Source organism: Schistocerca cancellata, chromosome 2 (genome assembly GCF_023864275.1).
Source record: "Schistocerca cancellata isolate TAMUIC-IGC-003103 chromosome 2, iqSchCanc2.1, whole genome shotgun sequence".
NCBI lineage: Eukaryota > Metazoa > Arthropoda > Insecta > Orthoptera > Acrididae > Schistocerca > Schistocerca cancellata.
Genome location: NC_064627.1, coordinates 757,728,995 through 757,801,083, shown reverse-complemented (window position 1 = coordinate 757,801,083; position 72,089 = coordinate 757,728,995). Strand labels below are relative to the sequence as shown.

Sequence of the window (72,089 nt, the reverse complement as noted above, 5' to 3'; positions counted from 1 at the left end):
TCTTCCGATCACGCCCCAACATCGTGCAGCCCGCCTCCAGTGGTGTCGCGACAGGCGTGAATGGAGGGACGAATGGAGACGTGTCGTCTTCAGCGATGAGAGTCGCTTCTGCCTTGGTGCCAATGATGGTCGTATGCGTGTTTGGCACCGTGCAGGTGAGCGCCACAATCAGGACTGCATACGACTGAGGCACACAGGGCCAACACCCGGCATCATGGTGTGGGGAGCGATCTCCTACACTGGCCGTACACCACTGGTGATCGTCGAGGGGACACTGAATAGTGCACAGTACATCCAAACCGTCATCGAACCCATCGTTCTACCATTCCTAGACCGGCAAGAGAACTTGCTGTTCCAACAGGACAATGCACGTCCGCATGCATCCCGTGCCACCCAACGTGCTCTAGAAGGTGTAAGTCAACTACCCTGGCCAGCAAGATCTCCGGATCTGTCCCCCATTGAGCATGTTTGGGACTGGATGAAGCGTCGTCTCCCGCGGTCTGCACGTCCAGCACGAACGCTGGTCCAACTGAGGCGCCAGGTGGAAATGGCATGGCAAGCCGTTCCACAGGACTACATCCAGCATCTCTACGATCGTCTCCATGGGAGAATAGCAGCCTGCATTGCTGCGAAAGGTGGATATACACTGTACTAGTGCCGACATTGTGCATGCTCTGTTGCCTGTGTCTATGTGCCTGTGGTTCTGTCAGTGTGATCATGTGATGTATCTGACCCCAGAAATGTGTCAATAAAGTTTCCCCTTCCTGGGACAATGAATTCACGGTGTTCTTATTTCAATTTCCAGGAGTGTAGTTTGGACAAGAAGAGAATAGAAGCTTTCGAAATGTGATGCTACAGAAGAATTCTGAAGATTAGATGGGTAGATCACATAACTAACGAGGAGGTATTGCATAGGATTGGGGAGAAGGGAAGTTTGTGGCACAGCTTGACTAGAAGAAGGGATCAGTTGGTAGGACATGTTCTGAGGCATCAACGGATCACCAATTTAGCTTTGGAGGGCAGCATGGAGGGTAAAAATCGTAGAGGGAGACCATGAGATGAATACACTAAGCAGATTCAGAAGGATGTAGGCGCAGTAGGTACTGTGAGATGAAGAAGCTTGCAAAGGATAGAGTAGCATGGAGAGCTGCATCAAACCAGTCTCAGGACTGAAGACCACAACAACAACAACAACTCTTTCCGCTACGATAAACGTTGCCTGGAAGCTATGCTAATCCAAGTCGCTCATACCTTGCCTGACCAGGGTAAAAAATGCTGTTTTTTTCCCTAAAGTCTTGGGTATCTGCAACAGCCACTTCTGCCACTTTCATTTCTGGCGAAGCCCTGCATAACCACAAGTCTGGACGAAATCGTTGATAACCAGTAGCCGCGGTCCCCTTGTTAACCCAACAGTATGGCGGTGGAGCTGCAGGTCTGAATGCGACCTCTTAAACGAGGGGCCCCAAACTACGGCCCGCCGGCCGGATCCGGTCCCTGATGTCAGTTTATCCCGCCCGTCCGATGGTATTTGCTTGTTAAAACGTGTGGAACATGAGACAAGGTGACATAATTTAAATATAAATGTTATGTTAAAATACTAAGAGATCTTCACACATGCGGAAACTTTCGAGTTGCTAAGTGCCTTAAATCTGTTATCTTCCATTTTAAATTATTGTATGTAGATATTGTGCACAATGATTATGCGGTACGCGCTCGTCATTTTATTGTGACTTGACCGGCTCGCTATGGAAAATGTCTGGTGCCCTCTGACTTAAACTAACGCTTCGCCAGCGGAAGCACCACCGAGAAGCACTACTCAAAGGCTCCGCGTGAAGACTTGCGATTTTCTACATCCTCTGCCACGATTCTGCCCCTATTTCACATTCTTGCAGTTTCCGCCTTCCATCCGGCATTGAAGTTGCTTCCGTGACTCCGGTAAGTTCTCTACGCTGTATCACGGCGTGGATCCTGCCTCCTTGTGCCTCTCAGATAATGAACTGCAACATGTAGCCGAACAGTCACCACAGAATTTGTAACTTCTTATATCCCTCCTCTCCTCGTCCTATTACGCTTATCATGCAGACAAACACGAGTTTACACCGCTATCTTCTCTTGAATATTCTCGTGATGTAGTAATACGTCTTCTGGTGAATAAATGTCATTAGATGAACGTTCAGCTACGCATTTGAATTACGTTACGGTTACTGAAATTGCAGGCATTTATTTATTTATTTACACGTCAAGTTCTGTGGGACCAAATAAAGTAGCAAATCTCAAAGGTCATGGAACGTGTCAGTACATGAAATTGTAACATAAAAGTAATAAGAGACGAAAATAAAATGTTTATGAACCCGAAAAAAGTTATGCATAAGTTTAAGTAAACGCAATCAACAATACATCAAGAATCAGCTTAATTTTTCAAGGAACTCCTCGACAGAATAGAAGGAGTAACCCATAAGGAAACTATTCAATTTCGATTTGAAAGCGCGTGGATTACGGCTAAGATTTTTGAATTCGAATGGTAGCTTATTGAAAATGGATGCAGCAGTATACTGCACACCTTTCTGCACAAGAGTTAACGAAGTCCGATCCAAATGCAGGTACGATTTCTGCCGAGTATTAACTGAGTGAAAGCTGCTTATTCTTGGGAATAAGCTAATATTGTTAACAATAAATGACAGCAAGGAATATGTCAAAATACCCAAACTCTTGAACAGGATTCCACAAGAGGTTCGTGAACTTACACCACTTATTGCCCGAACAACCCGCTTCTGAGCCAAAAATATCCTTTTAGAAAGGGAAGAGTTACCCCAAAAATAATACAATACGACATACGCGAATGAAAAGAAGCAAAGAAGACTAATTTTCGTGTCGAGCGATCACTCACTTCAGATATCGTTCGAATAAATAAACCGCAGTATTAAGTCTTTGAACAAGCTCCTGAACATAGGCTTTCCACGACAGCTTACTATCTATCTGAACATCTAGAAATTCGAACTGTTCAGTTTCACTAATAATATGCCCATTCTCTGAAATTAAAATGTCAGGTTTTGTTGAATTGCGTGTTAGAAACTGTAAAAACTGAGTCATTCCTGCTGCCCGTCTTTAATTATGGGGTCCGTGGAAGACGGAAGAACGAATGTATGACAGAAAGAACTCACCGTCCGAATAATCATCCAACGGGCAACTAGACTTTTGTCTACCACAACTTTTCAGAGAATTGTGCTGTGTATGGGACCCCGCAATAGTCAGTACTGTTTACATCCCTGTTAAATATGTTTCATCAATGGAAAAGGCCCGAATTTGCTTTAAAATATTGAATTTGACTATTAATTACTGAAGAACGGGATCCCTCTCCAATAGTCACGTATTTTTCCATAGGACGTGTGGACGACGGAACGCCTGGCGAAAAGCGACTGAGGATAATCACTGTGCAACCAGTACTGGGGGGGTACAAGGTTTTGTGGCCAGCGTTACGAAATGCTGAATATTTTCCAGACGTTCTCCATACAGAAGAACTTTCTGGTCCTTCTGGTTATGAATAAATCCCCAGAGATCACTTTCACCTTTCATACTGACTGTCTTCCCCGAGGAAGCAGGAATCTTTGATCAGATAGCATGCCTCATCAAAAAGCTTATAAAGACCCACAAACGTCTGCAAGAGCACTTGAAAAATTTCTGATTATTTCCCTGGCCCCCGAAATTCCCGTATTTGAATGCAGTATCTGGAATAATATCTTGACCGTCGTGCTCACTATCTGATACGCACTCTTCAACAGCTGTGAGAAGCAGTCAGGCAGTTTTATGCTCCCCAGTATCCAAGTCGCTTACAGCTTCTCTAGTAACTCTGTCCTGCAAACGGCCCTCACTATGGAGAGCTGGTTATCATAAAAATGTGAGTCGAGAGTCTTCTGAGATATCTGGACTCCTGCACATCCAAAGAACGAAGTACAACAATTCTCCATATTGACTTTTAGGCGCCTTTCCCTCAGTGGAAGTTTTACAAGTCATATGTGATATGTTTCCGGATATATTCCGGGATATATTTCGCCTTTGCAGCTGTAACAAAAGGCTATTTAAAGCACACGTGCTTCGCTTAATTTAAAGCTCCTCAGGCACACTATTCTTTCTCATACACGTAAACGACCTCCCGTCCAAAATACCAACCGAGTGAGATAGTGCAGTAGTTAGCGCACTGGACTTGCATTCGGGAGGATGACGGTTCGAGTCCCCATCCAGGCCATCCAGAATGAGGTTTTGTGTGATTTCCCTAGCTTGCTCCTGCCATTGGCCGGAATGCTTTCTTTGAAAGGCCGCGGTCGATTTCCTTCCCCATCATTGAAACATTCCGAGCTTGTACTTCTCTAATGACATCGAGGTCGACAGGAGGTTAAACACAAATCTTCCTTCCTTCTAATATGCAAGAAGCACGATTAGTCCTATTTTTACAGATGACACTAGTGGTGTAATCGAGCGAAACATACGTAGAACGACAGAATTAAACGGCAAATACTGTTGTTAAAATAGTTAGGTTTTAGGTTAGTGTTGTTTAACGTCCCGTCGACAACGAGGTCATTAGAGACGGAGCGCTAGCTCGGGTTAGGGAAGGATGGGGAAGGAAATCGGCCGTGCCCTTTGAAAGGAACCATCCCGGCATTTGCCTGAAACGATTTAGGGAAATCACGGAAAACCTAAATCAGGATGGCTGGAGACGGGATTGAACCGTCGTCCTCCTGAATGCAAGTCCAGTGTGCTAACCACTGCGCCACCTCGCTCGGTTTGTTAAAATATTATTAAGGGCTTTCTGCGAATAGTCTCATTCTCAGTTTAAAAAAGACACTACGTATTCCATGTTATGAAAACGAAAGTTGCCACTCACCATACAGCGGATATTCTGAGTCGCAGATAGGCACAACAAAAGGACTGTCACAGATAAAGCTTTCGGCCAGTAAGGCCTTCGTCAAAAATAGATGACAGACACACACACACTCACACAAACACAACTAACACACACATAACTGCATATTCAGTTGTGCACATCTAGGGGTACTACGCCAATGATGAGTGTAACACATGATGAGGGAATAATAATAGCCGGCCGGAGTGGCCGTGCGGTTCTAGGCGCTACAGTCTGGAGCCGAGCGACCGCTACGGTCGCAGGTTCGAATCCTGCCTCGGGCATGGATGTGTGTGATGTCCTTAAGTTAGTTAGGTTTAATTAGTTCTACGTTCTAGGCGACTGATGACCTCAGAAGTTAAGTCACATTGTGCTCAGAGCCATTTGAACCATTTTGAATAATAATAAGAGTGGAAAATTTGAAATGAAGAAATACATTTTGGAACTCGCGAAACGATTTGGCTCAGCCTTATCTACACTTAGAATCGTTACCGATCTTGGGGAGTATTTTCACTGAATAATGTCATATGGAATAATGTTCTGGGAAAAGAAACTCTTTGTTGGTCAAAACTGTGCTGCAGAAGTAATAAGTGGTGCTCATCCATGATCATCTTGTACATAACCGCTTGAGACGTTAAGCATTTTGACTACTGCTTCGCAGTGTATCTACTCCCTCAATGAAGTTTGTTGCAAATAATCCATTGCAATAAAAAAGGAACAAAGCCGCACATGGGCACAATAGCAGAAGAAAAAATGACATTCATTCCTCGACATTAACGCTGTCTTTCACAAAAATGGATGCAAAATACTACCACCAAAATGTTCCATCACTTTCCCAGGGACATAATGTGTCTAACAGACACAAAGTTAAATTTTAAAACAAACAAAAAGTCTCTCTCTCACAGCTCCTTCTCTTCTGTAAACGAACTTCTGTTTTTTTTTTAAATTGTGAAAGTTGGTGGATAGGAATTACTAACTCGCATATATATTTAAAAAAAACCTTGTAAGTGGTCAGCATGCAGCCACAGTAGAAAGCGACTGTCTGTGAAACCATATTTGTGTAATGATAATGAAATTTGAGAGTATCCTTTGTACACTGTGATGGAGTGGTGAATGGTGATTAAAAGCCAACTATATGTATTTGCTGAAGTTACTGGGAGCACCAGAGGAATATAAAGAGACTGGAAGGTAGTGTTACCAACAAATGGACTGGAATCTTCTCAAGCAGTGAGATAAGCATATAACACCAAAGAATGTATATTATTTTGTAATTATGTGTAACTGGTTCTTTTACTTGTTTTTCAAATTATGTGGAAATGGGCAAGGTTTAAGTCTGAATCTTTTTGTTAATATAAGCTTCGCACATGTACTCATAGTTACTGGATATTTGATCTGCTATACTCACTGTCACACTTTATGTTCACTACAGATAATATATTTCTGGAAACTGATTGAAGTTTAATTTTTGTCAGAGTATCGTATCTGATTGTCATCTATGATACGCTGAGGGAAGGGGGAGGATGTTGGGTGGGGGTTTGAAACTACCGACATATGATACTTAGGATATCGTGTGACATGAAGTGTTGACCTCAGGTGTCGGGCTTCCACATTTACAGCCTTATATAAATTTTATAACAATCTTATTTCATTTATTTGGTCATTTTAGAATTCAGCTTATTATACTTATTCAAATTCTGACATTCATTTTGTTTCGACATTAGCAATCATATATATACCTCTGTGCTGGTTGGATTTCTACTATTTCAACGTAAAACATAAATAATTCTCATTTCGTAATTCCAGAATACCTGTCAGAAGAAGTGAAACTAGCTTTTCATTAGTTTTTGTGGAATGTATACATGCAAACGTTAGGAACATTTCGCAACTAATAATCTTCGTCATATAATCAACTTTATACAAAGCTTTGTTATCGGACGTATTTTATGAATTTCAATGAAGACTAAAAGCCGTGTAGAACTTTATGCTGCAAATGTGAAAAGAGTGAGCTAATAAGAATTCCGTCATTTCAGCCTGTATACATCAGTATGATTTTGATAGTAAGCTATAAATTTCTGTTTGTAACGGCGGAAGAGGAAAACAGTAACAGTTAAAATCATGTATAAGGAGTGGCGGGTCAGCCATCAGTATCTCAGTTTTCCGACTATTTTTGTGAGCCAGTTATATTACAGTTCTGCAAACGCATTACACAATAAAGATGGAGTTCAGAAAGAGAAACATCATATCAACCTGAATTTCTTGAAATTTCTCTTGGCATTACCAAATCGTTAGCTACACGGTCAAGTACTCAGCGAGGCACAGCAATGTTTGGTGGAGAAGATACTCGCAAAATTCTTTTATAGCCACTGCCGCGTCAAGTTCGCCTAAAAATGAAGATGAGTATTTCCTGTTAACTGTTACGAATTGTTTTATTTCTCCTTCACTGACACAAAAACACCGCTTTGATGTTTTGTCACATTCACCTCGTGCACTTTGCTTTGATGACGCAGAATTCGATATACACCACTCGAAACATGTAAATACGGAGGGGAATAGCAGACACTGCCACAGCCACATAAACAAATCAAAAGATGATCGCATTCTGCGCTATCAAAACAAAGTACGCGAGTTGAATGTGACAAAAGATGGAAACGATAACATATTTTGTGTCAGTAAAATGCAATATTATAACAGTATATCAAACATATGTGTGTAGAAAATGTTAGAAAATGAACTGGGGCCATAAAAAAGTGAGCAGTGATGCTAACTTAAAACATGAGCATTGTTTCATAATTGTAATATAAACCATGAGTACTGCTTGCGATCAAACCAAGCATATTTGTAAGAAAAAACACAATTGTTAGAGAGACCACTGACGACGTTTTAAATCAAACAAAAACGCTTCAGATGATCTAAATAACATTTTTGTTACAATTGTAAAAACGGAATACATTACGCATTACAATTATGCAATTATGCTTTTGAAGAACTGATTGGTAGGAACAGACAGGTAGTATTATGAGGCTACTCGAACCTGCTACCATCTGCTGTTTCACTGTAGGCGTTCAAAAGCCGAATCATTCAGCAAGCGATGGACCAGCATCGAGATACGATGTTAGTAAAAGGGCGAATGGTATTTCAGACCATGATGCACAAATTGTAACACTGAATGCCTTTTGTACTCAAACAAATGTCACATATAATTACAAACTATGTAGGAAAGTTAATCCAACAGCAATAGAGAGTATTTTTAAATCTTGTCAGGGAACAAGAACGGCAGGATATTTTTAGTGCCGATAGCATAGATGATAAATATAACGCTTTCCTTAACACATTTCTCATGCTCTTTGAGAACTGCTTTCCATTAGAACGTTCTAAACGAGGTACTAGCAGTAATAGTCAGCCCGAGTGGCTGACTAGTGGGATAAGGATATCACGTAGAACAAAGTGGGAATTATATAAAAATGTTAGAAGTAGTCACAATCAAGCGACAGTAGCCCATTACAAACAGTATTGTAAGGTGCTGCCGGCCATGGTGGCCGAGCGGTTCTAGGCGCTCAGTCTGGAACCGCGCGACCGCTACTGTCGCAGGTTCGAATCCTGCCTCGGGCATGGATGTGTGTGATGTCCTTAGGTTAGTTAGGTTTAAGTGGTTCTGAGTTCTGGGGGACTGATGACCTCAGAAGTTAAGTCCCATAGTGCTCAGAGCCATTTTGTAAGGTGCTTAAAAATGTTATTAGGGAGGCAAAGAGTATGTGGTATGCAAATGGAATAGCTAATTCACAGGATAAAATTAAAACTGTATGGTCAGTTGTGAAGGAAGTGTCTGGTCAGGAGAACAAGGTCGACGAAATAAAGCCAGGTCGTAGTAAAAATATTTCTGTTAGTGATAAATCAGATATATTTGCAGTATTTAACAATCATTTTCCGAGCATTGCATTTAGTTTCTACAGGGAGTCATATAACTTTCTTGGCAAATGCCTTTCTGAGATTGATGTCTGAAAAACTCCTCTGTGATACAGTCAATAATTAAATCACTGAAGACTAAGGACTCCCAAGGATATGATGGAGTGCCTAGCAGAATATTATAGTACTGTGCTGCACAAGTTAGCTCTGTATTTAGCCATATTTGTAATTTTTCCTTTAGGAACAGTCAGTTTCCTTAACGATTAAAGCACTCAGTAGTAAACCGCGTTATAAAAATGGAGAAAAGGACAATGTAGATAATTTTAGACCCATTTCTGTGCCATCACTATTTGCTAAAGTTATTGAAAAGGCTGTGTATGTAAGGATAATTGATCATTTTCTATCATACCATTCGCTATTAAATGTACAGTTCGGCTTTAGAAGTCGTTTAACAACTGAAAATGCTATATTCTCTTTTCTCTGTGACGTACTGGATGGGTTAAAGAAAAAGTTTCGAACGCTAGGCATATTTTTTGATTTAACTAAGACGTTTGACTGTGTTGATCACAAATGATTGCTCCAGAAGTTGGACCATTACGGAATACGGGGAGTAGCTCACAACTGGTTCATCTATTACTTTAGCAACAGACAGCAAAAGGACATTATTCACATTGTTGAGAATGGCTGTGATGTGAGGTCTGAGGTCTGAGCTTTATGAAGTAAAGCAGCTGTTAGAAATACCCTGAACAATTTCGCCTACTGTCGTTAAAGTGCTTTAACCAATTTGCGCTTACTCAAGTTTCATATAACAGAGTTAATAAGGAAGTAACTGTCAGTTATTTTAAACAGCTGTTATTAATATTTGTCACAGGGTATTTATTAATTAAAGTTTCAATTTAAAAAAAATAGAAAGAGGGCCACTGCTCAGAATGACGTCAAATTTGAATAGCATATTATTGACATAGGAGGAAACGTCATGGAAAAAAAGAGAAAATTTGACCGATAGATGGCGCTGTTAAGGGTCAGGATATGCACACTAACAGACGCGTGAGAGACGCCTGTTCACAGTTTGCGTCCGAGACCCAATATGACTGTCTCCATGAAGGATTGCGGGCTGCTGGTAAAGCTCTTCTATAAGAAAGGTGACTTTACGCCAGTAGGCCTGCACAAGTTCCGGACACTCAAGAGTTTGACAAAAGGCGTTGGTCCCATGTTTGCTAAGGGTCTGGGGAAAACGATTAGAAAATTAAAAAACAAAAACCAGTTCTTTTGAAGTGCAGTGTGGCAGATGGAGGAAAGCAGTTTATCTGACGTCTGTCGAAGATGTGGCCACAGCATTGCAGAAGGGAAGGGCGGTGGGGTAGAAGCATGCAGCGCACGGAGAATTGTCCGAACGTCGGACAGCCTGTGAGCCCGGTGCAAAAAATCCTACGGGACATTCCGCTTTGGTATCCTTAGAAAATCACCTGTGTTCAGGAGATACTCCCAGCTGACTTGCCAGCAAGACAAATGTACGTTCTAGAATTTCTTGCGATCACCGAAGCGCACAATGAATGGCCATGGAACATTCTACGAACAAATGAAGCCCATTACCATCTCCAAGGTCATTTCAATACGCAGAATTCCAGAATATGGGTAGCGGGAAGTCCACATGCACGTAAACAGGTACCACTTCACTCTGAAAAGGTGACTGCGTGGTGCGGGTTGACGACATCGTTTATGGAAGCGCCGTGTTTTTTCGAGGAGACGAGTCCCGTGGGTCCTGTTACCTGTAGCGTCACTGGTAAACGCACTGAGACTCTTTTGCGCACCAACGTCGCTCCAACCTTTCCGCAGCGTTGATGTGTGACGAGGATCGTTTTTATACAATATGGCGGTCCTCTGCATATGCACAGCCGTCATTTCCTTACAGCCTGGCCGTACAGATCACCTGATCTTAATCCGTGTGGCTTCTGGTTGTGAGATTATCTGAAAGATATTGTCTTCTGTGCTCCAATTACGAAAATAAGTGAATTGAATGCACACTTACTGATCGTGTCTAGCGCCAGACTCACGACAATCAGAAACCGATGTAAATTTGCTTTTTATTTGGTTTCTGGCTTCAGGACAGTTAAAAATCGATTTTTACCATCCGATGTGGTGCGATTTTACTGTGGTGGATGGATTTTCCTAACTAACAGGGTACAACTGTTGACTGTCGAACTCGTGCAGTCATGCAAATTGACAGTACGGATGGAGTAATGTGCAACTCAAACCACAGCCGTCGTTTTGCGATTCATCTGTCGTTTGTAGCCAACTTCATTTACGTTAATACGCTCACAGCGCGATCTACTAATTAAATTTTCGTTAATTTTTTATACTATGACGTTTCTCCCTGCGTCAATAATGTTCAAATTTGACATTATTCTAACAGTGGTTCTCTTTCTACAGTGTTGTGAAACTGAAACTTTAATTGTGAACATCCTGTACGCGTCACCAAACTGATATATTCATTATTACAACAGAAGTTATTCATATGCTGTCGGGGACTACTAAAGGCCTCGAGAGACCCTAGAACTGTTGAACTGCGGGATCTTTGTTCAACAGTATTGTTGTTGTTGTTGATGATGATGATGTCGTTGTCGCCCTCAACTCAGAATAACTTCTGCAGCCTACATCGATTTGGACACACTTATTTTATTCATTTCATCGTCTCCCTGCACCATTTTATATGCCCCCTCCTACGCTTCTCTCTAGTACTAAACTGGTGATTCGTTGATGCCTCAGAATGTGTCTCATTAACCGATATCTTTTTTTAGCCGAGTTGTGCCACAAATTTCTTTTCTCCCCAATTCTATTCAGTAGTTCCTCATTAGTTATTCGATCTGTCCACCTAATTTTCAGAATTCTTCTGTAGCATCACACTGAAAAAGCTTTTATTTCCCTATTGGCTGAAGTGCTTATCGTCCACATTTCACTTCGTACATGGCTACACTCCAGACAAATAGCTTCAGAAAAGACTTCCTATCACTTACATTTATACTAGATGTTAAGATCTTCCTCTTTCTGAGAAATGCTTTACTTGATATTGCCAGTCTACATTTTAGATCCTCTCTACTTCCGCCAGTTTCCTGCCCAAATGGCAAAACCCATTCACTACTTTTAGTGTATCATTTCTTAATGGAACTCCCACAGCGTCACCTGATTTAATTCGACTACTTTCCATTACCCGCAGTTTATTGTTGTTGATGCTCATCATATTACCTCTTTCTAAGACACTATATATTCCGTTAAGCTGCTGTTTCATGTCCTTAGCTGCCTCTGACAGAATTGCAGTGTCATCGGCAAGTCTTAAAGGGGTTATTTCTCCTGTCTGAACTTTAATTCTCTTACCAAATTTCTTTTATTATTTTTACATATTTTAACAGTATTGCTTTACTTCCAAACAAAATTTTATACGACTAATTTAGGGTACAACATCTGCAGCCCACTTTCATTTTTTAATCAATATCTGACCAGTGTCAAGACATAAAGTAACTGTCACAGTTGAATTTTATATGTTCCGTTCAAATAGAAAAAAAAAATGCCATTGTCTGGACAACCTAATAGCTGAATGTCACCTCGTCGTTTTGTTATCATAACTGCTGAAGAGAACCGCATTTTCGTTCTATTTACTTATAATTAGTACAGAACTGTTGGTATTCCAGAAGGTTTCCACAGCTTGCCTTTACGAAAAATGAGTCTCCACGAAAAATGAGTCTCCGCAGCGTAAAATTGACGTTATCTACACTCCTGGAAATGGAAAAAAGAACACATTGACACCGGTGTGTCAGACCCACCATACTTGCTCCGGACACTGCGAGAGGGCTGTACAAGCAATGATCACACGCACGGCACAGCGGACACACCAGGAACCGCGGTGTTGGCCGTCGAATGGCGCTAGCTGCGCAGCATTTGTGCATCGCCGCCGTCAGTGTCAGCCAGTTTGCCGTGGCATACGGAGCTCCATCGCAGTCTTTAACACTGGTAGCATGCCGCGACAGCGTGGACGTGAACCGTATGTGCAGTTGACGGACTTTGAGCGAGGGCGTATAGTGGGCATGCGGGAGGCCGGGTGGACGTACCGCCGAATTGCTCAACACGTGGGGCGTGAGGTCTCCACAGTACATCGATGTTGTCGCCAGTGGTCGGCGGAAGGTGCACGTGCCCGTCGACCTGGGACCGGACCGCAGCGACGCACGGATGCACGCCAAGACCGTAGGATCCTACGCAGTGCCGTAGGGGACCGCACCGCCACTTCCCAGCAAATTAGGGACACTGTTGCTCCTGGGGTATCGGCGAGGACCATTCGCAACCGTCTCCATGAAGCTGGGCTACGGTCCCGCACACCGTTAGGCCGTCTTCCGCTCACGCCCCAACATCGTGTAGCCCGCCTCCAGTGGTGTCGCGACAGGCGTGAATGGAGGGACGAATGGAGACGTGTCGTCTTCAGCGATGAGAGTCGCTTCTGCCTTGGTGCCAATGATGGTCGTATGCGTGTTTGGCGCCGTGCAGGTGAGCGCCACAATCAGGACTGCATACGACCGAGGCACACAGGGCCAACACCTGGCATCATGGTGTGGGGAGCGATCTCCTACACTGGCCGTACACCACTGGTGATCGTCGAGGGGACACTGAATAGTGCACGGTACATCCAAACCGTCATCGAACCCATCGTTCTACCATTCCTAGACCGGCAAGGGAACTTGCTGTTCCAACAGGACAATGCACGTCCGCATGTATCCCGTGCCACCCAACGTGCTCTAGAAGGTGTAAGTCAACTACCCTGGCCAGCAAGATCTCCGGATCTGTCTCCCATTGAGCATGTTTGGGACTGGATGAAGCGTCGTCTCACGCGGTCTGCACGTCCAGCACGAACGCTGGTCCAACTGAGGCGCCAGGTGGAAATGGCATGGCAAGCCGTTCCACAGGACTACATCCAGCATCTCTTCGATCGTCTCCATGGGAGAATAGCAGCCTGTATTGCTGCGAAAGGAGGATATACACTGTACTAGTGCCGACATTGTGCATGCTCTGTTGCCTGTGTCTATGTGCCTGTGGTTCTGTCAGTGTGATCATGTGATGTATCTGACCCCAGGAATGTGTCAATAAAGTTTCCCCTTCCTGGGACAATGAATTCACGGTGTTCTTATTTCAATTTCCAGGAGTGTATTTGAGCCGTGTATACGTTGAAACCAATGATTGATCAGAGTAGCCGGCCGGGGTGTCCTAGTGGTTCTAGGCGCTACAGTCTAGAACCGCGAGACCGCTACGGTCGCAGGTTCGAATCCTGCCTCGGGCATGGATGTGTGTGATGTCCTTAGGTTAGTTAGGTTTAATTAGTTTTATGTTCTAGGGGACTGATGACCTCAGAAGTTGTCCCACAGTGCTCAGAGCCATTTTTGATCAGTGTATTTTTCTCTTGCTTTCTTTAAGTGAGGAGAGTGAGGTAACAACTGGTCTAGGCTTTTACCTTCGGCCGAATTACCGGTTAGCAGAAGTGGCAGTTGACAGCCGTTGCAGGCGCTGACTCCAATAGACTTTCGCGAAATGCATTATACGTTATTATAGCTGAAGTTAAGGAGTGAAATGCCTCGTATTATACACGTACAATGATTAGACCTATAGACAGAACATATTTCGCTATGCATTCCATAGGACTATACCACAGTAAAGCATCGTGACGCACTGTTTGCGAAAGCCTGGTTCGCTTTCTGCTGAAGAACGGAAACTGGAAACCAGTACTGCGACAACTGGCCAGGTCTGGCCTGCAAATATTAAACCATGCATAAAAGAATGAAGTGAAACATGGTACACAAACATACTGTAAAGGTACACTTGGCTAAAGTTCAAAATTAATGAAAGGAACATAAATAACGTAGGGTCCCAAACGCAGCAGTAAATTAGCCGGATTATCGCTAACCTGAATTCAGACGAACATCTGTTCAACACTGGGAGTTTTCTGGTTGTTCAGCTATTTCACCTCGCGGCCTACGTCGTTTCTAGCGAGGATACATTAAGAAATGACTTTTCAGCCAGCTTTATCAGTAATTACTTTTCTTCCGTTGGATACCATAGTCGAACAAAATTTGGTCTAGTAATGTGATGCAAACAGTCGCTGTTGACAATATTGGACAGGAGACAAGAGAAAATGACACGCAAATCTTGTGCCAATTTGTAGTATGTAAGACGTGGTTTAATAAAAGATAAATGCGGCGTATGAGCACTTCAAACTACCGAAAAACACCATTTTACGTCAACAATCCAGTAGTTTCAGTTCGTTAAAAATCGTGTACAATCATGTACGTATAATATTAAACGGGTATTATTATTTTAATTTCAAAACTGCCAACAGTTAATTTTCTGCTGAAAACTGGACACTGTGCTGTGAGGGACCATGAGAGTTCAGGGACCGTAGCATGTGGTATATGTGCCGCACGAGTTAACTCTCTCGGTGTGCTGTAACAACCTGGGATAACTTAAAGTGAGCATACCTATTTGCCAAACAACTAACAGAAAGTTTTATTTCTTGAATCTAGAAATCCGATATTTTATGGAAGGACTGGCTAATAAGTTTTTACTTTTTAGTTTTTTATTTTTATTTTACTTAGGGAGGTTATCAGTTTATTCCCTTACGTTAGACCCCACTCTGAATCCTAAATAAAGAGGTAAAGTCCACAGGGACACTAATTTTATGCATGTTACTGTACTTGTGTAATTTATAATATAGTTAAAATGCCTTTATTTCTAGCAGCAAACGCCATTAAGAAGAAAATGTCCTGGGAAGGGAGTGCAAGAATTTCAACATATTTGAAGAGACCGCTGCATGGTGTTCTGTTATCTACATTACGTGGTATTCTTACTGCTTGATTTTGATAAAGAAATTCTTTCCTTGCTATAGCTGCGTTGCGGCGGAAGATAATTCCGTAAGGCAACATGTAGTGCTAAAGTTAAAAAAAAAAAGCTAAAACTGTAGTCTTAGTGACAACGCAGTGAGAGATACTGCTAAGTGCAAAACATTCTGAATAGAGCTTATTCACCAGTGTTTTTGTGGTTTACCCTAGTTCAGCATGTTATCCATCTAGACACTGACGAATTTTGCAAGTGATGTTTCGTTTCGTAAATAACCATTAATGTAGTCTATATTCATGATACCAACAAATAATTTTTGTTTGTATGAAACTGTATAATATGAGTCTTTTTGAGTAACAGCTGTCTACTGTGAACAGAGGTGTTTACTCAGTGGGTAATTGGCGAATAGGGTAATGCGAAAATTTAATACATCGTGTTACATAAGTACTATAGAATTATATGGACAGGTAAAATAGAAAATAAAGAGAATGTGCAAGAATATGTTAGTGTAAAGGGCTAAAGTACTAAAATACGCAGGTAGAGGAGAGAAAACGTTAAAATGGCTCTAAGCACTATGGGACTTAACATCTGAGGTCATCAGACCCCTAGACTTAGAACTACTTATACCTGACTAACCTAAGGACATCACACATAGCCATGCCTGAGGCAGGATTCGAACCTGCGACCGTAGCAGCAGCGTGATTCCGAACTGAAGCGCCTAGAACCGCTCGGCCACAGCGGCCGGCTAAGATAATGTGGAAGGAATGTTATCGTTTGGGGTCCCTCGATGACCACTTCGTTAAAGATGGAGCACATGTTATGTTGTAGAGAATGTGAAAAGAAACGGGCCGTTTCGTTTTCAGTGAAACCATACCAGCATACAGGGAGACCATGGAAATCCTAAACTTTAAGGCCGATGAGGATTTAAGCCGCCGCTCTCCCAAATGTAAGTCCTCTGCGGTTTCCCGCTCTCGGTAGGTGTCGGGGAGGGGGCCGTGGGAGAGCCGTCGGTAGAGAGGAAAAACAGTAAGGACAGGTGATAATTGTAGTAAGTATCACGAATTACGGAAAACGTTGGCGTAATAAGTGGAGGAAAGCACCAAATGCGTATTCAGATAGACTGTCAAGTTCCTCAGAATAAAATGCTCAAGACTCTTGATTTCCCTGTATCCCCGTCTTATGCACGTTGAGAGGACATGCTTGTTCAGAATGGTGCCCCAGATTCCGACATCTTTGTTCCAGGTATAGGTCGAGGACGTACCAGAACCGGCCGTGACACAGTGGTGAGTTCTGCGCAGTGACTATCGGATTCGTGCGGGAACTCACTGCTGCACGTGAGAAGGCAGCATTGGCCAAGGCGATACGCACATCCTCCCTGCGGTGGGCGCCTTATCGTGGCTGTGTATGCGTCGCCAGTCCAGTTTCGAGACGTCAGTTTCCCCCGAGCACGGTGCAAGTGCGGACACTATAATTCTGTTGAGCACTGCGAGGAGAAACCTGTCATGTGTTAACGGGCGTTTCTTTCGTCCGTAATACTGCTACTGGTGACTGAATCCGCGCTTCGGACTTTATCTTCGCGCCTGAGGAACTGTCAGCGTTTCCAAACACCGTCAGGTAAGAACGTAGTGGCGTGAGTCCACTTTTATGTTTCTTTATGAACACCGTCCTGAGAGATGTAGTGAGTTCTGATTCTTTAGAAATCTTCTGATCCATCACTCATTTCTATTGGTAACAATTTGGTAATGTAGTACGAACCTGACTTGTACTATGACATTCGATGGAATTGCATGTTTAGTGGTTAACAAACGTTATTCCACTTGCAGACGATCAAACTGCATATTAATTTGATAGCTTCCAACAAATGAGAATGACCGAACCTTTTAAGTCAACGATGATGAGCTTATGGTATAGGTGGTCGGGAGACCCCTCGCGGGGTGGTTCGGCCGCCGCTCCAGAAGTTCTTTAATGCCACTTCGGCGACTTGCGGCTGAATGTGGATGAAATGATGATGAAAGACACACAACACCCAGTCATCTCGAAGCAGAGAAAATCCCTGACCCCGCCGGGAATCGAACCCGGGACCACGTGCGCGGGAAGCGAGAACGCTACCGCAAGACCACGAGCCGCTGACTTTTAAGTCAATGATCTGTCGCTATACTACACGATCAGTCAAAACGAACGCGTTCTTACAATTTTGTAGCAGAAGAGCGGTAGAGAACAGCAGCAGTGGGAAATAATTTTGTGAGAAGAAGTTGTTCATTACCGAAACTGTCTCAAAAGACCAACGAAGAATCGAAAAGAATGAAAGGGGTGTAAATAGACATACTTGAAGAGCTAGGGAAAGGAAGGCTGAAAATTATGAGTTCACATAAAAAGAACGGGCCAAGACCGTCCGCCAAGGAGAGTATGGGGTTGGCAACCACAAGTAAGACGAAGAAGAAGATGATGAAGAAGAAGAAGGCCGAGAGAAGACCGGACAAAACAAGTGATGTTAATATTTTCAAGATCAGGAATGCGAGGAGATTCGTAGCGCAGATTGGAGAGGAGGATCCGAGGACTGGCCAGCACGGTTACAACAAACTCCAATAATAATAATAACGATGAGTTATGTATGTATGTACTGTCAATACATTTGAACTTACAAGTTCCACACCAATGATGTGAAAATTTCATTAATTGCTGATGAAGTGTTCTGCCCACAGATTTTCTCAAATTTTCTTTCTTTTTCTGCTTTTTTTGCACCTTAATGTGTATGGTTTAAGTGGTTCGCAGACAGTAAAACTTGTAGTCTAACTGCATAAAAAAACTGGAAGTTGTTTGCAATTGAAAGTTATAGCGACGTTTCAGCGCAATATCTTCTCGCGTTTCTTGCCGGGTAAATCCGCAGAGTGCCCGCGAAGTTTTGGCAGGCATGTTCCCTCCTTCCATCTATGCCAGCAGAACGATCCTGTTTGCTGACAAAAGATTGAAAATCGCGCAGTTACCAACATATTGCTTCTTATTTCGTATGAGCCACATAGAAGGAGTGATACTCCCAAGCCGTGCACTATAAGCTGACGTCATTCTCTGCTGCCGCTGTGTGTTAATTGAATTTTTGAACAGTTGTCGGAATTTTTCTACTTTTATTCTGAGCGAAGTTCAAAATGTCAGTAAATGACGATCTCGTTAAACAAAAAATTTTTATTGGTGACAATCAGCCGCTTCCCCCTAATGAAAGTAACTAACTTCGCACAATGTTTCTGTCTATGAGTAATACCATCATGACTGTTACTGAGGATCGAGTATAACTCTGGTTTCTTGGTACAATGGCACTTTTCCTTTTGTGTAAAACTTTTTCACATTATATCGCCTTTCTTAATTTTAATTTCTTTTCCGGTTTTGGGAAGAAGACGCAATTGTTTATATTTGGAAGCGCTTGTGAAGTTCATAAGTCTATGATATCTCCGACGACATTACGTTTTTGTAGCGGTAGGGGTAGTGGCAGTAACAATTGTGAACGATATGGGAGAGGGTTCCTAGTTTGGCCTTAAATCCAGAAAAGCAAGGGATGTTGAACGTGTAAGGGCAGTAACTTTCCTGCTTCTGATCTGGGCTCCGAAACTCTGCAGAATACTTCGTGTCTTCTCCTCAGATTCTGCCAGATACCACATACATTCTTCAGACCTACTATGGTGCAGAACCAGGCATTTGTTGAGTGCAGAGAAAAGCAACAACATTTTCAGAGAAACGCCTTAACACGTAAGCCTTCAGTGTAGACGCACAAGCAGTCCTCGTCTGGCTAAATGCGGTAAGCTACTGACTATCGCAGGCAGAAAGTATCAGCCGACCGCTGTGGCCGAGCTGCTCTAGGCGCTTCAGTCTGGAACCGCCCTGCTGCTACGATTGCACGTTCGAATCCTGCCTCGGTCAGGTTAAGTTAGGTTTAAGTAGTTCTAAGTCTAGGGGACTGATGACCTCAGATGTTGAGTCCCATAGTGCTCAGAGCCAGAAAGTATCACTGACAGCATTTTGCCTTGGCTTTGAATGGGATGCAGCTACTTGAAATTTTATCCAATCTAAGAATATTCCTCACACTACAAACGACGCTGTATGACAGAAACGACCAGTGCACACTACACGTACTGTGCTTTATTTATGAGATAAATTTGAAGTAACCACATAACTACCGGGAACGTCTTCCTCTCTTTAAGCAGAACTTACACCAAGACAAACAACGAATAAAGAAAATGATGAGATGGCAATGTACACCAATCTGCCTCTGTGTGCTGACCTTCCTATATGTAAACCTTATTAACTGCTATACAACTCATGGAGACAAAACTGGGTATTGTGCTGAAATTCTCTGGCAGACTGAAATTGTTTGCCGAACCGGGAATCGAATCTGGGACATTGCTAGGTCGCGTCCCGTTAGTTAGTTTCAATCCGCCCGGGGTTTTCGGATCAGCGCAGTGGAATAGTGGAATGTCAATTATGACGATATGAACGTAAGGACAGCACAGCACCCAGTCCCCAAGCATAGAAAAATCTCCTCCGACTCGGCCAGAAATCGAAGCCGGACCGCTTCCGTTTGCAATCCGTCCCACTGACTGCGCAGCTAGCGAGGCGGACTAGGAACACTTTTCGCTGCCGAGTGAAAATTCGTTCTGGTGTACGGTATTATTATAGTTCTTGGTGAAGAAAATCATTTTTACTATGCTATCACTTTCCTACGAGACTTTCCAAAGATAGACCATTGTCACACAGACTTCAAGAGTTCTTGGACTGCAGTTTAACGCTATTGATACTATTCTACTGGGTTCTAAATATTGATGCACATCAAATTTATTACAATAAAGGACTACTTAAAATTAAATTTGAAATTTCAAACTGTTGTCAAATATTCTTCCATTGAGTCATAAAATACTTTTGGAAAATCAACAGATTTTCACACATCAAAAAGCAGTAAAACTGGTTCAGAAAAGAAAAGTTGCACTACTGTCGTTATCAATAAAAGCTTTTTTATCTTTTTAATATTAGAGAGCTGTTTTTTCTGTGTGCCGTTGAACCAGTACAAAGCAGCACTTACATTGATTTCTGGTAAGAAAATTTATTCGTAACTCATTAAAATCTACTGATTTTCAACAGAAATATTTAGAAAGGCGTGCAGTCCACGTTATACAATACTGTCATTTTCTTCAGCCAATGCTCAGTCTCCTACATTTAAATTCCCCAATGTACTGAGTACATCGTTTCTGCTTCCTTTAAAATACACGGTTCAGTCACATTAATGTTCGACGTCAACGTGCAATAACCACTCACAGACACCAGGTGACAGAACTGGCATAGGACGGTACATAAGGCGTGTCGGGGGGCACGGAAACAGTGCAGCCGTTGTAATACGGAGACGGATAGACTTATTTGACGTCCAAAAGGGCATGATCATTGGTTTTCGGGGCAAAGATGGATGCTTTTCCGAAATAGCTAAGTTTATAAAATGCTCGAGTGGCCCCGTTGAAACGGTACAGTAGTTTCCGCTCTATAAGCAGCAGGTTTCGCCGGGAAATAGAAACAGAGGCGGCTCCGCAGCCAATTTTATTACACGACGCGGCCGGCGGCGGGTGCAACAGAACCCATGTGGACGGGTGGAAAGAAATGGGTCAGGCTTCATAATACGTATTCATATGTGTTGTGTATTATGCATTTCTTGTACGTGAATGTGAATCTGCATATGAACTTTCCTAATCCTCCTCACACCTTTCCGTAAAGCGTGACCAAATCTTTGTTGAGAAGTAGTTCTGTAGTATAGTAGTGCCAACCTTACTCCTGGCTAGGGGATCAGAGAGACAGCACAGGCAGGTAAAAGTCAAAGACTTTCCAGTGTGACAAGATTTGGGGTGGAGAGGTTGGTCATGGCCAAGTGGTTCGACCGCCCCCTCCACCGGGGCCCAGGAAGACCTCCGGGTGCCCACCATAGTCTGGGAGTGTTACTGAAGACGGGTAAGTGAGCAGACGTGCCCTCAGTGCGTCTGTCTCAATGTTCACGCATGGAAGAGAGGTATTTGAATATTTGTACTAATTCTTTTATTTCCATCTTCGGATTGTGTAAGGTAATGAATGTGCTCGTTTAATTCCGGAAATTTGACCCCCTGTGTTAAAGTATCTGGTCCCCAGTTTGCCCGTTATCCTCCTCACATAGTGAATGTCCTATGTAAAATATTGGGAGACTTTGGTGGTATACATTTGGCCAACGCAATTCCGTCTTACCCGTAGAAATGTGGGTGCAGTTAGTATATAATATACCCGAGCTATAAGTTGTAAAATTGTAATATCTGTAAACTGAAACAATTGCTGTTATCGCTGTATAGTCGAGTGATAATGTTTGAAATAAATAGGAAATCAACTGTCATCAATCTTTAACATACCTCAAAAATCACAAAGAAGTCAAGTTAAAGGAATTTATTTAAAATAAAAGCTATAGAATGCAGGGACCCACACATCAGCGTGTGAGTCCTCCAGCCTCTTGCCTAGTATCGTACAGAAAGGACACGCTCTCTAGGTAGTGCTCTCAAGCTCCTCCCCCCAGTTATCAGTTGCGCAATTTTGATTCAGGGCTTGACAACATCAACTTTCATCTGGCGTCCCTAGGCAAGGAGGTAAGACGGTAAACTTTCACCGTGGTTTAAGTATACCGTGCGTGGCAAACTGGTGCTATCCAAAACCGACGCCGAGGCAACTATTGGGTACCACGGGCCGTAGATGACTGGGGTGCACGACGGGGTGGCGGCTACAGAGAAGCGTACGCTTGATTAGACGTGCAAAACTGTTGAGCAACTGACAGCCCAGATGAATCGAGAGGCTATCAGCAATGACTCCACGACCATTCAACGAACGTTGCTGCCTATGGGCCCTGGCAGAAAGCGCGTGGTTCATGCACCCATGCTGACTTCTGTTCATCGGAGCCGAAGGCTGGAATTTGCATGCCAATACCACAGCTGGACGTCCACCGAGTGGCAGCGGGTGGCCTTTTCAGATGAATCACGCAGGATCGGGCAAACGTCGGTTGACGTGCACAGCGTGATACGTCTGGAAGCAAAAAACACCTGCAACAGTCATCGGAGTGGTCCAGACCGGAGGAGGGAGCGTTTTGGTCTTAGGATTGTTTTCGTGGCATTGCTGGGTGATCTAGTCATTCTGGAAGGACACTGGATCAACACGAGTATGCATGTCTCCTTAGGGACCACATCCACCCCCATGTACAGTTTGTCTTTCGTCGGCACGATGGCGTCTAGCGGTAGGACAACGCTATGTGTCACATAGGTTGGAATGTACGTGTCTGGTTCGAAGAGCATCAGGATGAGTTTATCGTACTCCCATGACCAAAAAACCCCCAGATTTAAACCCAATAGGTGAAGTAGTGTGTAAGCTTAGGGACTGATGACTTTAGCAGTTAAGTCCAATAAGACTTCACACACATTTGAACATTTTGAACACGAAAATCGTCAATCGCAGCTGGCCACGGCACTGGAGTCAGCATGGCCCCACATCCTCCGCGATGCGTTTTAGAGCCTCACTGACTCTCCCTGCACCATTCGCGTCGGTCTGCGCTACAACAAGTGGTTATTCAGGCTTCCGACAAGTGGTCACATTAATGTGACTGGGCAGTGTATATTCGGATTATCCTCAAAAATTCTGTACTGTCAACTATTTCTCATTTACGACTGCGCATGCTGTAAGACGAGGCTTTCTCAACAGTGTTGGTGGATTGGCCGCAGAGATGGCGTCAGCATTTAGTGATGTATGTAATCATGGTGAATATGTTGGTTTGGAAGAGCCTCTGTTTTCGAGTTGTGCCCTCCGATTCCCGAGTAAATCACCATGTTGAAGAAGCCACGCCATACTTGAGGTATGACTGATTAATAGCAGACTTTACATTTAGAAGAGATATGACAAGGCGTTTAAATGCAACAATATGTGGAAACAATCTTGTGACCATTAAGATGTGTGAGAACTTTAATGCAATAATGCAAGAACGTCACCTGGATATCAAGCATTTTTCGCTGCAATCATCCCAGGGCGCGTCTTTAGTAGTTTACAAAGAAAAAGTAAATGAATAAAATAAAATAAGATAAAAATTAAGCAGCTTCGTTGGAGTTTTGAGGCAAGAAATCTGCAGAGAATGGCAGCAGAAATGAATTAATGTAGCCATACTTTTTCAGTTGCCTCAAATCTCCACCTTTACCATAAGACATGACTGATTTGTATGAAATTTAGGAAGGACATGGAATAGTTACTTTGCCATCGTGGTGTAAGCGCGACAGAAATTCCCAAGCTCTCCAGAAATGCGGTAAAAGTTGTGTATATGAATGAATTTTATTTCCAACTCTGTCGAAAACTTCCATATTAATAAACCTATACTAAAAAAAGTTCTGCTACTGGCTTCATTTCTGAATTTGATGTAAATTATTTCGTGAAGTATAAACAGGAGAAAAAAAAGAAAGGTCGTGTTTCACGATGTAATAAAATCTTTCTGGTTTCGCTTTTCTTTCAGTCTTTTTTTCTTTTAAACGCTGTTTAGTCACAACCTAAAGTGCTGAGGCATCAAGGAATCAAGACAAATGTGGAGGTTAACAATCGTAGAGAGAGACCAAGACTGAATACAGTAACCACGTAACGGATGTAGGTTCCAGTAGTTATGCAGAGATGAAGAGGTACTGTTTGCTAATTTTGTACTCAGTTTGATATTTATGTCAACGATACATTGCCGCCGGCCGACGTGGCCCAGCGGTTCTAGGCGCTTCAGTCTAGAACCGCACGACCGCTACGGTCGCAGGTTCGAATCCTGCCTCGGGCATGGATGTGTGTGATGTCCTTCGGTTAGTTAGGTTTAAGTAGTTCTAAGTTCTAGGGGACTGATGACCTCAGATGTTAAGTCGCATAGTGCTCAGAGCCATTTGAACCATTTGATACATTGCCATATTGCCCGTCGTAACATATTCAGAATGTAATAAGAGAAAAAAATAATCTCAACAAAACGGTGAGCTATAAATTCCAGATTGAAAAATGACAGTAATAATAACAAACAAACAGGACAAAAATTAATTTGCAAAACTTAACAAGGGGAGTGATAGGGGAAAGACAGATCAGACGTTACTTTAACCACAATCCTGTGTCTGGCGTTATCGTAACAGTGAGAATGTTGCTAGTTCATAGTCTCTTGGTGTTGCTCTATCTGGAACAGGTCCATATTTTGAGGACGGAACAACATAGTTGTTTCGGTTCTCAGTCCATATGAAACAAGTAGGGCTTACAAAAAATTCAAACATGGGGTGCACGGTAGAAGAAGTATTTCGTGTGGACAGTGACGAGTTTCTTCGTCCTTCTCTTGTTTGGGATACGTAATCTTGACATATCAGGAGGTAAAGCCAGTCTTACCAAGAATCTCACGAGGTGGCACTACCGAACTAAGACACTGCGCAGGCGAAGCAATGAAGATTCTTAGATGAATTAAAACAGTTATCTGAGTTAGTCATTTTTATTCTCTTCCAAGATGCTTTTCGTGGGCGTACACTCTAACCTTTAGGTGGATCAGGGGGACAAGTATATTTTTTCACTTGGATGTAGCCAGTTTTGATTTTAAGTTATTATTGTCACTTGTACCATAATATGGTACTGTAATAACGATCTGATGTGTGCTTGCTGTAAAATGTGAACTTTAACGGCCGGAAATGTCACTTCATTGAACTATTCCTTGCTATGATCCAATGAACTTCTTGCTGAAACCTGATGTTTTGTCCCTATCTGTAGAGGACATAGTCAAGGTGGAGTGTAGCTTCCCTGAATGTTCGGTTCACATCCTGGCTAGCTACATAACAATAAAAGTTTTTTTCGCGGTCTCCGTTGGGAAGGCTCGAAAGTCGAACGCAGGTGGCCATTGTCCGTTGCTGTCGTCCGCCTTCGCTATCTCCACGTCGTGGACGACTGGTACACATCTTCTTCAGGACCGCCATCCGCATTCCGTTCAATTGCATACCCCCTCCTTCCTTTTAAACATGTTTTCCAGCAGGGAGACCATCAGATTAGATAGGCCTCAGGTACTGGCTGCCAAGAACGGGTATTAACGAAAGGCTATACATAGAAGTGAGACAGATTATTAAACATGCAATAATTTTATTCCAGAGTTAGAGGTTTTGATACTGAATGGATTTCAATTCTGATGTATATATTATAAATGGCTAGTATATATATATTGCCTGAGAAAAAAAGTGAGCACCGAGAATAGGAGGAGGAATCAAACACAACTTCACTGATTTAGAGAGTATGTGATGTTATTTCAGTGCTTCCAAATTCGAATCAAATTTTCAAAGAACTCCGCAGTAGAAAGCCCCTTATCAGTATGATTTTGCATCCCCTGTGGCCTAGATGCATGCACTGATTCGGTTGGGAAATGTCTCATAAAGTCGTCGTGTACTGCACTGAGGCGATCTGGTCAATTATTATTTTAACTGGCCTTTGATATCCTGGATAATGCCACAAGAGATGAAGTTGATGTTCAAGCTCGACCCAAACATTTTCTATTGGAGACACATCTGGAGATCTTGTTGGCAACGGAAATACCGCATGAAGCTGACAGAGACTCGTGGCATCTGTGGAAGAATGTTGTATTGTTGAAAAACGGCGCCACGATACTGACACACATGAATTAACAACTGAGAACACAGGATGTCCGTGACGTACCATTGTACCATCAGAGTTTCCTCAGTCACTACTGGCCGTGACCTGACGGTCGCACATCGTGACGCCAGGAGTAACATCGCTGTGCTTGTTTAAAACATTGGAAGAATGAGACCTGTCCCCAGGTCGCACCATACGCGCCGACGACGGTCATCCGGGCTAGTGCTGAACTGCGATTCATCGCTGAAAACAATGTGGCGTCATACGCCATCAGTCAATGCTTTCTGGTTTCGGCACCAGCCCAGACGCAGCCGTTTGTGTAGTGGTGTTAACAGCAGGATACGCATGGAATGGTAATTCCATAGTCTCTGACCAATGATATGGGCCAATATAGAATGTTGCGCAGAGCCCTTTACTTGTTGTCGGATGGCAGGTACAGATATGAGGGGATTACCATGTGCCTGGTGCACAATACGGCGAATCTCCCTTGTAGTGATCAGGCGTGTCAGCTGCAATCTTGGCGACGAGTATTCCTGCCTTAACGTTGCCATGCATTTCAACATTGGGCCACTGTCACAGGTGAATGATCTACAATTCTGGATGTCGCACGATGAGACCAGCCACCGAAATGGAAATCCACAACAAGACCTTTCTTCAAACCCTGTAAAATGCTGAAAAGGCTTTATAATACGAGTAGGTGGCAACTCTGTGTCTTTCAGAATGATCACTCACCATCTGAAGCTGTTCACGCACGTTATATACCTTTCTGGACCTGGTAACAACACTAAATACGATTGTCACTATTGTATTCTGGTAGCCGTTCTACATCTCACAATGAATGGCATCACTTTTTTTGACAGCCAGTGTATGTTCCTTATGAAAGACTAGTTCGTTGAGTGTTATGTTGCCAATAAATTAAGGTTGCAAACTTACTATTTATTACAATTTCGGCAGTATAGTTGATGTTGAGCGCAGTTCCCAGTGGTGATATGCGTCTTTTGTGGATATGGCAGCAGGTGATTATGGTGGCCATGGCGGCGATGGAGACGACTCAGAGCAGCCCGGCGATGCAGGGCCGAGCGGTCAGCGTGAGCGTCGACTCCCTGGACGTGGTGGCGGCTTCACACTCCACTGGCGCCCAGGGGGCGGCGGCATCCACTCCTAGCGGTGCTGCAGACTCGCTGGCAGTCGTCGACCCGGCCGACCAGGACGAAAAAGTCGTCAAAGTGGAGTTGGCCAACTTGTCAGCCGCGACAAGCAAGGAGGATATTGATGACGAGGTGAGTCAACCCGGCAGTAACAGACAAAAGAAATCTACTCATCTCTTGTCCCACCGATGACCTGAAGTAGATTGTATGATTGGAGTTCGTACAGGATGTCACATGCCTACACTAGCAAGTTTTTTTCTTGACTACGAAATTCGGTCAAGCTCACACTAAGTAGACGTGAACGACGAACTGAGTGGTGAACTTACTTTCTGCTACAATGCATTACGTGTCGAGCAAGTGCCACGACAGGATTTAGACACCAAAGCGCCCTAGGCCAAAGACTTTCCGGTGTCCTCTGAGTCCCTTGATTCCGCAACCCCAACCCTCTACGACAGGTTTGTTTTTGTTTATAAATATCCCCGCGATACCATGATTTCCGACGGATTTGTTGAAAGGATCATGAGAAGTGGTGTTCGTCTCTAACAAACACTCTTGAAAGACCTAACGTGACACTGTAGGTTCATTAATGCTCAGATAGTTGGGTCATTAAATGTTTCGCTTTCATTGTTTGCGTCTTTAAAATACAGTTTCATAACAATGTGCACACTTCCAATTGTGCTCACGTGCCTCATTTCTTCTTTGTCCCCCACACACTCTTACGTTTCCCCGGCTTTGTCGTCTATTTCCTTGCTCCCAAACAGTGGAAGCTCCATACTACCATCACAACTCTCGCCTTTAATGCCTCTTAGGAATAAACACCAACAATAGTATCGCTACCACTCCAAACTATACCAGCGCTGTCGCCACAGGCATGACTGCCATCAGCTCTCTCATTAAACGTTTTTATAATGTCACTTTGATCGTTAATGATATGACTACCTACAAGGTAATGCAAATTTGAATTCTCACGCTTAGAAAAACATCATCAACTTCATCATCTTCATCATTATCCTTTCAGGGATTAGGCCCTACTGCCTGTTCCAGCCTCAGTCCGTGTTTGCCTCAGCCTTCTGAGTCTCTTTGACCAACAGGTCTGTATAACAGGTCTGTATGACAGTGCCACTTTCTAAATTCTCTTCCTACTTGATTCTATATTGGTCCATTTTATACTACATTGCGAATATTTGTAACTGATTCCGTATATTCTGGTTGTTTATTTTATCAGGGCGTGTGTGTCCCAGTAGTATCCTAAGGAATTTCATTTCTGTTGCTTGTGTATGACTGTGGTCTTTCTGTCTTTCAGGAATTCGCTTAGAAAAACATTCGCCAAATCTTGAAGCTGGAATAGTGTCACCTTTTTTCATTCAGTTGTTGGTTTTCTATTTTGTACACCAATAGCTTTTTCACACCACTCATCCTCTTGTATAGACTACTTAAAAAATAGCTACTGCGCTTAATGATGACAACTGACAACCAACTTGTACACAAATCTATGCGAAACGTAACTCTACAGTAGCTGCAAGTAGGGTTGTCAGATTTCTCGGTCGTCCAACCAGGACATTCTGATTTCTCAGTCATCAAACCGGAACACAATGAAAAATCGCTTCTCAAATTGTAAGATAAAATACATTTATTAAGAACAAAAACGAAAAATGCAAATGAAATGCGTAAATATGTATGTACGAACATGTCTGCCAACTATATTTTTGCCTTTATGGCGTATAAATGTTTTTAGGAACAGAAACAATAAGGGCAAAATAATTTCATGTTTTCACCTTAACTGCTCTATAACAGAAATAAACCTGAACTTTTATTTTTTTGTGCTTTGCGTTTGACTTGGCCATTTTTAATCCAGCCTTATTATTTAATAAATAATCGGTCATTTCTGAACAATCAAAATCATGATTTTCCAAGCATAGAAGAATGCTCACAACGGTATTGACTGAAAGTTTATTCCTCTCTTCCCTCCACTGTATTTCCGCCAAAGAAAATATTCTTTCTATGTTACCGTTGTGGCTTGGTATGGAAACAACGCACATGCTTAATAAATCCCTATATTTCTCGTGAAATTCCGTTTCCAGTTTGGAAAATACAAGTACCCATTTTGTTTTCTCAGTCTGGTGACTGTAATTCACAGATTAGGTTGGGTTTTACTGAGCTGATTCAGTTAAATAAAAATGTGTCATTTAAAATAATATTTTTTGTTTTCAAATATTCCACCGATTTTTCTAAATCTTTCCATCCAGTTATTTTTTTCAGTCATCCACGAAAACACTAAGTATTTTTTTAATCGTATGGTCCACCGTTTCAAGTAGCCAGCCATCGTTTTGTAAAAGTTTACAAGTTTTTCATTAAACATGTTATTCTGTTTCTTGAAAATTTACATTCTTTTAACTAGAGAACATAAAAACTGAATTTTCAGCTTTTCCATTGCTGTGTTCTTAGTCGATGTAACAACATTTATAAGTCTGTGAGTGACTTTTTCTTCCCTTTTTTTGGTATACTTTATTAATACCATGTCTGCCTTGTCTTGCCTCCAAATCCAGTGCATTTTTTCACGTCACTTTTTAAACCACTTAAAACTTGTACACTATAATTGACCGCCATATCTGACGTCTCCCCTCTCAAACTTCTCAGTTTCAATAATTTTATATTTATGTCCGCCTTGGTAAAATACTGAATAAAATGTGACTTTTTTTCCTTTTTATGGTTATATTAACAGAATCTTCCGTCGGTTCTTGGTAGAACAACATTATAATAATAAATGAAAAGCTTTTCACTTTTTATGGTTAGTTACATCGGTGCTAAAGCTATAAAATGAGCAACTTTGAAGTTCATTACGAATGAGATCAGCTGACTGAGGTGCAAGAACTTGCTATTATGTGACAATTTTGGAGTCATTAAATATTTTTGGTATTAACTTATTGAGGCAGTCTGTAGAAGCAAAAGACTGATTTTTTTCGGCCATGTGGCTTGCAAAACACCTGCTGTAGTAATTTTTTCTTCTTATAAACTATCGTGTTTTATAAAATAGTTTGTGAAAGTTTTATTTGCACTTAAAGATGATACGTTGGATTTATGTTTCTCCTTTCGAACGTGATCCTTTTTATCTGCAGTTCCTCTGTAGTGTCCCGCGGTCGGCAGGAAAGAACTAACGATCAAGTCTGACCACACTTTATTTAACTAAAGCACCTTCTTGGCCTGGACTAATTTCTAAAATCAAGAACAAGAAACACAATAATTCTTGAGGTGGCAAAAACCAGATATAATTTGCAAGACAATGAAAATAAATAATAACAACCAAAATACTACGCTATACAATTCCAAAGTGGTGTTACTCTCAACAAGATACAAATTTCTACAGAAGACAACGGCGAGTGTCTACTGGACTACAGCCGGCGTAGGTATTGGCCAGAGCTGTCCTAGCTGTAGGTACACAATGCCGATCTGACTCTGTTGGCGCGCTAATAATACCGATTCTGCGGAGTGCTACAATTAGTTCCAATTGGTGGGTCTCCGTCACATGGCATTTCACTAAGTAGTGCCGTGTTTATGCGGAAGGTCTGTCGATGTTTACATTCGCTGGCGATGTTTTAATGGGAGCTCTTGAAGGGAGGTCAGCAGACCACCTCGCTTGTCTGTTGTGCGGGCCCTCTAACAGATAAGGGGCCACCATGACACCCTCCATGACCAATACTTAAATATGTATTACAGAGTTTATAGAAGGCTTCATGTTCTGTTCTGCCTTTTTCAACAAAAGAATATTTCTCGCTCTATTTGTCGAAAATTTCCACTTCCTCTTTGACATTGTGGACAGGACTCAAAGTTTATAAAACACAGTATTTTTGAAACTTTCTGATTTATTTAAAAAAAGACTGTATATTAGGTACATTACGGAAACTTTTTAGTGAGTGCACCTCAGAGGAGAATGAGGGGGAAGGGCAGCACAGAGATAAGCAATTAACAGCATCACATGCATTGCTGACAACATAAACTTTGGCCGATCTTCCGCTACGCTAGAAATGTCAAATAATAAGGTTTCGCGACTGCACAATGTGAGAACGCTCACATTCAAACATGGTATTATTTATAGTAATAAATACTAAATAAAATAAAGTAGTAATGACTCAATAAGTAGATAACCAATGATATTTTAAACTTCAGTAGCGTATTTACTCCATGTCAGACTGTTAGATCGCAAGTGATGAGAACAGCGAGAAAAGGCACCATATCCGTAGACTTCTACCGACACTAGAAAGTCGCACTATAATTGCTAACCATTGCAAAATTTACTAACGTCGGTAGCAAGCTGTATGCAGAAGCAGTAGAAACATTTGATATCTACATAAATATCATCTTTTCAGACTTAGTCGTCAAACACCTTCTAGTCAACTAAATACAGTACGAATCAGACCCTCTGCATGTATATCTGCAGACTGAGAACTGCGAGAAGATGATTGTGAGAAACACGGCGTGCTGCGCGCCGACTAGAGGAGGTGCTACCGGTTTCACTATGCAAACATAGTTAAGAATCAAAAAGGCGATAAACCGGGACATTTGAACGTCCCGAAACGTGTAACCGGCACACTGGGACTTGAAAGTTACAACCGGGAGTCCGCAGTAATCGGGACATCCGTCAACCCTAGTTTCGAGCAGCGAAATTAACAATCGCCCTTCCAAGTGAACTCATCAATTGAACCTACGGAATGTCATCTACTCTAGCGGTCTTGTGTTGATCTAGTTCTCTCAGTGCTCTGCCAAATTCTACTCACAGTACCGTATCTCACGTCTCACCTTCATCTACTCCCTTTTCCTTTTCTGCAATAATGTTTCCATTTTCCTTGTGGTCTCTCCATACATTTGCCTTCTACATTTTATCTTTTCTTTCTTTGCTCAATACTGGCTTGCCATATGAACACTTAATATTTATAGGTTGCTTCTCTTTTCTTCAAAGGTCCTTTTAATCTTCCTGCGGGCAGAACCTATCTTTCTCTAAAGAATACATTCATCTACAGTTTTGCATTTTTCCTCTAGACATTCCTGATTACACTTTCTGCCAGTATAATTTTTTAAACGTCTGTATTTTCTTTCGATTGCCTTATTGGCATTTTTATATTTACTTCTGTCATGAATAAAATTCAGTATTTCCTGTGATATCCAAGAATTACCTTTTTGCCTATTTGATGCTCTGCTTCCTTCACTATTTCATCTTTCAAACCTGCCCGTTCGTCCTCTACTGTGTTCGCTTCCCCTGTTTCAGTCAAACGTTGCCTGATGCTCCCGCAGAAACTCTCAAAAACCTAAGGTTTTTTTCAGTTTATCTAGCTCTCGCCTACTTAATTTCTTATCTTTGTGTAGTTTCTTAAGTTTTAATTTACACTCCATAAGCAATAAATTATGTTCAGGGTCAGTAACTGCTGCTGGAAATGTCTTAGAGTTTAAAATACGGTTTAGAAGTCACTGTCTTATTATTAAGCATGTTAGTCGGGAAGAGTCTGAAAAGCTTGTAAGGTTGTTACAGGCTAGGTTGTGCTGAGAAATAATTGTCATGAAAAAAATTCGATACGATGCACCGTTTCAGAAATAATTAGCAATGAAGTGAGCCAACCTTAAAAGATTTTTAGACTGTTTCTGACTACCACATATAAGTCTGAAACCTTCCAGTGTCTCCATGTTTCTTCCACGTACACAACGTTTTTACATGATTGTTAAACCAAGTGATAGCAATGATCAAACGGTGTTCTGTGAAAAACTGTGTCAGGTGGTTTCCTCTTTCATTCTTTTCCCCTAGTCCATAGTCTCCTACTATTTTTTACTATTCCTTTTACTGCTATAGAATTCCAATTCCCCGTCACAATTACATTTTCTCTTTCTCACCTATTTCAATAATTTCTTTTATCCCATCATACATTCTTTCAATCCCTTCATCACCTGCGGAACTAGTTGACATACAAACTTGTACTATTCTGTAGCTTATTTTCAGTCTGATGTGTAACCTCCCTACCGATTATGGGATCCAACATTTCACGCTCCAACCCTTAGAATTCCACTTTTTGGTTTCCTTTTGACGATATCCTCCTGAGTAGTCCCCGCCCCGGAGATCTGTATGTGGGACAATTTTACGCCCGTAATACTTTACTCAAGAGGATGTCATGATCATTTACCAAATAAAAGAGCTAAGTGCTTCCAGGGCAAACGACGGCTGTAATTTTTCTGTTTCCCGTTCGCAATACCAGCACAGCAAGACGATAATTGCTAACGTTACCAGATCAATCATCCAGAATGTTGCCCCAGAAACTACAGAAAAGGCTCCTGCCTTTCTTCAGGAGGCACATGTTTGTCTAGCTTCTCTACAAATACCTCTCCTTAGTGGTTGCACCTACAATACGGCTGCCTGTATCGTTGAGACACTCACTTCGGCAAGGTGACATTTCAAATTTCAGTGTTACGCGATTACATAAAGTTGTGATCGAAACATCGGCAAACAGAGTAACGCAGACCATAATTTGTTCAATGCTCCAGGAAAAGAAATGAAATTCATTTCACTTTATTTTTTCGAAAGAAAAAATGTGATAAAATGTCTATAGGTGTTCTATTTTCCTGGTATTGCAAAGAGCATCCCATGATATAGCTTATTAAATTAATAACTGGAAAGTTAATCTTTGTCCCATTATTGTATAGAACATCTTCATTTGCACTCAGTGGTATTGTCACCGATGGAATAATGAGTCATACACAACATAAAACTGTGGCACTATAAAGATTGTGATTTGTACGATTATCAGGTAATAAAGAACTTACTTCGGATTAAGATCCAAGATGACCTGTTCTGAAGGTATTATAATTCAATTAGAGATCAAATACAATTTTGTAGTTTTCTATAGTTAATTACAATTAAAATCGTGAGTAGAGTCAAGAATATAAAGCCAGAGGGAATCCAGTAGTTGCGAGGGACAAACCCATTCCCTGACGTCTTTTATTCACTTGCTAAATCCATGCAGTCTATAGCTGCTGCTCTTTGTTGAACTAGAGGAATATTTTGTGCTACTGGGAATCTGAAATATCTCCGCGAGTTTGGGCGAATCACTCACAACAGGTCTAGGTTGTGATGGAAATCTGGTACTGCACACTTGTAGCAATGTTCATATGTTACAACAATTAAACCGAGAAATGCACAACAGCCCCTGCCGACTGCTGTCTCGACTGTTGCCACGATAATTGTAATAGCAAACAGTCTGTTTCAGAACACTTTGTCTGCTCGTAGCTCTGCTACCAAACGCTGGAGATTTCCCACCAACTAAATTTCGTAATGTTATCTTGTAATACCGGCAACAAGAGTAGCGGTATAGTTATCGAAAGGAGAGACTGTGCATTGTGAATGAAACTGTTTTATGCGAACGGCAGCAGTTACAGTGTTCCATTGAGAGAGTATCACCGACTGAAAAGTTTGAGGAGAGACCCGAGGTCATTAAATGGTTTAAAGAAGACGATAATGAAATTCGAAAACACGGATTAGTTTGATGTGGCACCTAGAAGTTATTGCCGAGGATGCAGTTACTGTAACTAAGCATGCAGCACGTGCCCTTCCTAGTGTTAATGCTCGTACAGTGTCACGAGAATTGTTCATCTCATGGTCAACAGTACGGTACGTTTTACGGTTTGTATTACACTAGTACCCGAACAAGACCAGAGGTGCAGCAACTGAAACCTGATGATCCACAATAAAGTTCTGAAGTTGCTCTTCGGTTTCTGCAACGGATCGAAGTTGATTACATGTGGTCGGGCAGTATTCTATGCAGTGACGAGACACATGTTACACTAAAGGGTGCAGTGAATAAACAGAACTGCCGAATTTAAGGTACTGTTAAACTGAGTGTTGTGCACGAAGAGCTATAGCACTCGCCTTATCTGACTAAGCACCTTTATACTCGGTTTGTCCTTCTTTGAAGATAATGCAAACAGAGGGCCTGTCATGTGTACAGCGGCGCCTGCACGTTATCGAGACCTTCTTGTACAGCATATGATTCCTACTTTGGGACGGGGAAACTGTGAAGAAACCACTCTTTCCGTGCAATATGGGGCAATACCTCACGTCTCTCGCCCAGTGAAAGATCTGCTTCATGCAGCCTTCCACGAACGGGCTATCTCTAAAGGTTTTCCAGATGCAAGGCCTGCAAAAGTCACTTGATTTGAAACCATGAGACTTGTGGCTCTGGGGATATCTAAAAGAACGCATTTACTAGGTACACGTTCCATCCATCTCTGCCTGATCGTAGGTCAGTGTACAGGACCACGTTGCTCAGAAGCCATCGGAACTGCTGCGAGCAACTGTAGATCACGTCATTTCGCGGATGCAGCATGTCGTCGAAGACTCCGGTGCTCGTACTGAACAAACTGAGTAAGCGCCGGTTAATCATAAAATCGACAATATACCACTCTCACTTGTTTGACCTTTCTTGCCCACGTCCAGTTCCTAATCAATTACATATAGAAACAAATCTATACGTCTTTCTTGCATTCACAGCGCTAGATTTGCCTCTGGTGACCAAAACTGAAATTAATTTTTTTCCAGCGTAAATTGGTACCGCTTTAATACGTTCATATATTTACTAAGTTTCACTGCTTAACGATAATTACAGCCCACACGGGAACCCTGGGAGTAGCAGCACTTTAGTTTTAACCATCCGGTATATGATGCACCAAATTCATCTTTCTTTCACTCTGTAAATTCACGACTACAAACTTCACAGATTGGCTGAAAAGTATAAAGAAAAGATCACAATATGTATGTTTATCATAAATTTAAGGTTTTCTACATTAACCAACAGCTGACAGCGGGAAACATTTACTAGTACTAATGTGGTGGCGTTGGGTGGGAAGCAATTACAACTGATAGTAATCTGTTTGGTGAAACTGCGTTTATGGTTGAATACAGTTTTTTACAAGAAGATATAATTTTATTGTAATCAGCGCCAATGAGACGATTTCATTATAAACTTATCGCGTTAGTTTTTAAAGTATTTTGTAAGCCATGTCATATATTTAATTACATTCTTGTGCTATTGGTGCTAGTGTATGTGAATACACTCTCCGCATCTGTAAACCATTTACTAGATAGAGACAGCACCATTACCAGAGTGTTGACCGAAGATGCTGTTGCCAGCAAGAAAATATCGTCTTTGGATAATAGTAAGGAAATGGAGAAAGACTTGGACATAATTTACAGTTGATGCAATGAACGTCAACTGACTTCTTAATGTGGATAACTGTAGGGTAATATCCATTAAAAAGAAGGCGAATGGAGAACTAAGTTTGTTGGAAGAGTCCTGGGAACGGAAATTGCAAGCACGATGCTGGCGTGGCCAGTTCTCGAGCACTGGTTCACTCTTTGGAGTCTTCATCAGGTAGTCATAGCAACAGTTATGGAAACCTGGTAATGAGGCCGTTGCAGATCGGTATGGCCCACATGAAAGTCTAACCGAGCTGCATGGGAAAATTAAATGGAAATTATCGGAAGATAGATGGTGCTGCTAAATCATGAAACCCTGTCGGGTAAATTTAGGGAACTGGTACTCACGTAAAACTGTATCACAACTGCGCTTCCAACATCGTCTAACTGGCGTTAAGGATCATGAGAAAAAAGATGAGGGAGAATGTGCGCGTATAGAGCAGATAGTAATTCCTGTCTCACACAGTACGTGGATGTAAGAGATGAGGAATTTCCCAATTTAGAAGTAAAGTGTCTTCAGCCACGCATTGCACAGAGGTTGCGGAGTATATATGTAGATGTAATAGAATATGTGACAAAAATAGTACCTAGAAGCAGACATCTCACAAGCAATTCAATCGTTTTACCTGACAATGCTGACTTCTCCCACAGAAGTAATAGTGGACGGTTCATTATTATTGTCTGTCTGTCACATTAAAGGATGGAGAAACGGAGGATGATCTGGAGACTGTGAAACCGAGAGGGAACGCGTGGGCGGCGAAAAAGACGGTGGCGCAGGGAATGATGGACATTGCGCTGCTCACCTCCAACGCCAACCAGCTGCGCTACCTCATCATGTACGGCAAGCAGAGCAGCACCTACGTCATCAGCATCACGCTCATTGCCATCAGCATCTTACTGCAGGTCAGTTGATATTCTCGACATCTACTTCTGTGCTACACTATCAAGAGAATCCAGACACACCCGCGTATTGCGGAATTGACCACTAGACAGGCGGACTCGTCTGTATAATAGGAGGCGGGGAGAGTTGCGTTGTTAGCAGAAAAGCAGTAACATCAGAATGGGTAGGTTACGAGCGCTCAGTGACTTTGGTCGTAGACTACTCATTGGATGTCACCTGAGTAACAGATTCATCAAGGGCATTTCAACCTCCCTGAAGTTGCCAAGTTGACTGTTGGTAATGCGGTAGTGAGGTGAAAAAGCGAAGGAGCAATCGGAGCTAAACCACGTCCAGGCAGACCTCATGTACTGACGGACAGGGATAGCCGAACACTGCGGACGCTGATTGTAAAAAAAAAAATCGCATGAAATCAGCGGAAGGAATCACTCGTGAATGTCTGGAGAACTATATCTGCAGTGATATATAGTGCCAACAACGAAGAATGGAGCAAGCGGTATTGCGGTATGTGGGGCGGAGGGTGTTTAGTAATTATGGTGTGGACACTTTACTGTACTTTACAAAATGTTAATTGAAAAAGGATATGAACACATTTTACGACATGGATTAATGCTTCCAGTACAGGAACAGTTCAGAGACGATGATTATTTGTACCAGCATGACAATCCATTCAGTCATAAAGCACATCTGTGAGGCAGTAGTTTGTGGACAATAACGTTCCAGAAATGGATTGGCCTGTCCAGAGTCCCCAGCTGGGGTGAGTTAGAACATAGACTTCGCACCAGATGCCAGGGTCCAAAACAGTACCTTCTCTGCTTTCGGCTGTCGGGGAATAATTGGCTGCCATTTCTTCATAGTCATTCAGAAACATCACTGAAATTGTCTCCAGCAGAATTCAAGCTGTCATAAAGGCGGAGGGTGGACACATCCCACATTAATGTCCGCTAATAGGTGTCCGGATATTTTTGATCAGATAGGTACGTCTGCACTTCGCAAGCCCCTGTGCGGTGTGAGGATCACAGTACACAGTGCCTTCCACTCCCTTCCTCTTCCCCATCCGATCACCTCCTGTCTCATTTAATTCACTGGAAGTTGAACTCTGGGAATCTTGTGAGTATGGTTCCATGCGACGTAAATACTCTGTCCCATAACGACTCTTACTGCAGTTTGTTGAGGATTTCGGTGCCACACTCTTTCCGAGTAAAAAGCCTCTGACGAATCGTGCAACTCTTCTTTGAATGTTTTCCAGCTCTTCCGTTAATTCAAGTTGCTAAGGAACAAATATTAAAGAATTGGTCGAACGAAGGTCTTGCAAGCGATGTTTTCCGCTCATGAATTACACTTTCCCAGAATTTTGTTCTATAAATCTGAGTCTGGGAACCGTTTCCCATCCCTAGATTGATGCGGTCGTTTCACATTGAATCACTCTGTATAGAAACTTACAGATACTTGAAGGCTACGTCTGATTACAGTGGTTGTTCTCCGACGGTGCAGAGTAATAATATCGGAGCTTTCGGGCTGCTTGCGTGCATTATATAACGTTTATTTACATTGACGGAAATGGAACACCATCAACACCATGATCGAACACTACCAAATTGGCTTTAGTATTTTCATGCCTTTGGGATATTTAGATTAAAATTTCACCGATATACGAGCTTATTTTCAGTATTTACAGTTAAAAAAGCCATTCATGTAGATGAAGAATGGTGTGGGAACACGTTGAATACGCGTGCATCCAACAGTTCCTGGGACTTTTCGAATGGAGGTGGCAACATAGCATACCCAGAGGACAAGCAAGTGCTGTTTATTTCCATATGTCGGACCTTGGAAAAACTCTAATCGTGAAATCAACACACCAACAGCACAAATGCCTCTGAGCACTATGGGACTTAACATCTATGGTCATCAGTCCCCTAGAACTTAGAACTACTTAAACCTAACTAACCTAAGGACATCACACAACACCCAGTCATCACGAGGCAGAGAAAACCCTGACCCCGCCGGGAATCGAACCCGGGAACCCGAGCGTGGGAAGCGAGAACGCTACCGCACGACCACGAGCTGCGGACCCCAACAGCACAGATAGTTGGCTATAGTGCAATGAATGCAGAACGAATGGTGATGAGGTGGACTCAGGACACAGTGTGACAAGATGTGTAGTCACGGGTCCTTCCAGACGAACTACACCTCGGGAAGATGGTAGTATTGTAAAAGCGTAGACTTTTGCGCTGGACTGCATTTTAAATAAAATCCTTCCGGATTTGTTAAAAAACTAGCAACATTTCGTCTGCTATTGCAACCGTTCGTGATCCCTGATGTAGACTGCCTGCAGTAACAGCTGAAACGTTGGCAGTTTTAGAACACATGAAGCGCTCACACATTCAGAAGGATTTTTTGAGGCAGTAAGGGTGTTAGTCTGGCTGTGACCGACAGATGGTTGGCAACAGCTGACATTCGGGCACATGTTTCAGGCAGACTGTCGCCACGAACCGTCTGCCGTCTGAAACAGATTACTGGAAGCTGGGTTGAAATCTCGAACTACCAGGCGTCGTTTACCGCTTACTTAATATCACAGACAACAGAAACCTGCATCGTGTAGAAGCAGAATCAACTAGGACGCTGAGTGGCATCTCTGATGTTCAGCGACGAGTCTCGCTTCTGTTTGCAGCGATCAGATTGACGCCAACGTGTCCGGAGAAGAAATGGTGAAAGGAAACAGCAAACAGCGATTCTCGAGTCCCATACCTGCCCAGTTCCTGGAATCATGATGTTGAGAGCTACTGGGCATGACAACAGGAGTAATTTGGTGATTGTTGAAAGAAGGCTGAATGCTCGCCACTATGTGGTAAGAATGGTAAACCTTGTTATTATTCCCTCCATGACTACGGTACCAAATGGCATATTCGAGCAGGATAATGCAAGACCCCACGCTGTAGCTCACACCATAGACATCTTGAGGAATGTGCGAATCCTTGACTGACCTGCCCAGCCCCCTCGTTTGCCACCCATCGAGCGATGCTTGTGACGTCACAGTAAGACCTATAATTTCATACAACCTCTAACCGGCGATCTTCATCAACTGGTAGAACATGCCAAGAAATTCCTCAACGTGTCATGCGAGGGCTTCTGGCTTCCATGCCACAACGTGTACAAGAGTGTATCTATGCCCCTGGGGCTTACACCTCATACTGAGGTTGCGGCTCGCCATCAGTTTCGAATGGAATGAAAGTTTAAATAATTAAGACTCGTCACATTATAAGCATCTCAATAAAGTTCCATAAATATCGTACTGGAGCTTCATGCTGAAACACTCTCTGCTTCCTCGTCTGTATGTTTCGTCTGAGCTGCCGATCTTGTCTGCATGCGCTGATCATCTGCAAGCCTCTTCGCATTTCGTAATAACTTTCTAACCCTCCCTTGGGCACAAGTAAGTCATCTGCGAATATACTCAGAGAGCTACAGATGTTATCCACCGCTGCATTTATGTACAGCATGATAAAAAAGTATTCCATATTTTGAGAGGTTGTAGTATGGACAAAAATGGACAAAAAAAAAAAGACAGCAGTATCAAGTAAACTTGCATACCTTGAGAGCTATGAGTTCTTCTTCATCTTCGGTATAGTGAAACACATCTTTTCCACAGCAATCTCTTTGCTATTATGAACGGTCTACAGCCTGCAGTCAACAGATACAAGTGATAAATGAGAACATATTTTCCAGCATTAAGGACACGGGAAGACGGTTGCTTCTAGACTATAACAGAAGATCATGTACACCATTTCCCGTGTGCAATAACAAGCTTCCGTTATGCTGGTAAGTGCAATGATGAAACTACAAGTAAAAGCATTTCGTAAACTTATCAAGACACATACTGGTTCCTTTAGAACTAATGCATGCGCCGCACTTAGCAAGAACAGCGAATATGGTTTACAATAATGACACTAACAGATGCTTACTGCATGCAGGATCCATGGACAATACCAGAGGAAAGCGTCCTTCTCTCTTTACTCTAGTCCGTCGTTCGCTCACAACAGCAAACAGTTTGCAGTAAAAGAGATGTGTTTTACAGTAGCAAAAATGAATAAGTTCTCATAGCTCTTTAGCTACGCTTTTTACAGCCTGTGTTTACCAGACATACTACCGACTTCCAAAGTATATAATACCTTTTCTATACCCTATATACACTCCTGGAAATTGAAATAAGAACACCGTGAATTCATTGTCCCAGGAAGGGGAAACTTTATTGACACATTCCTGTGGTCAGATACATCACATGATCACACTGACAGAACCACAGGCACATAGACACAGGCAACAGAGCATGCACAATGTCGGCACTAGTACAGTGTATATCCACCTTTCGCAGCAATGCAGGCTGCTATTCTCCCATGGAGACGATCGTAGAGGTGCTGGATGTAGTCCTGTGGAACGGCTTGCCATGCCATTTCCACCTGGCGCCTCAGTTGGACCAGCGTTCGTGCTGGACGTGCAGACCGCGTGAGACGACGCTTCATCCAGTCCCAAACATGCTCAATGGGGGACAGATCCGGAGATCTTGCTGGCCAGGGTAGTTGACTTACACCTTCTAGAGCACGTTGGGTGGCACGGGATACATGCGGACGTGCATTGTCCTGTTGGAACAGCAAGTTCCCTTGCCGGTCTAGGAATGGTAGAACGATGGGTTCGATGACGGTTTGGATGTACCGTGCACTATTCAGTGTCCCCTCGACGATCACCAGTGGTGTACGGCCAGTGTAGGAGATCGCTCCCCACACCATGATGCCGGGTGTTGGCCCTGTGTGCCTCGGTCGTATGCAGTCCTGATTGTGGCGCTCACCTGCACGGCGCCAAACACGCATACGACCATCATTGGCACCAAGGCAGAAGCGACTCTCATCGCTGAAGACGACACGTCTCCATTCGTCCCTCCATTCACGCCTGTCGCGACACCACTGGAGGCGGGCTGCACGATGTTGGGGCGTGAGCGGAAGACGGCCTAACGGTGTGCGGGACCGTAGCCCAGCTTCATGGAGACGGTTGCGAATGGTCCTCGCCGATACCCCAGGAGCAACAGTGTCCCTAATTTGCTGGGAAGTGGCGGTGCGGTCCCCTACGGCACTGCGTAGGATCCTACGGTCTTGGCGTGCATCCGTGCGTCGCTGCGGTCCGGTCCCAGGTCGACGGGCACGTGCACCTTCCGTCGACCACTGGCGACAACATCGATGTACTGTGGAGACCTCACGCCCCACGTGTTGAGCAATTCGGCGGTACGTCCACCCGGCCTCCCGCATGCCCACTATACGCCCTCGCTCAAAGTCCGTCAACTGCACATACGGTTCACGTCCACGCTGTCGCGGCATGCTACCAGTGTTAAAGACTGCGATGGAGCTCCGTATGCCACGGCAAACTGGCTGACACTGACGGCACAAATGCTGCGCAGCTAGCGCCATTCGACGGCCAACACCGCGGTTCCTGGTGTGTCCGCTGTGCCGTGCGTGTGATCATTGCTTGTACAGCCCTCTCGCAGTGTCCGGAGCAAGTATGGTGGGTCTGACACACCGGTGTCAATGTGTTCTTTTTTCCATTTCCAGGAGTGTATTTTAAACATCAGCGGCCATATACTTTTATCTTGGGATACGCTGGACGCTATCTCTGTCCTGACAAGGCTTCGCCATTAAGAACGACATTCTGAGTTCCGTCTGATCTCTTTGCTATACTCTGATGACGTCAAAGACATTTACTTCGAAGATATACCGTTCCAAAACACAAACTACTCAGGTTCGGTAACGGGTTTAACAGCTACTGATGGTCGACAGCGTGCTTCATCCTCATTGATACCCGAAGTACTTCAAAAGATCGGTCGCCGCTTCTGAGCGATCACACTGTGCGACAACAACACGAAGGTTCCGGGTTCCCCTCCACCCTCCCCCCTGCTTCCACTCCCAGCAACCATCCCTCACAACCACAAACCGCGATAATGCCAAGAATGTTTCCTTCTTGAGAGAATGGAGTCTGTTCAGCTTCAAAAGCGCAACAAAGCAGTTACTTCAAGTGAAGTAGACGGTCCGGTTTCGAATACTTACAGTAACGACAACCAGAACAATGCGATAGTAACTTGTACCTTCAATACCGATGCCCAATGACGTCTTAGCATAGCACAATAGAAGATTCTGTAGACAGCTTCGTGTAGTCCGCTGGGCATGACGGCAGAGTTAAGTTACGCTATCTCAGACGGCTGCTAGTTCGTTTCACTGGGCTGTAAGACGTGTTGCGTGGAAAAAAAAGAGCCTTTCAGATGCATCATTGCTCAGCATGTGCAACACATTCGTGATACCTTACCTCAAAATCAATGGGTTATTCCACGTTTCCGGAAAAATACAACTGCCGTTCTCGTGCTCCAACATAAATACTTTGTTTGATTCCGTTTATAGCATCACCAGCGCATGTTGATTTACTCATCTATAATAAAAGTGTCGTCACTATTTACGTCCCTCTTTCGCAAAAAATATACATTTTTAAACATTACGCACACTTGATACTACCGGAAGTGATCACTTACCCGTCCTATGCGTTAAACACCACAGAACATCTCACAGCTGCACATTCGCCCCCCCCCCCCCTCATAACACTGATAACCTATCCATGACTGCTTCACGCCAGCTGGAGTACCCACCGGGAATATATTGATATACAAATAGGAAGCCATCCGTTAACTTTTGAACATCGTGATGACAGCACTCATCGCCTCCTCCCTCTTGCAACACACCTTGTCTAGCGCCATGTCCACTCACATCTCAACCAAATCCTTCTTTCCTCATCGCACACACTGACTCCACGATCTTATCCGTGAGTCCCCCCATATTGACTGTTCCTTTCTCCAAACACACGGCCGAGACACACATACACACACACATTTATCACTTACACCCACCCAGCCACCCACCCATCCGCCCACTCACCCACCCACCCGCCCCAACCACACACACACACACACACACACACACACACACACACACACATACATATGCAAATACGAAGACACACCAGAAGCCTAATAAAAGCAAAACAACAAACAAAACTGGTACAGGCAAAAAACATGCACCATTTTCAATACTACACTACCCATAATCTCCTCTAAATACCTTACAGTGCCTTACTGATAAGAATCAGAAACTCAACTATCCACTTCTGCACAATAATCACCCATTTCCTAACAATCTAAGCTAACCGCTTCGCATCCCACATCTCACATATTTTTCGATTCTTGACCATAACATTCAGTTTGATCAGTGATTTCCAGTATTTCGCTAATGAAGTGGCACAACTGTCTCACATCTTGCTTCTAGTGTCCAGAACCTAGACTACGTAACACGAACAGATCTTAATACTTCAGTCACAGTTCAAGACATCATACAATTACTACACGATAAACGAAACACTGCTCCCGGTCATGACTGTGTTACCTGTTGGTACATGAAAGAATGTGTAAATTCTTTCCTAGAAATCTTTGTCAATGTGATCCCTCATACAGTCGACTATAGCGCGAAAAACTTCCCATAGTGCATTTTTCCTTAAATCCAACCTGCCAGTGACGTGTGTTTCTACGGACCCATCAACCTCATCTTCGTGTTCAGCAAGGTTTTCGAATCCGTCCATTATCAACGCTTTCATAAACACCTAAACCAGCACCTAACAGTCCGTATCAATCAAGCTGGCTTCCATACCAACTTCGCTCTGACGACCAGCTCCTCTGCCTTAGCCAGCTCGTATCCCACGAACTGCATAATCGTTAATCTACCATCTTTGTGTCCCTCGACCATGAGAAAGCATACAACCTTGTATGGCACTCAACAACCGTCAGCCATCTGCGCGTTTTGCCCGCATCTCGTGGTCGTGCGGTAGCGTTCTCGCTTCCCACGCCCGGGTTCCCGGGTTCGATTCCCGGCGGGGTCAGGGATTTTCTCTGCCTCGTGATGGCTGGGTGTTGTGTGCTGTCCTTAGGTTAGTTAGGTTTAAGTAGTTCTAAGTTCTAGGGGACTTATGACCATAGATGTTGGTTGAGTCCCATAGTGCTCAGAGCCATTTGAACCATTTGAACCATCTGCGCTTTTTACAAAATGTGTTCGCCTTGTAACCATAAGCGACACTAATTCTGGTTCCTTCCATCCCATTGCAGGTGTGCCTTAAAGCTCTGTCTTCTCTGCTCCTGTACGTCCTCCTGCTGATGGGCTTAACGATCCCTGCAAATCTATCTCAACCTGTTTACCTTCTGGTGCAACCATTGGCTCCTCAATCTCACCCCTTCCAACACATAGGCAATAGTTATAGAATTAAACACCAGCACCTTCCATTCCCATGATTTTTAACTTATAATTTACGACTGCACTGTACAATTAACTGACATACTAAAACACCTCGGACTAACCTCCGTCTGTACACCAACAGAAACTGCATCTACTAACCACCCAATTGAAAGCCTACAATAGACTAAAGCCACTAAGCGATTGAACATGAGGAATGCATCTCTTCACCATACTCTGTACATTCAAAGACTTCATCCGACCAGTCTCCAACCCAGCGTCACCTGAACTTCTGTTCCACCAAAATTTTGCCACTCCCTCCAGATTATTAGACGACATGTGCTGCACTTCGCCTTCCATATCAACTTACCATCTCCATGTAAAAACTTCCGTGTTTTCCCTCTCTTCTCTAAAACACTGAACACCATCTGATTTCCTACATATCCTGTAAACGTGATACCAAATATCCAATCGATTCATCCCTAGTTGTCAACCATTGTCCTCTGTTGCACTCCAACGTTACACCTACACTCTGGCCACATCGTGTCCCTACGAAACTTTAACAACTACTCCTACCTGACCATGAAATCCTCCCCAGTATCACTTTAACGGAATACTGCCCTTCCTCTCCTCGTCGGGCTTCCTTCCCACCACCCCCACTCCTCGCCCCTCCCACTTTCCTCCGTCCTTCAAAAATGTTGAAATTCTTACAACAGCCTCGCAGTAAATTTGCTCACTAATGAAATTTGTTCTCAACAACACGGACCAGTTTAAAAACAACAGTGACATTCATGATTATAATACCAGAAAAAAAAGACACTATCCTTTACTCAACCTATCTTTGGCACAGAAAGGGGTAAGATATGATGCTGTAAAAATTTTCGACTAATTACCAGATGAAATAAAATGTCTGACAGACAGCAGTAATAGCTTCAAAAATAAATTGAAATCATATCTTCTTGACAACTCCTTCTATACCATATATGAATTCTTGAATAGGAATAGGAATAAATACGTCTATAAATACAGTATATGTATTTTGTGCCATTTAAGGGAATGGGGGTAAATAATAGAAATATTTATCTTTAGCTCTCTATTGTAATATATATATATATATATATATATTTAAACAGTTTTGTTTCGTATGTGCATTTCTTCTGCACTTGACACGTTCCACATCATAACGGTTACCGTACAGTGAGACTGATCAATGGGACACGCAACCAACTAACTAACTAACTAACTAACTAACTGTGTGTGAATTCCTAAGAGACCAAACTGCAGAGGTCATCGGTCTCTAGACTTACACACTACTTAAACTAACTTAATCTAAGAACAGCACACACATCCATGCCCGAGGGGAGGACTCGAATCTCCGGCGGGAGGAGCTGCATCCTTTTCCAAACGCTTGGCTCGGGGTCCTCAATTCTTCCGTCCCATACCCTATTCAAAACCATTTTCCTCCAACAGTCCTCCTCATCTATTGCTCTTGTTACTTCAGTAAAGTGAAGTGTTCCATTTTATAAAGAGTATCGTCAATTAACTGTATTTTTAAGAAAAAACAACGCTATTTTACTTGAAATCTTAAATATGCAAATACCTGTTTTAATAATTTTAAAAATGTACTTTTTTTACATTTTTAAATATCTTAGAAACAATGTTTGTCTATTTTATTGCCGGCCGAAGTGGCCGAGCGGTTCTAGGCGCTGCAGTCTGGAACCGCAAGACCGCTACGGTCGCAGGTTCGAATCCTGCCTCGGGTATGGATGTGTGTGTTGTCGTTAGGTTAGTTAGGTTTAACTAGTTCTAAGTTCTAGGGGACTAATGAACTCAGAAGTTGAGTTCCATAGTGCTCAGAGACATTTGAACCATTTTTTTTCTGTTTTATTACTGTTCTTAGCTGAAATAGGGAGTAGATCGCCGCGAGCCCATATTCGCCACGACTGGCGACGGAGTGAAATAACAACAAAGGGAAAAAAGAAGTGTATTCTTTGATATACCAGCAACCGAAATGACTACATTTGACATTTTAGCGGCCTGTGACGAAAACAGAAGGCAGAAGTTAAATGTTTCTTTTCTTTCAGGTGGCCGTGGGCGTGGTGCTCATCTTCAAGGGCAAGTCTGACTTGAAGGGCGAGGAGAAGAAAGCGCACGCCAATAAACTCAACAACTACGTGGTGGTGGGCGTCTTCCTCGTCACCATCATCAACGTGTTCGCAGCGTCCTTCAGCGACGTCTCGCCCGCGCCCGCTTCCCCTTAGTCTTCTGTAGTGTCCACTTAACGTTGTAATGTACACGACAGGCAGTCAGGCAACGCCACCTATGTGTGTACAGTGTCAGCCCCAGACCTTCTTGTACAGTTGTACTTGTGTGCGTGTTATGTGCCTTAGTGCGTGACCAATTTTTTACATTCCTTATAAAAAAGCTGTTATCTTTATTCTTCGAAAGTGACTGAGAAAAGTGAAACAGCGGTTTAGACAATGGACCCGTATACTGGAATGAGATTTTCACTCTGCAGCGGAGTGTGCGCTGGTGTGAAACTTCCTGGCAGATTAAAGCTGTGTGTCGGACCGAGACTCGAACTCGGAACCTTTGCCTTTCGCGGGCAAGTGCTCTACCATCTAAGGTACCCAAGCACGAATCCAAGCGCCGCCCTCACAGCCTTGCTTCTGCCAGTACCTCGTCTCCTACCTTCCAAACTTTACAAAAGCTCTCCTGTAAGGCAGGAGACGAGGTACTGGCAGAAGTAAGGCTGTGAGGACGGGGCGTTAGTCGTGCTTCGGTAGCTCAGATGGTAGAGCACTTACCCGCCAAAGGCAAAGGTCCCGAGTTCGAGTCTCGTCCCGGCACACAGTTTTAATCTGCCACGAAGTTCCGACTCGTATACTGGTTGATTGCGTTTCAAATCCCGTTATGGACATCTTCACTTAGGTTTCCTGCGAATGGCGGGATGATTGTTACTATAGGGGTGTGGCTGATTCCCTTTCTCGTCGTTTCCGACTGAGTTTGTCATCTTTCTCGAATGACGTCTACAAGACGCTCTAGTTTAACATAAAATTTACCATTGTGCGCTGATTTGGTTTGGTAGAATTATCGCCCCTGTTAGAAGGTCGTGAGAATACACACAAAGAATCGCGGATGCTATAAACCAGATCGTATTCACTATTCTGAATCCATCATTTCGTAAAGTTGCATCTTTGGCTGGACGTCCCAGTCGGGAACCGGCTGAAAGTTTTCCAGACTAGGCCGTGCGGGATTAGCCGAGCGGTCTAAGGCGCTGCAGTCTTGGACTGTGCGGCTGGTCCCGGTGGAGGTTCGAGTCCTCCCTCGGGCATGGGTGTGTGTGTTTGACCTTCGGATAATTTAGGTTAAGTAGTGTGTAAGCTTAGGGACTGATGACCTTAGCAGTTAAGTCCCATAAGATTTCACACACATTTGAACATTTTTTTTTCAAAACTAGGGAAATGTATATTAGCTATTCGATTTCAGTGATTTCCAAAAGTAGGCGACGTATTGCTTTGTGCGTTGGCGGCCGAGCTGTGTATCGCGTGGATTTGTTGTCCTCTTCTTATGCTTGGCTATGCCTACGTTCGTGTGTACTTCCCTGATACTGAACGGAAGCAAGATTGGGTTTAACGTCTCGTCGACAGCGCGGTCATTAGAGACGGAGCACGAGTTCGCATTGCGAAACAATGGAGAGGTAATCTGTCGCGCTTTTTTCAAAGGAACCATCCCAGCTTTTGCCCGGAGAGATTTAGGGAAATCACGGAAAACCTAAATGTGGATGACCGGACAGGGATTTGAATCGTCGTTCTCCCGAATGCGAGTCCAGAGTGCTTGCCCCTGGTACAAGGGGGGAAAGCAGTTGTCTTATTCCCCTTCGCCTTAATACGTGACCATAGTGTTCTGTGTTGTTTAGGTTACGGCTGTGTGGTCAGAGATTACTGAACCACCTCTCATGATCAAGTTACCCAACGTGCTTTTGTGTTGAACACTTGACGTTTACCTTAAACTGGTAAAATTATTTATTCAGAGGCGACAATGATGTCTTTTGAAAAGTTTTATATGAGTGTGAACTGCATCCAAGAAAAATTGATCAATATTCTGATATGTGGGAAAAATCATCTGAAAATTTCTCGTTGATTCTGGGAAGATATACGATCATTGTTGATTATTGCACTGCGACCATTTATTTATCTGCAAACATTAAAGAGTTTATTTATACTTAATTCTGTAAATAAGTTGTTACCAAAATAAACAACAAAACATAAGGTACATTTTTATTTAGTGAGAATCCTAAATATCAAAAGAGTATTTAATTTGTAGTCCTATCGAACACATTATTAAATTTATTCATGTAATTTAATATATTACCACACATTTCAAGCATGTTTCGCTCTTCATCAGGCATTTTTACTGCATGCTTATGAAAACCAAACTCGCTGAAATGATCTAAAATTAACTATTTAATAATTTATAAACTATATCTGTTGTATTCTTGATGCAGTCACCTTTTTGAGAAAATTGGGTGTGGAGGTGGTGGGGGTTGAGAGGCATAATAGTGACATAGACTGTTGCTGTTGTAATACTAGACTGCATCTTGTTGACTGTATTGTGAAATTGATCTTTGGTATTGCTACTGAGAACGCTAATGGAAGATAAAGACTGCACCACATGTACAAGGTGACAATAATTGAATTATATGAAATAAAATCGTCATGACTTCTGAACGGTTTGTGTTATGACGTTCAAATTGCACGGTTGGCCACGGGGCATGATGGGAATTAATATGCTCATGTATGGTTTAGCGATGAAGCCCACTTTCATTTGGATGGGTTCGTCAATAAGCAAAATTGGCACATTTCGGGGACTGAGAATCCGCATTTCGCGATCGAGAACTCTCTTCAACCTCACCTGGTGATTGTGTGGTGTGCAGAGTCCAGTCACGGAATAATCGATGAGATATTCCCTGATGGCCCGGTGACTACCGAACAGCACGTGAAGGTTTTGGAAGACGATTTCACCCCCATTGTCCAAAACTGAAACACCAATTTAATAAAGAAGTGAGAATGGCGAGTGAAGACTGAATTATTGAGTTTCTTTCAAGGCATTTGGACTTGAGGCTTAGAAAACTGGAGGCTACGTCTGGTGCCCGAGCAATGGGCTTCTATCGTACAAACGTTTCCCAGTTTTTTGAGTTTCTGTTAGGAATTCTTGACAAGTACAAGCTGTCTGCAGATTAGATTTATAAGTGTGACGAGATTGGAATATGTGTCAAAGAAAACTGCATCCTCAGAAAAGCGTCAAGAAGGCATTCTTACGGTATCAGAGAGGGGAGGAGCAGTAACAGAATGACTATGCGTTTCAGCTGCCAGTGCGCCCGTGCCTCCTATGCCGATCTTCGCCAGGAAAAGGATTCAGAAGGAGCTGGGTCCTTTTGTAGGTGGTTAGGCAGAATGCAGTGAATCAGGCTGGACGAACACCAAGAGTTTTACGAAGTAGTTCGAGAAATTCGTACTGTTTTCCAGATGAAGACAAACAAAATGTGGTGCTATAGATTCCAGATGGCCACTCAACGCACACAAGGAATCACCATGTCACTGATCTGGCGAGAGAACATGATGTGGTTATATATTATGTCTTCCACCATTTCTTTTCATAGGCTGCAGTTCCTTGATATGTCTCAAATGGAGCCACTTAGTTCATGCTATGAGCAAGAAATTCAAAAGTGTCTCAGAACACATTCTGGAAAAGTAATCACGCTTTGGCAAGTACAATCTCTTTCTGGCTTAGCACTTATAAATGCTGCGACTATGATACCTACAATTAAGGGGCTTGAAGCCAAAGGAATATGGCCTCTCGACATGAATGTCTTCACTAACGCAGACTTCTTATCATTAGCGAATAACTAAGCGACCTATGGACGCCAAGTCCATCAACTTAGTCGGTCGTAGATCCGGCAGTGACGCCTGTCAAAGCAAAGCTAGCAAGAAGACACAAGTAGGCTAGTTTGATGAAGCAGCTTCCCCTTCCAGTCCCACATTTCCCAATGTTTCTCAAGAAGGCCTTGTTGTCATTGTAAAGGCTGATGTGAAAGTAAAGAGGGCTAAAAAAAAAAAAAAGGAATAAAGGTCGTGCCGTGATTCTGACGTCTCCCTACACAAGGAAGAACTTCAGGTAAGGAAAGGCTCAAAATGAGACAAAAATTCATTCCTGAGAAGAGGAAACGGAGCACGATAAATGCAAGTAAGAAAAAAACAAAAGTGGAGAGCCAGGACTGACCATCAGTGTCTTTACTGCATCTGTGAATTTTATGTCTAGAGTCAAACATTCTGCCACTTACACTCCTGGAAATTGAAATAAGAACACCGTGAATTCATTGTCCCAGGAAGGGGAAACTTTATTGACACATTCCTGGGGTCAGATACATCACATGATCACACTGACAAAACCACAGGCACATAGACACAGGCAACAGAGCATGCACAATGTCGGCACTAGTACAGTGTATATCCACCTTTCGCAGCAATGCAGGCTGCTATTCTCCCATGGAGACGATCGTAGAGATGCTGGATGTAGTCCTGTGGAACGGCTTGCCATGCCATTTCCACCTGGCGCCTCAGTTGGACCAGCGTTCGTGTTGGACGTGCAGACCGCGTGAGACGACGCTTCATCCAGTCCCAAACATGCTCAATGGGGGACAGATCCGGAGATCTTGCTGGCCAGGGTAGTTGACTTACACCTTCTAGAGCACGTTGGGTGGCACGGGGTACATGCGGACGTGCATTGTCCTGTTGGAACAGCAAGTTCCCTTGCCGGTCTAGGAATGGTAGAACGATGGGTTCGATGACGGTTTGGATGTACCGTGCACTATTCAGTGTCCCCTCGACGATCACCAGTGGTGTACGGCCAGTGTAGGAGATCGCTCCCCACACCATGACGCCGGGTGTTGGCCTTGTGTGCCTCGGTCGTATGCAGTCCTGATTGTGGCGCTCACCTGCACGGCGCCAAACACGCATACGACCATCAGTGGCACCAAGGCAGAAGCGACTCTCATCGCTGAAGACGACACGTCTCCATTCGTCCCTCCATTCACGCCTGTCGCGACACCACTGGAGGCGGGCTGCACGAAGTTGGGGCGTGAGCGGAAGACGGCCTAACGGTGTGCGGGACCGTAGCCCAGCTTCATGGAGACGGTTGCGAATGGTCCTCGCCGATACCCCAGGAGCAACAGTGTCCCTAATTTGCTGGGAAGTGGCGGTGCGGTCCCCTACGGCACTGCGTAGGATCCTACGGTCTTGGCGTGCATCCGTGCGTCGCTGCGGTCCGGTCCCAGGTCGACGGGCACGTGCACCTTCTGCCGACCACTGGCGACAACATCGATGTACTGTGGAGACCTCACGCCCCACGTGTTGAGCAATTCGGCGGTACGTCCACCCGGCCTCCCGCATGCCCACTATACGCCCTCGCTCAAAGTCCGTCAACTGCACATACGGTTCACGTCCACGCTGTCACGGCATACTACCAGTGTTAAAGACTGCGATGGAGCTCCGTATGCCACGGCAAACTGGCTGACACTGACGGCGGCGGTGCACAAATGCTGCGCAGCTAGCGCCATTCGACGGCCAACACCGCGGTTCCTGGTGTGTCCGCTGTGCCGTGCGTGTGATCATTGCTTGTACAGCCCTCTCGCAGTGTCCGGAGCAAGTATGGTGGGTCTGACACACCGGTGTCAATGTGTTCTTTTTTCCATTTGCAGGAGTGTATAAACTCTCAACGCTTACTGCTTGTTTTCCCGTCTGTGCGCCTTCTGATACGATTTCTTTACGATATTGCAGTGCCTGTTTTGATCTTATTTCGATGCGAAGTTCCTTTGGACGTGCACGGATAGCAAAATGGTAAGGCGACCGCTCGCGATGAACGGGAAAGCCGGGTTCGAGTCCCCGTCCCGCACAAATTCTCATTATCGTCATTCCATTCTACAGCTGATGGTTGTCCTTATTCGCAATTACGAACTCATTTAATGTATATGATTTCTTTGTTTCACTGTTTAATGAATGTAAATTAAAAGCCACGCAAAAATTGTTTTAGTTTCTCCTTTGGCATTTTAATGTTAGTGTTACCGTTCTTCCGGGTTCCCCTACTACCGATGAGATTGCTACGATGTAACCTCCGCCATGCACCGAAAAGAGGTTTGATTATTCCACGATTATGGCTGCAACGGGAGTCACCACGTCCAAATTCCGTGAAATCTCGGTGGTAGGGAGCGAGGGACCCGGCACTTCCATGCAGCGGAATTCCATCACGTCTCAAGTGAAGTACCCGGTTCTCAGTTCCCCATGCACGTGACTTTTAGCTGTGTCTTCACATAGCGACGTTATTACCTGTACGGAAATTAATACCGCATTGTCTCACACTGGTTCGTACTGAGGCGAGAGCCTCTAAGTGCTAGCTTCTTTTCGGTCCATGAAAGACCATGCTGAAGTAAAATAAAAGGAAATGTGCTCCTTTCATAAAACTGATAATGTTCGAAATGTTTTAAGAGTAATAATTAGAGTATTTTTGATTTATCTAAGTAAAAACTACAAATACGTATTTATTTCCACATACTTGTTCCGTTTTATTGGATAAAAATTTTGTACGTGGTTCGCAATGAAACTCATCTACAATCCTGCTTTTGTTGTAGATCACTAGACAGTACATTAAATAAGTTACTGAAGTGTGGTTATTTCGCTTACTGCATTTTTGGCTGTTCTCTGCTTACATTCATAAGCGTCGTCTGCATAAATATTTGTCTTTGGCACTAATCGTTTTAACCTATTTTTCACATAAGATTATTGCAGTACTCCCATTTCCTAACGTAACACCAGACTAAACATTGCCCTACTTTTCCACAGAATTTTCGATGTCTGTGTGCTTTTGTGTGTGTTATTTTCTCAACGCACAACAGGTACTGAACAAGAAACTTTTTAAGTCACAATAAGAGCCAAATCTAATGGGTAAGTCAGCAACACTACATACACAATCATTGACCAACTTGCGTTTAGTCAGAGAAACGTGAACAAATAGTGCTGTGCAGCTGTGATGCAATAAGTAGTTGCAGTAAATGGATAGAGCTCAAAGTGAAGTGATAACTGAACAAACTGGCCAAGGCCAAAGAGAAATATGCTACGCAAATGTACGCAGAATCGACACCTCCTGATGCAAGCAGAAAACAAACGAGAATGCAGTAAGTAAAAAGAGGCACACTTCAGTAGCTAATTAAAGGATCTGTTTATAGATTTACAATCTCACCAAAATGGTAAATATACCTACTCCTTTGAAATTCACTGACGATGTATTAATCTAATAACATGAAAGTCGTAAGGATAGGTAAAGACTCATTTTTAGTAGTTGCGAAGACGGACCCAAAATACTTCAAGTAGTAAAAGAAACTACGGGCATCATAGCCAGTGAAATAAAGATATTTAAGACTAGTTACTGTGTAGTGAAGCACATAAAATAGATTATGACAGGCCGAGATTTATTCATTGAGTTTTTTCGGTTCCTTATCTAAGCCCTTTACAACATTCGATCAGGCACCAAACATTTTACAAAATAGACATAAATACATTTGCGGGACAATTAATGGAAATAGTTGGCTTCTAGCGCATCTTTGGTTTATAATAGCCATAAACAAAGTGAAAAAATAAAGACAAAAAAATAGAAAAAGATAAAAAGAGGAGTAGGAAGAGAACAAGGGGAGAGGAAGTTAAGAGTGACTAAGACTACATATTGCATTGCATAAAGACTCAATACTATATTAGATTTGTGGCCAAGAACTGTATCCTTCAGTCCATGTGCTGACAGCACGACTTTCAACGCTGGAAGAACTTTAAGGAGCGTTGTCATTAAGTGTGTGCTCCGTCGACCTGCTAAGATTAGGGTTCTAATTGGCTCTGTCATTGATGATTCGGGGCTTACGAAGCCTGACATATACAAAAATCCGCGTCAGTACCGGATGACCTACATCGGCTGCTCGGTTCGCACAGTTCGGCATATGTGCGTGGAACATGGCCCCCACATAGGGCTACTTTAGGTGTATATTGGTGGTAGAGAGGGCTAGAAAAGAAAGGAATTACTGATGTCAGTTGGACCGGGACATTACGCAGAATCAGCGGCGACCATCGAAAATGTGCACTGGACTGGGATTCGAACCCAGGATCGCCTGCTTATGGCGCATGTGCGGTAACCACTGCGCCATCGGGGACAGAGTGTCAGCGCAACTGGGCGGATATTCTCAGCACGCCTCGCGGCCGACCCTCATTTCCACGGAGCGCCACCTATCCTCACTCCCTTTCCATTTGTTCCATGCTCGCTACTATGAGATTCCCGCAGGAGGTCGAACGTACTTGTACATCCGCACTGAATAAGGTGAATCCATTGACCATCTAGGCGAATCACCACGCATTCATATAACTGATTCGCCTAGATGGGCAATGGATCCACCTTATTCAGTGCGGATGTACAAGTACGTCGGACTTTCTGCGGGAATCTCAGAGTAGCGAGCATGGAGGAAATCAACAAGAACTGCGGATAGGTGGCGCTCGATGGGAATGAGGGTTGGCCGTGAGGCTTGCCGAGGTGATCCACGTGGATCTGATAACACTGTATCCCGAATGACGCAGTGATTAACGCGCCTGCGTACTAAGCAGGAGATCTCGGCTTCGAATCCCAATCCGCTAATCGTTTTCAGTTGTCCCCGCTCATTGCAGGTAATGTCCCGATGCAGCTGACATCAGTAATTCCTTCCCTTTTACGAGGCGTGTTTTTTAAAGTAAGATCCGTTTGAACATAAGTACACAACGAAAGGTTATTTCAAAAAAGTAAATTTATTTTCAGAAAGTATATACTTCACTCTATTTTTCGACATAGTTTCCAAGTTTGTTGAAACACGTATTATACCTCTCAACCCTCTTCATAAAAACTTGCCGCCTGCTCCGATAACCAAGAGTTCACTGCCGTTTTCACGTCGTCGTAATCATGGTAACAGTTGCCACTGAGGTGTTGTTTGAGGTGGAGAAACAGATGGTAATGGGTCGGCGCAAGATCAGGACTGTAGGGTGGGTGGTCTAAAACTTCCGAGCCAAAACTGTCCAATATATCGCGCGTCTGAATTGCAGTGTGAGGTCTTGCATTGTCATGGAGAAGGACAATTCTCTTTGTCAGCATGCCTCGTATTTTGTTTTGAATCGCTCTGCGTAGCTTTCTCAAGGTTTGGCTGTATGCTTCCGCATTGATAGTGGTTCCTCGTTGCATGAAGTCGACCAACAAAACACCACGTCTATCCCAAAACACCGACACCATGATTTTGGCCTGGGACACGGTCTGTTTGGCCTTACCTTTACAGGCGAATGTGTGTGTCTCCATTCCATGCTCTGTTGCTTCGATGCGGGCGTGATATGCGAAACCCAAGTTTCATCTCCAGTTACGATCTGATTCAAGAAGCCGTCACCTTCTTCGTGGAAACGAGCCAAGAACTTCATCGCACACTCAAATCTTTGTTTTTTGTTAGGAGTTTTGGGACCCAACGGGAGCTCGGCAGCACGGGACCCAACTTTAAGTGTTTAGAAATAGCGTTGTAAAGCACTGATCTCGACACGTCAGTAAATTCGTTTGAGAGACCTGTCATTGTGAAGCTCCTGTTCTCGCGAATCCTCGCTTCAACTGAAGCCACCAAATCGTCTGTAATCAAAGAAGGGCGACCGGAGCGGTCTTCATCATGGACGTTGTCACTGCATCTTTGAATTCGGTACCCAATTCCGCACTTTGATTTCACTCATTACAGTATCATCGTACACTTCGCAAATCTATCGAAGACTTTCTGCAGCAGACAGGTTCCTTGCAGACAAAAACTGTATCACTGGGCGAACCTCACACGCGGCGGGCGAGTTGATAGTCTTAAACTTTTTGAAAGGACAGAACAGAACCGTACAGGTTAGTTACAGAACTTAAACTGATCACAGTTGTTCCCGAGGCATGCCGGTACACGACGCACGCTCTCGTTGCGGTATGCGCGCGAACTACTAGAGTACACAACAAAACGGACCTTACTTAAAAAACACGCCTCGTATTTGCTTTTCCCCCCATCTCCACCTTCAATTTACATGTTATGTACCACAACCGCGGGCTTGTTTCGTACGTGTCCGAAAGAACACACACAACGTATTCCTATGCACGGGGCTACAATAGCCTGAAAAGTCAGCGGTGGCGAAACATTGTGTAAATGAGGTACCCGGGATGAAATCTAACAAGACCCTGATAGCAACCTGTACGACTGGTTTTTGGGACAGTGTTATAAGGAATCGTTTTTATCCTGGGACGTCGTCGCGAAAGACATCGTAGTCATTTCATGACCGGTGTTTACACACTTTTGACTTTTTCTATGGGCATTAGGCAGTGCTATAAGACATATTTCTTGCTCCTAGCTTTTCATTTCCTAATATTGGAGATATGGAGATATCAACATCAGAGGCTATAAAGTCGCAGTTAGTATTTTCAAACTTAAACATGGCCAATAAACCGAACCGTTTATACGTAACTGTTCAACGGTCAGGTTGTGGATCATCAGACCGCTGTGTAAGATCGTAAAAACAAAAGAAGACGTCAAACAATTTGTAGGGTTTAGTGCTAAATAAAGGAAACACGCCAACTCTTACCCAGTGCGAATTCCATAACACGCATCGGCGCAACTCCGCCAGCAAGACCTCTATTTTTCCTAACAGCTACTTGCACCTGTTGACACTAAAAGGCTATGAAAGCTTGTCAGTTTCAGATAATGAATCGAAAACTATGTGCAAGTAAATTCAGTATATGTTTGCTCGCTATAGATATGGACAAGTTCCACTTGTGTCAGTGCTATGTCATGCAGCTGGTACATAATAAACACGCCAAGTCCCAATAAATTGTTTGAATGAATTTGCACTCTGCAGTGGAATGTGCGCTGATTTGAAACTTCCTGACGGATTAAAACTGTGTGTCGAACGAAACAACAGACACCTTGCCTTTCGCGGGCAAGTGCTCTACCGACTATGTTATCTCTTTTTCTTCATGATTAGAAAGAGTTCTTTAGTTTTAGGATAGACATACAAATCTTATAGCACATAAGGTTTACAGACATAAGAAAACTATACAGCCGCAGTTCAAGAGCTTACGTTTCTGCCTCTTGTGGAATCAGGAACACAAAAATGTGCCAAAACGTCTATGGTCAAACATTTGATTCCCACACAACACATCTCTTTTGTCAATAAGTAAATAAATATTCATCTTTATAATGAAAGTTATTGACGACATTTCTTATTTTTTAAATATTCATGCCATTATTATAATGTACATTAAACAATGTAGTATCCTTAGGTTATACACTACTACATAACTAGAAAACACTCAATTCCTTTTAGGAATGAACAGTGAAATGCAGTCCATTGGAACTGTTAAAGCCTCTTCTAGTATAATACGGAGTCCAAGGCATTAACATAAACTAAAAGAAAATTTAAAAAATCTCGTTTAGCGATCAGAAACAACAGAAAAAATTTTACTTTCTCTCAAACGCAAAAGTGATCCTTAATTTCAATGTGAGATTTTTGAAACAGTTCACTACCCATAATTTCATACTCTATTGAAGTAGTCACATAAAAGAGAAAAAGTGTGTCTTTATTTCACATATGCACTTGAGTTCCACTTCCTCCAGTGCATAACAAAGGCCATTTCAATATCATCCATATCATTCTGCTCCAGAGTACCATTACATTCAACTGCACAGTGGAAAATTAATCGTAGTTTTAGTTTTCGCGTATGTCTTGTGAATATACTTGTGTAGGGCGGCTTCCTAGTGTAAATCTTCCCGTCGCCAGAAACTCCGTCACGCCACTAAGTTTTAATTTTGTGCTAGTAGACAGCATACAGTTTATATCAGTGCATTCTAATTTGAATACCTATCTCGTGCAATAACTCTTCGGTATACAGTGTTTCAAATAACCGGTATACGTAAATTCAGTAGAGAAATGTATTTCTGTTTAATAGCTTGCGATCTCAGAGTACAATGGGAAATCTGCACAGCAACTTTTAGTGTTACTTTATTCTCCTTCGGTATATTTTAAAACTCAGTAGCGCCTTTTGAGACCTTACATCTATTTTATACACAGTACGATACGGCTAGGGGCTGCGCTGGTTGTGAGCGGACACAAGGAAAGTTGGCTGCTGTCCGTAAACAGCTACCGTCGACAAGCTTCTAGCTAATGTTCAAAGTTGCGGTGATGTCGGGGCGCCAGTGAGACCTGCGACACCTTTGGTACCTCTGCAATTCCCTGGTGACTCGGCTTCTGATATGCAAGATCTGACAGGTCCGTCCTCACTCAAGAGTGGGTGGCAGACAGTGGTGGGTTCGCGTGTCACTGGGCGGAAGGCGAAAGAGGGAACAGGCGGTGCAGCTGGCTCCCTATGTCTTGGCAACAGGTACGGGGAGCTACCCAATGTCGATGATTACTCTGAGCCAGCACGGGATACCTCTGCTGTTGGGCCAGCAGTCGATTTTCCTGCCAAGTCCGGACAAGTACTGAGGGTGGGTATACTTGTCATCGGGAGCTTCAATGTTAGACGGGTGATGGGGCCCCACAGGGAGATAGCAGGCAAGGCGGGAAAGAATTCCAGTGTGCATTCGGAGGTCTCGTCTGTGATGTGGAGGAGGCCCTGCCGGCGGCTATCGAGAGCACTGGGTGCAACTGGGTGCATGTAGTGCACATGTCGGCGCGAATGACACCTGCTGCTTGGGTTCCGAGGCCTCCGTTCCTTTCGGCGGCTGGCTGATTTAGTGAATGCGACTAGCAACGCAGGCGGGGTGCAAACTAAGCTGTCTATTTGTAGCATCGTACCCAAGGCTGATCGCGATCCTCTGGTTTGGATCAGAGTGGAAGGTGTAAACCAGAGGTTCAGACGACTCTGTGACGGCATCAGATACGAATTTCTCGACCTCCGCTATCGGGTGCAGAACTTTAGGGTTCCCCTTAATAGGTCAGGCGTGCACTACACGCAAGAAGAGCCTACTAGGGTAGCAGAGTACGTGTGGCTCGCGTATGCGGCTTTTCTAGGTCAGAGAACCCCTCCCTTGGGATCAAAGACGATTTTCCTGTTAAATCAGCCACAGTGAACTCAGAGAATCACGGCCCTCGCAGATAAGGATAGAAAAGATTAATATGATTTTTGTAAACTGCAAGAGCATCCAATTAAAGGTCCTAGAATCAGTATCGCTTACTGAAGGTTGCCGGCCGGTGTGGCCGAGCGGATCTAGGCGCTTCAGTCCGGAACCGCGCTGCTGCTTCGGTCGCAGGTTCGAATCCTGCCTCGGGCATGGATGTATGTGATGACCTTAGTTAGGTTTAAGTAGTTCTAAGTTCTAGGAGACTGATGACCTCAGATGTTGAGTCCCATAGTGCTCAGAGCCATTTGAACCATTTTACTGAAGGTTATAATGCACAGATAGTATTGGGAACAGAAAGCTGGTTGAAACCAAACGTCAATGTCAACGAAATCCTAAGTTAAGATTGGAATGTTTATCGTAAAGATAGGTTAGTCACCAATGGTGGCTGTGTGTTTATTGTAGTAAAAAATTCCATAAAGTCTAGAGAGGTTATCATGGATTCCGAATGTGAATTAATCTGGATGAAATTGAGTATGAAAGATGATCCTTGTTTTTTTGGGGGGCGCTCAATTGCGAGGTCATCATCGCCCATACAAAGTCCCACTTTTTATTACACAGTTCAATTTTTACGCAATCCAATATACCCAATGTCACGAATGATGATAATGAAATATTGAGGACTACACAAACACCCAGTCCCCAGGCAGAGAAAATCCCCAACCAGACCTGGAATCGAACCCGGGACCCCGTGATCCATAGGCAGCAACGCTAGCCACTAGACCACGAGCTGCGGACAAATTAAGTAGGAAAGAACGGTCAAAAATGGTAATTGGATGCTTTTTTAGACCACCTGGGTCAAGATCTGTAGTTGTAGAACGCTTCAGATAGAACTTGCAGAATATCATTAGTAATTATCCTGATCATGCCGTTGTAATAGGGGGATGACTTCAGCTTGCCAGGTATAGATTGTGAGTGTTATGCCATCAAAACTGGTGCAAGAGACAAGGATTCGCGTGGCATTATTCTGGATGTCTTGTCCGAAAATTACCTTCAGCGGATAGAGAACCAACTCATAGGATAACGTCTTAGACCTTCAGGCAACAAACAGACCTGAACTTATCGAATCACTTAAAGTAGCGAAGGTATGAGTGAACATAAGGCTCTGACAGAATCTATGACGACGGGTCCTACAAGGAATGTTAAGAAAGGTAGGAAGGTATATTTGCTCAGCAAGGGTGACAAGATACAAATTCAGAGTATCTCTGCAGTCAGCATCAAATATTCGGTGATGAAGACGAAGATGTGGAGCACAAATGGAAAAAATTCAAAGGCATCGTTCAATATGTCCTAGACACGTATGTTCCGAGTAAGGTTTTAAGGGATGAGAAAGATTCACCATGGATTAATAGCCGTATTAGAAAAGCGTTACGTAAACAAAGAGCACTTCATCTCAGATCCAAGAGAAGCAAAAACCTAGCTGACAAACAAAAGCTGAACGAAGCGAAAATGAGGGTAAGAAAAGCAATCAGAAAAGCGTTCAATGATTTTTAAAGTAACACGTTGTGAACCGACCTGAGTAAGAACCTTAAGAGATTTTAGTGCCGGCCCTTGTGGCCGAGCGGTTCTAGGCGCTACGGTCGCAGGTTCGAATCCTGCCTCGGGCATGGATGTGTGTGATGTCCTTAGTTGGGTTTAAGTAGTTCTAAGTTCTAGGGTACTGATGGCCTCAGATGTTAAGTCCCATAGTGATTAGAGCCATTTGAACCATTTTAGATTTTGGTCCCCTGTAAAATCAGTAAGTGGGTCAAAATCGTCTATTCATTTCCTCTGCGACCACACAGGCACCGAAACGGAAGATAACAGAGAGAAGGCCGAAATACTGAATTCGGTCTTCCGAAGTTGTTTCACCGCGGAAGATCCTTTCAATCGTCCTACGAACGGAATTGAAAAACAACTACAATCTCTTACTAGTGGAGAGGCGTCACGACCAGATGAGATACCTATAAGATTCTATAAAGATTAAGCGAAAGAACTTGTTCCCCTTCAAGCAGTAATTTATCGTAGATCGCTTGTTTGTGACTATTACAGCGCCATCTATCACAAAGCGAAGAAAGTGGTCCAACTAAAACCTTCATATTTCTTTACGTACTACACGAATATGCAATTAAAATGGTAGTTTCTATTTTAAAAAAGCGCAGTTGATATCCGTTTGACCTATGGCAGCGCCATCTAGCGGGCCAACCATAGCGCCGTCTGGTTTCCCCCTTCAAGCTAGACAAGTTTCGTTCTTTGTAGTTTTTTCGTTTGACGCTTATTTCGTGAGATATTTGGCCCGGTTACGACCAATGGACCAACCTGTATATCTCGCGTATTAACCACGAGGAGAAAATTCGAGAAATTAGAGCCAATATAGAGGCTTACCGACCTTCATTCTTCCCACGCACTATTCGCGAGTGGAACAGGATTGGAGGGATCAGATAGTGGTACCGGAAGTATCCTCCGCCACGCACCATTATGTGGCTTGCGGAGTATGATGCAGATGTAGATCTAGACACAAGTTAGACTTCATCCGGTGAATCCGATGGTTAGTCTTCCCAAGATACGGTGTTTTGCTCCACAGCCCTGTCTTGGGGGTCATGAAATTCTTTGAAAGCAACTCGGAGATTGGCATGATGGCATCGTTCTTCTTTTCTCTTTATATTTGTTGTTATTCGAGACTGGAGTTTGGGTTTTTCTTCTCAGTGTCTTCGCTACGCGCCGCATATGTTTTGTGCAAGGTACGTTGTAGGTTTGTACTTGCGCAGTAAAGATTTTTGAAGACTGTCGCAGTGTAGAAGAGGTTTTGATATCAAGTGTCTTTTTTACGGATTGTTCCAGCATTCTGCCCTCGTTGTTCAGAGATTCGTCGTCACGTTTGTTTTTGCGGATTCAGACTAACTACACTCCTGGAAATAAAAGAATCAAAAGATTTAATGTTAAACAGCACATTTAAATTTAACATAATATAAATAGTAGGGATATCATAGTATTTGTTACTAGTTGATGAGATACAATTACAAACGTGAGTGCACCGTGGTATTAATACATATGGCTGTAATCTTGGTGATATAAATCTTATTTACATGTTATAATAGTGACATCTTATTTATATGACGTTAAGATGACATAGTAATGTTAACAACTCAATCAGCTACCACATACATACATACATACTTGTCCCCGAACGTGGCTACCAACCCACTGCTACCCCCAGATAGGCGGCACCTCCGTCTCTTAGCGTCGCTCAAGCCTCACTGTCCAGTCATCAAAGATGGCCGTCCTATGCACCCTCGAAACGACTGCGTAACTCAAAACAATGTTTGACAAAAATTACGAATATTCTAAAACTAAACACAAAAACGTATATGATATATTGCAAAATATGGAAATTTTCCGGGCAATAACAATATAAGGTCCAGTTTTCTGTATCGGCTACCGTTTTTCCACAAATAATGTTCTTGTGGCATAACATTGCTTTTCCCGGGTTTTTGATATTTAACATCAAAAACAAATAAAAATACATACTTAATTACTCATCTACCTCTTTAAACTTTAGAATGCTGCCGCTGGTTTCGTCTCTTCATATTTATTTACTACCAAAAACACAGTTTCTCTCAGTCGACTCTCATATTCCGACCTCTCATTAAAAATTATGCTAAATCGGCTATGATTGCTCGATGCAGCTCTACTAGCCGCATCCGAAGACACTTTGTTCATACACTCCTGGAAATGGAAAAAAGAACACATTGACACCGGTGTGTCAGACCCACCATACTTGCTCCGGACACTGCGAGAGGGCTGTACAAGCAATGATCACACGCACGGCACAGCGGACACACCAGGAACCGCGGTGTTGGCCGTCGAATGGCGCTAGCTGCGCAGCATTTGTGCACCGCCGCCGTCAGTGTCAGCCAGTTTGCCGTGGCATACGGAGCTCCATCGCAGTCTTTAACACTGGTAGCATGCCGCGACAGCGTGGACGTGAACCGTATGTGCAGATGACGGACTTTGAGCGAGGGCGTATAGTGGGCATGCGGGAGGCCGGGTGGACGTACCGCCGAATTGCTCAACACGTGGGGCGTGAGGTCTCCACAGTACATCGATGTTGTCGCCAGTGGTCGGCGGAAGGTGCACGTGCCCGTCGACCTGGGACCGGACCGCAGCGACGCACGGATGCACGCCAAGACCGTAGGATCCTACGCAGTGCCGTAGGGGACCGCACCGCCACTTCCCAGCAAATTAGGGACACTGTTGCTCCTGGGGTATCGGTGAGGACCATTCGCAACCGTCTCCATGAAGCTGGGCTACGGTCCCGCACACCGTTAGGCCGTCTTCCGCTCACGCCCCAACATCGTGCAGCCCGCCTCCAGTGGTGTCGCGACAGGCGTGAATGGAGGGACGAATGGAGACGTGTCGTCTTCAGCGATGAGAGTCGCTTCTGCCTTGGTGCCAATGATGGTCGTATGCGTGTTTGGCGCCGTGCAGGTGAGCGCCACAATCAGGACTGCATACGACCGAGGCACACTGAGCCAACACCCGGCATCATGGTGTGGGGAGCGATCTCCTACACTGGCCGTACACCACTGGTGATCGTCGAGGGGACACTGAATAGTGCACGGTACATCCAAACCGTCATCGAACCCATAGTTCTACCATTCCTAGACCGGCAAGGGAACTTGCTGTTCCAACAGGACAATGCACGTCCGCATGTATCCCGTGCCACCCAACGTGCTCTAGAAGGTGTAAGTCAACTACCCTGGCCAGCAAGATCTCCGGATCTGTCCCCCATTGAGCATGTTTGGGACTGGATGAAGCGTCGTCTCACGCGGTCTGCACGTCCAGCACGAACGCTGGTCCAACTGAGGCGCCAGGTGGAAATGGCATGGCAAGCCGTTCCACAGGACTACATCCAGCATCTCTACGATCGTGTCCATGGGAGAATAGCAGCCTGCATTGCTGCGAAAGGTGGATATACACTGTACTAGTGCCGACATTGTGCATGCTCTGTTGCCTGTGTCTATGTGCCTGTGGTTCTGTCAGTGTGATCACGTGATGTATCTGACCCCAGGAATGTGTCAATAAAGTTTCCCCTTCCTGGGACAATGAATTCACGGTGTTCTTATTTCAATTTCCAGGAGTGTAGTTCCACCGTGACTGAACCGTTCTTTGCAGTCACTAAGGCACTAAGGTTCGCTGCATCTCCATATCCTCTCCCACTCTTAGAAACTCATACCGGTATTCTTAATCCTGTACGTTGGCAGTGACGATGATAGACGCTTCGTCTATTAATTTACTGTCATTGTTTGCTATACCGCTCACAAGTCCGTACCCTTGTTCTGCGGCTGTAGTTTCATTAACGCTTGATACCGTCTTCATATCCTCTTCCACTTCCTTAGGTGCTTTCTAGTGTTCCTCATCATCTGTGTCATCAGTGACTCTGATACCACTGTTGTCGGTTGATTTACTTGTGTTTCAGTTTTACCGCCCGCATCTCGTGGTCGTGCGGTAGCGTTCTCGCTTCCCACGCCCGGGTTCCCGGGTTCAATTCCCGGCGGGGTCAGGGATTTTCTCTGCCTCGTGATGGCTGGGTGTTGTGTGCTGTCCTTAGGTTAGTTAGGTTTAAGTAGTTCTAAGTTCTAGGGGACTGATGACCATAGATGTTAAGTCCCATAGTGCTCAGAGCCATTTGAACCATTTTTGCAGTTTTACTGCTCTTCATTCCGTTCTCTAATTGGTCAGAGAAGGGTTTTATAGCTTTCTTATTCACGTTTATCCTACTGCCAGCATCTGATAGGCCCATCGAGGGGTCATTGCGACTTGACGGAGCAGTTGCACGTGTGCTTGTTCCAAGTTGACTTTTTTCAATATGCCCTTGTACAGGGCGTCTACGGTCACTGTTTGTCCTCAGGCGTTCAGTGAAATTGTATATGGACTATGTGCGGGGTTGGTTTTCATATACAACTTACGCCCTACGTCCGCATGCAATCACATGAGAGAGTATGATTTTTGTATTTTAGTTTTAGCTTTTCTACTGCCATTGAGCTTTCCATGCCAAAAGTTTTCTAACCACACTGTTGTTTACAAACAATTATTTGATGCTTACGTTATGAAAAATGATAAAAATTTGAGATTAATATACACAGAACAACACTAAATCTACCGGTTAATCTTCATAAGCTTTTCGGGTCTACTTTGACCCACAAGGGTTCCCGATGGTCTGTCATTTCGAAAATATTTAGTTTTAATAAATTTCTATCATTGACTTTGTTTGCCCCTTATTGAAATATATTCTGCCAGATGAAAGTATCTTGGTGCTTAGTGTGGCATTCAGAAATAGCACTTCTCAACTGTTCGGATCTTTTTAGCCCCTCTTTGTTTTAACCTTCATTATCATGACAATATTCAGTTTATCAACAATGGAATGAATATGTGTACAGTAAGGTATATAAAAATAATGTCATTGTTGTCTTGAACAATGGAATGTCTATTTTTGTGGAAAGGAGGGAAGGGAGAGCGCAAGTTTTTTTTTTCTGTAACCAAATCAGCTTATAGGGTGATTCACTTCTACTCACTTCACTTATTTTCCATCTTTGCAAGATGAGAGGCAGGTGTCATCTACGTGGAAAACTGATAAGTTCAGTGAAGTGTACTAAGCGATAAAAATTCAATTGCAAGGAACATCTTACATACACATGTAAAAACTGTTCGTAAATTTGGGTATAGGGTAGGGAACTCAACACTCACAGAATTTTAATATTTGACTATTGTATTTTTGTACTATTCTAGTATGCAGTTTGAATGAGTAATGCATTAAACTATCTAAATTATAACTTTATGATTTAAATTCATAAATCTGCAAAAGAACAGAAAAAATGCGTCTCTTTTGTCCCAAACATATGAAGTGCGTGTGCAACCGTAGTAAGGTTAATGATGAATTGACGAAAAGCAAACTTCCATAAATATATGTAATTAATAAACTCAGGATGCAAATGTGAAAAATACAAAGTAGCACAACGCATGAACTTGCTGAAGGACTTGATGTACTTGGCCGGCCCGGGTGGCCGAGCGGTTCTAGGCGCTACAGTCTGGAACCGCGCGACCGCTATGGTCGCAGGTTCGAATACTGACTCGGGCATGGATGTGTGTGATGTCCTTAGATTTTAGTAAATCTACGTTCTAGGGGACTGATGACCTCAGAAATTAAGTCACATAGTGCTCAGAGCCATTTGAACCATTTTTGAAATTGATGTACTTGAAAAATTATGCTGTGCAGACGTACGTGTTGTGTCTGATGTGGCACCATTTATTATCACAGAGTCTGTACGCAACGTGCCCGTAACCCCTCCAAATAAAATATCGTTAGTAAATATTTTTGCTGAAGTTTGTTGCACTGTGTCCACCTTCTGTAGTTCATGGGCTCATGTTATTCCAATATGGTTCTGGTGTGACACCCGTTTCCGCAGCCTTTGGCATCCAAATTTCAATAAATCCTCGTTTGTTTTGTGTGCTGCATTCCTTTTTCTTGTCGGAGATTCCTTCTATAGCATTTTGGCTTCAGAAATTTCCGAGTCCTTAAGAAATAACACTAAGTTGAATCATTTTTTATGTGTTACAGATGTAACTAAAAGTACTGAACATATTACCCTATTATTTAGCCACTTCAAGGACCAACGCAAGACCTACCTGTCTACTGTTAAACTGACAGTACTATAGACTTCAACTACCAAATCAATCTAACCTCTTAAGTCTCATTACTACCCAGAAAATTGCTAGAAGTACTAGTTATAACTTTACTTTTCAAATGCCTACGACGGTCACTGAATGGAAGAGTGTGGCACAACAGTTTAGTGGTCGCTTGAATTTCCCTCACTGCCTTGGAGCAATTGGTGGGAAACATGCACATATTGTGAAACCACCTCATTCTGGATCGTATTATTACAACTACAAAGGACGTTCAGCGTCGTGCTGCTGTCAACTATAAATGCTAGTTATGAGTTCATTATGGTTAATATCGGGATAAATGGCTGCGGATATGATGGAGACGAGCTGGGATAATGTGCTTGCTGAAAACCGGTTGAACATTCCAAAATCAGAAGCAGTTCCCAACTATACAACTAAACTGACTTATGTTTTTCTTGTCCATGATGCTTTTGCTGTGTCCGAGAATCTTAGGAAGCATTATTCTGGAGGGAAACTGAACAATCGTCAGCGAATATCCAGTTGTCGTTGTAGCATAGCACGTCGCATTTCAGAAATTGCTTTTGGGATTTTGGAGTTTTCCAAAGAGATTTGCTCATTTCCCTGGAAAGGTACAAGAAAATGATCCTGACTTGCTGTTATTTTCATAACTACCTGAGGTCGAAAATACACGCATCAAAATAAGTTTTGCATCACCACGGTTCCAAGAACTTCTGAATAGAGATGTTAACTGTGGATATATTGTATCACAGACACAGTCGCTTTGACTGTTCAGAGATGTCACTAAATCCGCCCAAAGATGTAAACAACCATGTATGAGCAGCGCCTATTAGACGGAGGGGGTCCGACAGCCAATCAGTTCCAGTCATCCACCAGGCAGGAGGTACACTGCTCGTGTTGTCTGTAGTTAATCTATGTCCAGACGGTCAATACCGCGGTTCGATGGCGTCCTCATTGTTACTTTGTGCCAGGAAGGGCTCTCAAAAAGCGAAGTGTCCAGGCGTCTCAGAGTGAACCAAAGCAGTGTTGTTTGGACATGGAGGACATACGGAGAGACTGGAACTGCCGATGACATGCCTCGCTCAGGCCGCCCAGGGGCTACTACTGCAGTGGATGACCTCTACTTCGGATTAAGGCTCGGGGGATCCCTGACAGCAACGCCTCCATGTTGAATAATGCTTTTCATGCAGCCACAGGGCAGGAGTGGGACAATCTGGACCAACAGTGCGTTGATGAACTTGTGGATAGTATTCCCGACAAGTACAGGCATGCATGATGCGCAACTTTACTCCCGATATGGCGAGGTCCATCTTTGCAACCATGACACCAAGCAGCGCGATACAGATGAGCCCAACAACATGCCGAATGGACCGCTCAGGATTAGCATCACGTTCTCTTCACCGATGAGTGTCGCATATGCCTTCAAACAGACAAACGTCGGAGACGTGTTTGGAGGCACTCCACTCAGGCTGAACGCCTTAGACACACTGTCCAGCGAGTGCAGCAAGGTGGAGGTTCCCTGCTGTTTTGGGGTGACATTATGTGGGGCCGACGTACGCCACTGGTGGTCACAGAAGGCATCGTAACGACGTACGACACGTGAATGACATCCTCCGACCGATAGTGCAACCATATCGGCAGCATAATGGCGACGCATTCGTCTTCATGGACGACATTTTGCGCCACCATCGTGCAAATCTTGTGAATAACTCCCTTCAGGATAACGACATCGCTCGACTAGAGTGGCTAGCATATTCTCCAGACATGAACCCTATCGAACATACCTGGGATAGACTGAAAAGGCCTGTTTATGGACGACGTGACCCACCAGCCACTCTGAGGTATCTACGCGGAATCGCCGTTGTGGAGTGGGACAATCTGGACCAACAGTGCCTTAATGAACTTGTGGATAGTATGTCACAACGAATACAGGCATGCATCAATGCAAGAGGACGTGCTACTGGGTATTAGAGATACCGGTGTGCAGAAGCCTGGACCACCACCTCTGAGGGGCTCGCTGTATGATGGTACAACATGCAATGTGTGGCTTTCATAAGCCATAAAAAGGGCGGAAATGATGTTAATGTTGATCTCTCTGCCTATTTTCTATACAGGTTCCGGAACTCTCGGAACCGAGGTGAACAAAACTTTTTTTTGATATATGTATAATGTGAATACATGACAAGAGGATCAGTGAATCTGGAGCTTGAAGAGACAGATTATACAGTTGCCAGGATATGAAGAAACGACTGTGCCAACGAAGCAAGTCCAAGAACTTTTCTGCGAGTATTTAAGTAGGCCAGAGGCTCTTTCATGGCAGAACAGATTCGTGAAACGCACCAACAACTAATTCCAGATTAAACATGTGAACTGTATAATTTATATGTGCACATAGACTCTTCAGTCTCTGTCTTTACTGTAAACTGTTATAAAATGAATAAAACAATTATGCTTTCATGACCTAATGTGTGTACAAGGAGAGCCGTGCAAGAAAAATAAGCGAGGGACTACCTCCCCCCCCCCCCCAAGAAAAAAAACAAACAAACAAACGGAATAACGCAGCCGTGGGCGGAGCTTGTGTGTTGTACGCGTTTCTGGCGCTAGGCGTATATAACGCAATTCTTTGCCGGTTCAGAGCAGCCAACGCCGTCGACCTGGCGTGTTCTGTTCATCTGAAGTGATTGTTTTTGCCAGCCCTGTTTTGTTCTTGTTTCGCTTTTTGTGATGGTAAGTTCAAGTGAACAACGCACAATTGTGAAATGTTGTTTTCTACTCTGTAAAAATGCTGCCGAAACTGTTTTAATATTGAAAACAGCTTAACAGGATGTCGCTATGAGAAAAACTCAAGTGTACGAGTGGTTTTCGCAATTTAAAAATGGCGATATGTCAGCTGCCTGAATCGACGAAAATATTGAAAAAATTCGAGAGCATGTGCTCAAACCTTTCATTTGGAAGTTTTAAGAAGGTCGCGCAACTGTGTTCGTCGAAAGAGACCCCATTTGTGGCAGACAGGAGACCGGTTCTTTCACCACGACAACGCACCTGCAAACACAGCCATTTCTGTTAGTTTTTGGCTAAGTATGGCATGGTTCCGCTGCTCCACTCGCCTTACTCACCTGATCTGGTTCCATGCGACTTTTTCTTATTGCCACACATGAAAAGGGGCATGAAAGGACACCGGTTTGACAACACTGAAGAAGTCAAGAAAAAGACGAGGGAGAACCTGTCAGCCAGATGACTACAAAAAATTTTTCAAACAGTGGAAGCACCTGTGGGACA

The 72,089-nt window shown here is 43.5% G+C and overlaps 1 protein-coding gene across 2 annotated transcripts; it reads left to right on the top strand.

The window, feature by feature from the left end:
• The first annotated feature begins 17,082 nt into the window (after positions 1–17,082).
• LOC126148173 (ninjurin-B-like) lies at positions 17,083–50,111 on the top strand. 2 transcript variants are annotated; one of them, XM_049915741.1, is made up of 4 exons: positions 17,083–17,284; positions 27,337–27,600; positions 37,397–37,600; positions 47,983–50,111. In XM_049915741.1, the coding sequence occupies exons 2-4, from the start codon at positions 27,343–27,345 to the stop codon at positions 48,157–48,159; spliced, it is 639 nt and encodes a 212-aa protein (XP_049771698.1). In that variant the 5' UTR covers positions 17,083–17,284; positions 27,337–27,342; the 3' UTR covers positions 48,160–50,111. The 2 variants fall into 2 exon arrangements, with proteins under 2 accessions (XP_049771698.1, XP_049771697.1); XM_049915740.1 differs by having other exon boundaries at positions 17,084–17,284; positions 27,334–27,600.
• The last annotated feature ends 21,978 nt before the right edge of the window (positions 50,112–72,089 follow it).

Excerpts from the sequence above, each read along its gene's own strand:
- LOC126148173 (XM_049915741.1), top strand. The coding sequence starts at position 27,343 with ATGGTGGCCATGGCGGCGATGGAGACGACTCAGAGCAGCCCGGCGATG. Across the intron at positions 27,601-37,396 it reads AGGAGGATATTGATGACGAG|GATGGAGAAACGGAGGATGA; the intron begins GTGAGTCAACCC and ends GTCACATTAAAG. Across the intron at positions 37,601-47,982 it reads CCATCAGCATCTTACTGCAG|GTGGCCGTGGGCGTGGTGCT; the intron begins GTCAGTTGATAT and ends CTTTTCTTTCAG.